This window comes from Sceloporus undulatus, chromosome 4, assembly GCF_019175285.1.
Source record: "Sceloporus undulatus isolate JIND9_A2432 ecotype Alabama chromosome 4, SceUnd_v1.1, whole genome shotgun sequence".
NCBI lineage: Eukaryota > Metazoa > Chordata > Lepidosauria > Squamata > Phrynosomatidae > Sceloporus > Sceloporus undulatus.
The window spans coordinates 221132586-221204674 of record NC_056525.1 but is presented as its reverse complement, the minus strand read 5'-3'; the positions used below and the strand labels follow the sequence as shown (position 1 = coordinate 221204674).

Sequence of the window (72089 nt, the reverse complement as noted above, 5' to 3'; positions counted from 1 at the left end):
GGCAGCATATGGATTTTGTCTCTGGCACACTCTATGATTAAGGGCCACCTGTGACATTTCCAGGCATGCTGTCAACATATCTGTAATTTTTTAATTTTATTTTTGTGGAAAGTTTTTACCTTCCTTTCCCAAGATAAGCATAAGATCAGACAACCATAGAGTTGAAAGGAGCCTCATAGGCCGATTTTAACCCCCTGCATATGCAGTCAGTTGCTGCAAAAACAACAGAGATTCTTGTGGCACTTTAAAATTCATCCAATTTATTTGGCGTAGGCTTTTGTGGCCTACTATAGCTCACTTTTTCAGATATATACAATTGCATTCTGCTGGTGTCATGGCTGCATGTCACTGGCCTCGGTGTAACTAGAGCACAGAACTACTTTGCACAGAACTCAGGTGAAGGCACTAAACTCAAATAAATATATGATCTGGTAGTATTTATATAAAGTATCAATGCACATCAAATGCAGTGCAATGAAAAAAGATACCTAGCTGTAAACCTCTTGTTTTATGGTGAACCGGTAGTTATTCTACTGCACAGGATCTGAGTGAAGACATCATTTTTCAAAAGGGCGAGATTGCTGGAGCTTGATTAATAAGAAAAGAATGGAAAATCTGTATAATATTTATTTACATATCAGTCAACAAGCCAAGCTAAATGGTGTAATACCACTCATCTGTGACTTTCTCTACTACAAAATAAAGCAAGTCCATCAGCACCTGACCATGAGTTAGATTTGTTTTGAATCAGTTCATAAAACAGTATATTTCTGAGAAAAAGAAGACATTTATTATTGTTACTAATTGTGCAACAAGAATGTCAGGCTAAGATGAAAGAAAAGGATACAAAACATAAGTATCCAGGCAACAGGCGCATTCAGTCTGCTTTGGGGTAGTCCAGTTATTTAGCTTTCATTATGACAAATGTATCTGTCTCAAACTATACTTGCAAAAAGAATCAGGGAATCATAGAGTTGGAAGAGTCCGCAAGGGCCATCCAGTCCAACCCCCCGCAATGCAGGAAATCTAAATCAAAGCATTATTATTATTATTATTATTATTATTATTAGCTTTATTTATAAAGCACTGTAAATGTACACAGCGCTGTACAAAATCAGGTAAAATCAAGAATATATAAATAGCCTGCCTATGGCGTACAATCTAGAAGTTAAAACAACAAATTAAAAACATCATAAGAAAACAAGTTAAAACAGCAAAATCCAACATTGAGTCCAGCATCAAAACAACCAGGTCACAATCACAGACTCCCTGGGAACGCTTCCCTAAACAATATGGTCTTCAACTCAGCTCTAAAGCTGGTTAGAGATGTGTTGAGTCATACTTGTAAGGGGGAGGAGGTTCCAGGAGTGGGGGGCAGCAAGAAGGGACGAATCCGGGACGGGGCTGTGGAAATCCTGGGCTGGAACAGGAGACCTTGGCTACCAGAACGGAGGGAACAAGTGGGGATGTAGAGAGAAAGAAGTTCAGAGAGATAGGGAGGGGCCAGCCCATGCAGGGCTTTAAAGGTGAGCAGGAGAAGCTTGTACTGAATGCGGAAGGGAAAGGGGAGTCAGTGAAGGGATGACAACAGAGGGGAGACATGGTCATATTGGCGAGCGAGTGAGATAATACGAGCAGCTGAGTGCTGAACAGAAATCAATGGGTGGAGGTTAGAGAGAGGAAGCCCTGCCAAGAGAAGGTTACAGTAATCTAATCATGAGACCACTAGGGCATGGACCAAAATCTTTGCAGTAGAAGCAGAGAGATATGGACGGATTTTGGAAATATAGAGAAAAAATCTACAGACCTTGGATAAATCTGAGGGATAAATGACAGACAGGAGTCGAAAATGAAACCAAGACTGTGGGCTTCCTGAACCGGCTCAATAGAGATGTTGTTGACAGAGATAGACAAGGAATATTGAAGGGTGGGCTTAGGAGGGAAAACAAGAAGCTCCGTCTTGGACATGTTGAGCTTCTGAGAGAGTGTGTTCCACTGTTGAACAGCCTTACTATCAGGAAGTTCCTCCTAATGTTGAGGTGGAATCTCTTTTCCTGTAGTTTGCATCCATTGTTCCCTGTTCTGTTCTCTGGAGCAGCAGAAAACAAGCTTGCTCCCTTCTCAACATGACATCCCTTCAAATATTTAATCAGGGCTATCATATCACCTCTTAACCTTCTCTTCTCCAGGCTAAACATCCCCAGCTCCCTAAGTCATTCCTCATAGGGCATGGTTTCCAGACCCTTCACCATTTTAGTCACCCTCCTTTGGACACGCTCCAGTTTCTCAATGTCCTTTTTGAACTGTGGTGCCCAGAACTGGACATAATATTCCAGGTGAGGCCTGACCAAAGCAGAATAGAGTGGCACTATTACTTCACTTGATCTAGATACTATATTTCTCTCGATGCAGTCTAAAATTGCATTGGCCTTGTTAGCTGCTGCATCCCACTGTTGACTCATGTTCAACTTGTGGTCTACTTGGACTCCTAGATCCCTTTCACACGTAGTCTCATTCAGCCAAGTGTCCCCCATCCTATATCTGTGCATTTCATTTTTCCACCCTAAGTGCAGTACCTTACATTTCTCCATGTTGAAATTCATTTTGTTAGCTTTGGCCCAGCTTTCTAATCTATTCAGGTTGTTTTGAATTTTGATCCTGTCCTCTGGAGTATTAGCTACTCCTCCTAATTTGGTGTCATCTGCTCCCAATTCTGTCATCCAAGTCATTGATAAAGATGTTGAATAGCACTGGGCCCAGGACGGACCCCTGTGGGACCCCACTGGTCACTTCTCTCCAGGATGAAAAGGAGCCATTGTTGAGCACCTTTTGAGTTCGGCCGGTCAACCAATTACAAATACATGTAACAGTTACTTTGTCTAGCCCACATTTTACAAGCTTGTTTGCAAGAACGTCATGGGGAACTTTGCCAAAGGCCTTACTGAAATCAAGATATACTATATCCACAGCATTCCCTTCATCTACCAAGCTGGTAATTTTATCAAAAAAAGAGATCTGTGTTTTTTCCAAGCAAACTTCATTAAGTCAGCCAGAAAAATCAATAGTGATAAATCACCTCTCCCTTCTGAGGATGTAGTCCTCCAAGGACTGCGTTTATATGACAGAAAGTATCAAGAATTGAAAGTAGATCTGCCTGTCAGTTGGCAAAATCTGGCAATTCTGTCTTAAATTTCCCTTTCCCAAAGGGCGATGTAAGTGTTGAATAACTGTGAGACAGATAGGGGCCTTCTTCACCTTTCTCACCCCAGTCAGTGAATTGATGTGTATCTCACCAACTCTATTAAGTGATGGCATAAAGAGGGAAGCCCAGCAGTAGGAGTCTACATTTTATTTATCTATGTAGTTATGATGTTATATAATATATGAGGTGTGTGTTTATGTCTCTGTCTAATAATTTTTTATTTAATAATCAGCTGCCTGTGGAAATGTTCATTTCCTTATCAATTATTAGGCAAAACAGAGCCTAAAGAAAGAGACTTTTCCTCAGTTTCATATGAGAAAATAGCATAATTGGAACTCCAATTTAACAAAACATTGGTTAGTGTTTTACATTGATGTACCAACCAACTGCCAGTTTTTTTTGCCCTGACTTCCATTTCTTTTAAATCACTACTTCTGTCATCCAGTCAGAAGTCACCAAGTAAGTCTGTGGCTGTGGCAAGTGAGTTTCCTGTTATCAGAACCACTGAAGAATATTAAATGCACAAATGATGTGATGATGATGAGAGCATCTGTTGAAAGGGTAAGAAGGTAGAACGTGGGGCCTTTCATATAATGTTGGATTGCAGCTTCCATAATTCCTCAACACTCACTGTGCTAACAAGGGCTGATAAGGCATTCAATAGTATCTGGAACCCCTAATGCTCTCTAGCCTTGGAACAGAGAATGTATTTCTCCTGTAGCTTTTGCCAACTGATTTATTCACTGTGTTCAATTGGGCAACTCTTCCCTTGCCATAGAATTGAATAATGTACCAAATTCCCATTTCTGAGTTTATTTTTCAAATTTTCTAAGCCCACATGGCATAAGAAGCAAATGACCAAGCATAAACTACAGTTGCACAGTACTTTTCCACAACAGAGGGAAGATGTACAAGCTGTCCATTATAGAGCATTATGTAAATTCTGAGATAATGGGGTGTGACATAATAGTATGGAGAAATATAAGACATATCAAAATATCGATGTTGTCAAATTAACTGATAAGTCAAATTGATTGATAAGTCAAATAAGACCTTTATTCTACAAATGTATGCAACCGGAAGGGCCAGATATCTTGGTTTTGATCAATTTATAGCTGCTGCTTAACCAACACAAAGGTAAAGTAAATATAATATATTTCTGTAATACCATGAATGCATTAACAGTGGATTAATGTTGTTTATATGGGTGTTTCTATTGCAACACAAGCAGTTTTTAAAGGCAATATCATATTTGATTGACAGGTCCATGGGGGTGGATCAGGATGAGTTCACAGCTGTCAACAATGCTGTTGTTTGCTATAAATGGAAGACGTAGATTTCATTAACTTAGAAAAGTAAAGTGAAACTATTTATTTTTCAAGCAGAGAAGGCACTGAGACAACAAATACACAAAGGGGAAATGGGGCCAAAGGAGGCTAAAAAAAGAGGATATAAGTGACAGCTAATGATTAATTACAGCTTTACAACCCTGTCTATGACTTAGGAGTGTAATTTACTTGCCTAATACATTTGTGCCTGTAACATGTGAGTATGATGAACATCCTTACTAAGAGAAAGGAGTACTTATTGTTGTGTCCTAAATGCTGTTCCAAAGTGATGAAAAGCTGGAAGGTAAAGGATACTTGAGATGAGTAAATACAGGTATAGAATGACTGTGAATTTCAAGAGGCAGCCAGGATGACTGATGAGGGAGAAAAATTATAAGTGCTTCTTAAGAAATGAGAAGCAAATGATCACACTGTCTGTACCCCACCCACTCTCTCTCTTTGTTTTCTTGAAGATATTGTTTGAATTTAAAAAAAAAAAAGGATTAAAGAGAAAAAAGGCCCGATGCCATCCTATGCCACGTATTTTTAATTATACATTTCAGGAGTGCAGTGCAAACATGGCCAATTCATCTCCAGAGCATTCTATAGATCAGATCAGAAAACAGAAACTAACGAAATGGATAGTCAGACAACACAAGCAAGACTGAGAAAAACAAGCTTTCATAGATGAAAAGGAAGCTCCTACATACATATATACATACCTTTCTTTCTTTCTCCCTCTCATGCCCAAGTAATTGGAGAATTTATCATCTTGACATCAAGTGAACCAGACAAAGAGAAAGTTTCTTTTCACAGGCTACAGCCAATAAGACTGCAGCATGCCAGAGTATGAAAGAGGGAGGAGAAAGACTCACCCAAACCGTCAGTTGTGTCAGGAGACTAAGAAACAAGTGATGTTGATGTTGGGTGGCCTAACTCTTATTTTGTGGGGTAAAACCTACAGTTTCTTTTTCAAAATCTGACTTGGAGAGATCGTATGTTAAAGTGCACTGTGGTACAGAGACCAGGATGGGGCATCTTGAAAGGAGATTGTTTTGGGTCAGGAGGGTAAATGGTCCAGAGTCGTCTAAAACATATGATGGGATGTAAGGATTTGGAAATTTATATTTATTTATTTATTTTATTGACTCTATACTCCTTTTTTTCCCAGGATGGAGATTTTGGAAGTTAAGCAGGATGAGTCCTGATTAGTACTTGGAGGGGAGGCTGTCAATGAGCACCAGGTACTGTAGGGTATATTTCAGCCTACAAACCACCTTTGAGTATTCCTTGCTTAAGAAAACCCTGTGAAATTCATGGGTTCACCATAAGACCTCAGACAACTTGAAAGCATACACACACTTTTTTAAAGCATGGTTCATTACTCTGGATTTTTGTGTGTTTCTGTGTTGAAGAAAATACTGGAAACTTGGAAGCAACATCAGCCTCACTAGAAGTAGCGGATGACAGGATATAACAGCCATTAGTCCTAAGTAGAGTAGACCCATTGAATCAATGCAATTTACCTGTTTATTAAATCACCATTCAATTATTGATTAATTGTATGTATTTATTATCTACCTATCTATTATCTACCAATAAGATCCAAGAAATCAGACAATTTGATTATTGGAACAGCAGTTAAATTTTTATTTTACCAATATTATACAAGAATGAAACAACAGTATTATATCCTAAAGGCTTCAGATCCTGTCCAATCTTGGAAGCAAAGCAGGGTCACCCCTGGCTGGTACATGGATGGGAGACTGCAAATAAATACCAGGCCATAGGCGATATTTCAGAGGAACACCTCTGAGTATTCCTTGCTTAAGAAAACTCTATGAAATTCATGCAGTGAACCATGAGATGACAGGCAACTTCAAGGCACATATAAATATTTGGGAAGCTTAAACAGAGAATGTAGGAGTTTTTTGTCTGGTGGTGGGAGACTCTGTACCAGAGAATTGTGTTATTTCAAGGGGTGGATCATACACATAAGGTTGTTTGCACTGCCTTATTCTCTGTTTATGATACATACCTACTTCCTATCAACTCAGCCTTCATTCCCATCATAATCAGCAATGTTTGTATTATAATGTTACTCTTGCATACTTGCTTGAAAATGTGTGACAATGTAAAAATTATACCTGTAGACAAAAAAGAAAGACAGGCTTCAATGGATGACTAATGAAACTCTTCTAATTGTAGATGACAGACAAGAAGAGAAAGTAGAAATATGGCAGAAGTTGGGTGAGAATCCTGAATACAATTATTCAGCAACTTGTGCACAGAGACACAGAGAACTGTTACAATAACATTGCAAAGAAACAAAAGAAAGACAACAACAAGGGAATAACAGAAGACTTCTCCCACAAGATCCAAAAAAATCAAAGAGAGTAAGGATGGCTGAAAGATCAACAGTGAACACATTATATGATCAGGACAAAATTACGACAAGATGGAAGCAATACACTGCAGAGATTAAAGGACAACAGATTCTTTTTTAAAAAAGAAGAACTTTCTGTTAAAGAGCATTCAATTTAAGAAGGTGAACTGGAAGCTGCTCTCAAAATCCTTGGAAGAAATACATCATAAGGAACAGATGGCACAGGAACAGAACTATTTTCAAGCTGCAGAGACAGACTCTATCCAAACTATAACATTTTTCCAGCAAATATGGGAAACAAAACATGTCCCATAGACTGTAAATGTTTAATTTACGTTCCAATCTCCTAAAAGGGGGGCACCAGATATTATCATAACCATAAAACCATTGAGTTAATCTCCCATGCAAGCAAAGTGAGATGCCAGATTTTACAACAAAAACTGTTACCATATATCGAGTGAGAAATGCCAAAGGTACAAACTGGATTCATAAAAGGAAGAAGCACTAGAGATCATATTGTAAACATATATCAGTTAATGGAGCACACCAAAGAATTTCAAAAGAAAACCAGTATGTGTTTTATAGATTATCATAAATTCTTTGACTGCTGAAATTATGAAAAACTATCAGTTAAGAAATAGGTGTGCCAGAACATTTGACATTTGACTAATATGTTATCTGTGCTCTGGACTGTTAAATCACTGTTATGATGGAATATGGAGAAACAAAATTACTATGTACTGCGCTGTGTAAATGTATAGCGCTTTATAAATAAATGTTAATAATAATAATGAAATGGTTTTCAGTGAAGAAGATATGAAAACTGAAGGAAGAAATTTAAGCTTTGCATTAAATATCATATTACTAACAGAACACAGAAAGGATTTGAAGCAACTACTTACAAAATTAAAGGAAAAAAATTAAAAATGCAGACTTACAGCTGAATATTCAGAAAACAGTAATAATGACCACAGATGATTTACATAACTTTTAAGTGGGTGATGTAGATATCAAAATTGTTAAAGATTTTCTATACATTGTCTAAGGTGTTGGTTGAAACTGACTGTAGTCAAGAAATCACAAGAATCCAAAGAAGAATGACTTTGAAACGCAGCTATTATGGAACTAGATAGAGTCCTCAAGTCTAAAGATATATTGTGAAATAAAATCAGAAACATCCATACTATGATACTTTTTGTTTTCTGAGTATTGTTGTGAAAGCTGGAAAGTGAAGAAAGCTGATAGAAAAACAAAATCTCATTTCAAATGTGATGCTGGAGGAAAAGGTCTGTGGATACCACCGAATGGCAAAAAGACAAATACGTTTGAGAGCAAATGAAACCAAAACTCTCCTTAGTAGCCAAAAGCACTAAACCCATGCTTTAAGCATATTATAAGGAAAATAAAATGATGAGAGCTATAATTTTAGGAAAAGTGAAAGGAAATAACATTTAGCATAAACAAAAAGTAACACTACATTACATAGAGATCGACTCAAACAAGCATGGAGTTTGCAGGATCTGTTGAAGTCTATCATTCATAGAGTAACAATGAGTGAAAGCTGGCATTATGATATATAAAACCAACAATGTTCAGTGTATCTGTATTTCAGAATATTATATGTAAATCTTTGCAGGAAAAAAGTAATATAGAGTTGACAAAAGTTTACATTTGAACAACATCATTCCCTCCTCACCCCCACCCCCACCCCCCACCCCCAAAAAAGAAAACATGTTTGTGCTAAGTTTCTGGAATACATCATTAATTTTGGGCCCTTGATAGACAATTTTGGCATTGTTTTTTAAAATCTTTTTTGCTAATATGAATGCCATTCACTTTCACATGTTAACACAAGCCACTGGAATTAGACTGTTTGTGAACATTTCCAGGATGTGTGCTAGCCTGTTATAGACGAAACAACAGAGGCTTTAAAGATCATTTGACATAAACCTTTGTGGACTGTATCCCACTCTGTCAGATGTATGGAGTGTTACCTGGTCAGGCTGATATTTACACACATTAAAATGGAAGGAGAATAAAAGGGAAAGAAATACTACTTGTGAACTCCCATTACTGAACATTACACTATTATAGTGTAAGATTATAGAACAAGTGTGGTGTAGTTGTCTGAGAGTTGGGCTATGACTCTAGAGAGCAGGAACCGGGACATTGGATGCAAGCTCCAGGAAAAGAGATTCCACCTCAATATAAGGAAGAACTTCCTAACCGTAAGGGCTGTTCGACAGTGGAACAAACTCCCTCGGAGTGTAGTGGAGTCTCCTTCCTTGGAGGTCTTTAAGCAGAGGCTGGATAGCCATTTGTCTAGGATGCTTTGATTGAGATTTCCTGCATGGCAGGGGGTTGGACTGGATGGCCCTTATTGTCTCTTCCAACACTGTGATTCTATGATTCTATGTAAACCCACTGTGTGACCTTGGGCAAGTCACACACTCTCAGCCTCAAAGGATGGCAATGGAAAAGGCAAACCCTATCTGAAGAAACTTGCCAAGAAAACCCCATAATAGGTTCATCATTTTAGGGTCACCATAAATTGAAATCGACTTGAAGAAACACAACAAGTGCAAGGTTTCTGATGATCCTCAAATCCATGCCCAAAACTTGAATCATCTATGATGCATAAACATTCTAGATAAACATTCCCTCTCTAAGTGCACTGACACCCACCTGATCCATGTAATAGTAAATAGAGCAGTAAAGTTTTTAATGTAGTAGATATGTGGGGATACCAGGAGAAACACCTGTTGGTCAATTCCCACTGTGTTTGCAGTACAAACAATAAAGGAGTTTACAGTTCAAGTTGGCACTGAAGTATATATTACTGCTGCTTGAGAGATAAGTGGGAACACATGCAGAAGCAGAGTCTCCTGTTGTTAAGGGAGTATAGCCTACAGTACCTAGATCGCACCTTTTACCTTAGCTGGACAATCTGTTGGCAAACCCTTGGACACAATAGTAATGAATGAAGACCCTCTTACTTAAATGGGAATGAAAGAGCTTGTGGAAGTTTGAACAGGACAAGGACAGAAGCTGGTCAAATAACCACCTCTGTGTTGGCAAGACATCTTATATATAAACATTGCTGATAGAAGAACTTTTCCCTACCTGATGCCCTCCAGATGTTTTAGCTTTCAGCTCCTAGCATTCCTGACTATTGGCTATGGTGGCTGGGACTGATGGGCATCCAAAGCATCTGGAGGGCATCACATAGGAAAATAATCAGACAGAAAAAACAATGTTCTCCTCCATCCCTTGCCAGGACCTTACTCTTCTGAAGTCTGCATAACAGAAAAAAATATAGGTTGAGCTTTCCCAAGCACAAACCTAGTCCTGGAACCAAAAAACTACACAAGAGTTCCAGATATTCAAGAAGGTTTTATACTTCTGTTTGCCTGCATGCCAAATCTCTTTTGAAATTGTCTTCTCTTTTATTAAGAAAAAAAGAAGTATGACTTAGCCATGTAGTATATGTTTTGGTTGCATCCCATTTGGTCTACTGTAACATGGGTTAGTCTACACATACGTGTATTTTGTAAATTGCTGTGGATTTTTAAAACATTTGCATTGAAGATCAACTGTCTTTGTTTTCCTGCACAAATTTACATCTATTCACCTTCCCTCTGCCAAAAATGTGCACACATGCAAATCCACAGCATGTGGAGGATGGCTACATGTTTGATAAATGCACATGAACTCACAGATACTCCATTAAAAACTGTGATTCCTCTGCCGATAAAAAGCCTGAATTCCTTTGAATCACATGTGGAGGAATCACATTCTACTCAGATAGAATGGGGAGTATTTAAATTATGTAGATAAGCCCATGGTCTGTGTAGTTTGCATTTCAAAAGTATTTGGAAACTTTCACCAATTCTGTATGCATCTCCCCTGTTATGGCAGCTTCATTGACTACCAGGGTACTACTAGTCTACTTTAAGGCACAATTCAAACTGTTGGTTTATAATGCCGGCTTGAACCTAGGCTATGCTATCTGAAAGACTGTTCTCCCATATAAGTCTGCCCAAGGTTTGAGATCTTCAGTGAAAAGCTCCTATGCCACCCACCAAGGCATATTTTGTAGAAATGCAAGAAAATGTTTCCTAGTGTTCTTCCTTTTATTTATCTGTTTTTACTTCATTTCATATTTGGATTATATTTTATTTTTTTGCTTTTATCCATGTTCTGTTGTTCTCCAAGCAATTCAGTTCAGAATGTGTATGTGTTATAACACCATACTGCACTCCTGTACAGAATGGTAGCATGTACATAATCATCTCACCTTCAAATAGCCTGGATAGAAGTTCACATTGTCTGGATTGCTTCAAATACACTTGCCCCAAGCCCAATATGTTGTGTCAATTAGCCATGAAAGTATATGTCATGTATTCAAAGATTCATGTTAATGTACCTGGGAAAATAAAGATAGCACCTTGGAGCTAAGTTGCTCATTGTAACTGTGCAATTCCCATTAACTGCAATTACTGATGATAGATTTCCAGCCCTTTCTTCTTACTCTTTTCGTCCCATCCAAGGGAGTTTGCCTGGCACATAATGTGCATATTACCAGTCCAGCACATAAACATTCTGGGTATATATCTCTTTAACTTCTTCTTTAAAACAGACAGATGAGATTGAATAACTAACTGCTCCAGTGGCAATGGAATCTCTTTTCTAAAGGTGCCATGAACTTGTCCATGATGGGTTGCAGATGTTAACAAAAGTTGGAAATGTTACTTTTTTGAAGTCCAAAAAAAGTCTAGAATGGCCACTCTGGGAGCCGTAGTCTAAAACTAACATTCCAAAGCTTTACAGTTTACAAATAAGATCAACCACGAAGTGGCAATCAAGCTGAGAGGACAGCAAGAGGTTAATAGCAAAACAACTGTGAGTTGAGTCAACCTTTTGGAGAATAAGAAGTATAAAATACAAGTATAACCTATAGAGAGGGAAGGAAACTTGCTTCTTAAACCAGGAATGGGCAGACCTCATTCTCCAAGAGTTACTGTTTTGAATTGAAGTCCACCAACCAGTGCACTGTGCAAAACAGTGACTTGGGTGAATGGACACCTGATAAGCATTAAAGAACAAAATGACTGTACTCAGACCAAAATTTGCAGCCAGTGCTAGAAGCATGCTTAATGTCTTCTCTCATAGATCCACTTCAGATCTCTTTACCAGCATTCTTTTTCATCAATCTAATTTAGGGGATGAGCCATTTTAGTTGTTCTGTTTGTTAGGCAACTGGGAGTCAGAAACCCTTAGCAACCTACTGCAGATCACCTTGAATAGATCTCAATCTGCCTTCTCCTCACCCCTGATGCAAAGGATCCACACAACAGTAATTATCAATGAATGCCAAAAAGAAAAAGAAAAAAAGTAATGATTTCATTGTGTGACCCACTCAAAAATATATTGGGACACATGGCTTGAAAAGCACTATTCCAAAAGCAGCTGAAGACCTATCTTAGTTTTAAGAGTTATAAATACAGTATGAGTAAAGAATGACTGAGAAGAAACCTCCTAAATTTCTGTCCTAGTAATGTTCAAAATACAGTATGTATTATGCATATACATGCATTATTTATATGAAGTACTGTACCCCAGTCAGAGAGAGCCAGAGTGGTGTTATGGTTTGAATGTTGGACTTCAGTTCTGGAGATCAGGAATCCATTCCCTACTGATAGGTTTGCCTTAAGGTTGCCAAAAGTCAGTAACTTGAAGGCACACAACAACAACAATACCTCTGTCTTCCATTTATAGTCAGCATACTAAGTCATAAGCTCTAGTACAGATACTTTAGATAGATTTCAGTGGATCTTCTTAAGGTCGGTTCAATCTGGTGCAACTCACTGTTAGTAGTGGCAACCAACCATATGTTTTCCTATTGGAATCAATGGTATGTCCATTTCCCTGATAATGTATTGGTCCTCAAGAGAGTCACCAATTGCAGAAGATGTTGGCAAACAGAATAATGATCACTCTTGTTTCTTTTTACTTGAAGCCTGTGAAACGGCATCAAGCTTGTGATAAATCCCTAAAACTGACCCATAAAACGTGAAAAGCTGCTTTCTGTGGAACTGAATGGAAAAGCTCCTACACCAAAACGAATAAAATAAAATTTACTGTAGACTTAATGTTTATCACCTCTGCGCCTCTCACTGGTTCTGAAGAAGAGCAGATTTACATTTTTGTTTTGTTTTTAAAGAAAAGGATCTGAAGCAGTTGTGTGCTGTAAGCAGTCATTTTTCTTGCAGGAGAGTTTATTTTGGAATGTGGTTGACAGGGTCTCTCTCTCTCTCTCTCTCTCTTTCTCTTTCTCTCTCTCTCTCTCTCTCAGACCCTGAAGGAAGCATCTACATTCATTCAAAATAAAGAATCCCAGATCCTGGACTCCACAGAAAAGAAGATGTCAGAAAACACAGTGTGAAAGTGCAATTATGATGATTGAATTGCCTGAGGACAGTCCCTGTATGAACTGGATACATTCCACTGTTGCTAAACACTGTATAGTCTGTTCATGTTTTAAAGTGTTTGTTTTGCCGTTGGTATTGATAGTTTCTTACATATGGGACAAACACCCCTAAGATGCCATCAATGCATCTGATAAGGCTTTGAGGCACTGTATAGAAAATCATACCTCTGTAATAGGTATTAGTACCAGGCTTTAGGAGCCTCAGGCTATCCTTACACCTATTCGTAAAGTGTCTTGTAGCATGTTCACACATGGGGGTGAGTGGGTTGATCACTTTCAGGTATCTTCATACACTATAGTACACAAAAAAGGAAGGAGCAGTGCTGGCACATGAAACTGAACACTCATCTCTACCTGCTTTTCTCAGGCATTCATTTCCATACTTCAGTCATTGCACTGAATTACTCAACTAGTAGTGTGGGAAGCTCTCTCATAGACCCATGTCTTGAGAATCTGCAGTTCATAAAATATGATTTCAAAATAATTCCAGTAGAATTCAGGTTTCATTTGTTCCTGAGAGCAAGTTTCTAGTCCAGATTATTTGAGGAGATAACTGAAACATTGCCAGTATGTTTAAAAGACTTAGAAATGAGAAGGGGACAGAAATGTGGAGAAGCTCTCTCCATGGCTGCACTTGAAAGCTTATAGTTTCATACATGAAAATAATGCCTTGTTAGCATTTAATAATAATAATAATAATAATAATTATTATTATTATTATTATTATTATTATTATTATTATTTATATCCCACCTCTCTACAAATCAGGGCGGCTTACAAGAATAAGGCACACATGGAGCTGCCACTCTGCACTCATGTGTCTGACCAACATGTGATGATTTCCTTGAGGTGCTCACTGGTTCCTCCCTGTTTGTGAAACCTTGGTAGAATCTACATAACAGCATTCATTCATTCATTCATTCATTCAGATTTTATCCCTCCTTTCTCCTGCCAAGGGACCAAAGCTTGCTTACAAAATTTAAAAAAGTTCATCTTAAAACAGAAAGTTAAAAACAGTTTTAAAAATACACTTACAATACAATTGGAAACTTAAGCATACCATTTTAAACAATATTCAGCCATGCTGGTGAAAAAAGACCAGGGAAAGAGCTAACTAGGCCTCTTGTGGGAAGGAGTTCCATTGACTAGGAGCAGCCACTAAGGAAGTTCTCTCTCACGTTCTCACAAACTGTTGCCTGTGAAGCATGTTCTGAGCCTCTCTTGCATCTGCTTCTGATTATTTTTATCAAGATCAGCCCCTGGCATGCCACACAAATATTTTCAGTCCAACTGTCAACTGGTCTTGTGCGACATATACATGTGTAAAATCAGAACAAGGGAGCATGCCAGCACATAGATCTCTCATTAGCATGAAATAGGGTATTGTCTTGGCTGCAAGGAACAAAATGAGCTGCAGCTCCAGTATTTTTTTTTAAAAAAACAACTCTCCCATGTGTGCTCATTTGTTCTTTTCCAGGAAATATTCTATTTATATTTATCTACATTGCATATTTGCAGATTCAAATATCTTGTCAAATTGTTCATTTGTAATGCTTTATTTCTGTGTTATTTATGCATCTGCAGTATTCCTGCTTTACACAGTACATAGCAACATGGGTTTTCTCAGAAATAAGCCCTATTGACTTCAGTGGGAATTACTCCTAGCTAAAGGCTCTCTCTCTCCTGCTCACCTTTTACTTTGGTGAGAGTATGGGTGCATTTCTGGATTTTCTTCCAGCAGCCAAACAGTGTGAAGAAGACTGCTGAGCTTTCCTGGCCCTTGCTTATCCCTCAAACACTAGAGATGGGAAGTGGCTGTGATGAAGACGTCACGATCCTCATAATGTGTTTTAATGGGAGTCAAGCTCCAGGTCTGACTTACAGAAAGGAGCAACAATGGCAAAGGATTTCCCCGAAGTTAGTCAGCCAACACTGCAATCCTCCTGCATTACCTCAAAGTGGCAACACCTTTGTACCTGCCCTCCATTTGTCCTTGCTGGGGAACACACCCATCTCCTCCTCGACTTATCTGAGACAAATACTATGGTGCACATGCTCCAGAACTGGAAAGGGGGGAAGAACTTACTGCAGCCTCTAAAATCTAGGCTTGCGGCGACCTCCCAGAGGGCGTTCTCTGCTGTCGCCCCCAAACTCTGGAACGACCTGCCGAATGAGATCCATCAGAGAACATCATTAAACAGCTTTTAAAAAGCGGTCAAGATGGATCTTTTCCGGCAGGCCTTTCCAGACTAACCATCCCGGCCCAGGTTCCCTGATTCCCTCATTCCTCCCGTGGCCCCATCTTAGTGATGATTGAGGATCAACAGAGGGATATCAGGGTTTTTAGTTTTTAATTGTTGTTTTTATGCTTTGATATTGTGTTTTTAATATGTTATACTGTTTAATACTGTCTTAAGGGGGGAGGGATAAAGTGTTTTTAATTGTTATATTTTATTGTTGTCAACCGCCCGGATTGGTTTGCCATAGGGCGGTATACAAATAAATATTATTATTATTATTATTATTATTATTATTATTGGTTGTTCCTTAACAAAATAACAAAAACACCACCATGCACCTTTTCATCCCTTTGGTGCAGGATTGAAGCTGAGACTAAACTGAGTGCAGACCACACATAAAAAGGACCCTCCCAAATCCTGCGTTACAAGCAAAGACAAGACAAAAAGTGAGAGCAGGAACAAAATTAGGAATTGTCTTAGGAGTCAGCAAACATGGCCTGTCAATAAGGGGCTAGAAACAGCCCTTCCTTCCCTGAAATTTGTAAACATTATTACCTTAGTATCTGTTTGAGGGCTTGAGGATCTACACACAGTAAAATGAGACGGTAGGCTCCTGAGGCAGTAGAATGGGTTATAGCACTTTGTAATGCAATTTTGGGAGGCCATTTTGGCTATTCTTTTTTCAAAACAATCATTAGAGGGTTCCTTTAACCCACATCAACATATCCAAAAGAGAAATTCTAGGTGAACTTGTGGTGCTTAGTTTCTATTTGTGGGATATATGTTGTATTCCCACTTCCAGCCCCACAGATAAGTATTTTTCAAAATACAATTCCCCATCTGTAATCTGAAGACTATAGGGTGAGCCAGTGTGGTGTAGTGGTTTGAGCATTGGACAATGACTCTGGAAACCAGAGTTTAAATCCTGGCTCAGCCATGTAAACCCACTGGGTGACCTTGGGCAAGTCACACTCTCCTGGCCTCAGAGGATGGCAATGGCAAACTTCCTTTGAAGAAACTTGCCAAGAAAACCCCACAATAGGGTTGCCATAAGTGAAAAACAACTTGAAGACACACAGCAATCGAATCTTGTGATAGGGTTGCCTTAAGGTCACCATTAGTCAGAAATGAAAGTACATAACAACAACAAAAGTCTGAAGACAGGACTTGTCCATTTCATTTGAGTTTCATGCCAAAACAGAACTTTCTCATTAACTTCTCCGAGGCTATAGACCTCTCTACCAAAGGAGACTGGACCAGTGCTTCTCAGGCAATCTGATATGGAGAGGGAAAAGAATTGTTTTTTTCCTAAATTCCAAGGAACTGGTATGACATTTCTTCCCAATGCCTACATTTCTATCTCTTTTTCCCTGGGGTGTGATTCAGCTGCTGATCGTTCGTGGATGGGCACTGGTCCAGGCACTGCCATTTCGAGTACCACTGGACTAGATGATCCCCTCCTGTGGTCCTTCTACTGGTCCTTCTCTGTTTTATTCAGACAGAGCTTTTGTAACCTATTGGTTCATGAGGAAGATGCATTTCACTTATATTTTTTCATGCTTCCTGTTTTTTATTTAATTTTAGTAATATCTGGACTTGGTTTGTGTTTCTATTTGATTTTTTATTCAGTCTTATTGTGAGCTATCATCAGTCCTGTTTTGCAGCAAAGGGCAGGATATAAAACCAACCAATACTAAATAAATAAACCCTATAAAGCAGTCAGTATTATTGTTGCCATATTGTGGATGAAAAGTGAAAGAGAGCAGTTTGCCTAAGGCTACCAACTGTTGGAAGCATTACATTTTTATTTTTTACTAAAACTCCCTCGGAGAGATTCTAGCAGTCCAAAAAAGTAGTGTTTGCACATTCTGAAGCCACTTAATGAGATCCTGACAGGAACAGTGTTTTAAGAAATGGCTTCCTGTTCTGAAGTTTAGTCTTTTACCTACACTACTCTGAGGATGTAATGTTCTTCCTATTTCAAGAATAAACTATGGAACAGGATACAGTATGTAGATTTTACACAGAACCAGATATGAGAAGGGCCTAAATATACTAAAGGCACCTGATCTTGGAAGCTAAGGAGGGTCAGCCCTGGTTAGCACTTGGATGGCAGACTACCAATGAATACCATGTACTATAGGGTATATTTCAGAGGAAGGAACTGCCCAAACCACCTCTGTGTATTCCTTGCCTAAGAAGAAAACCCTATGAAATTCATTTGGTTGGCCAGAAGTTGACAGGCAACTTGACGGTGTATGCACACACACACACACACACACACACACACACACACACACACAACATACATAAACACTGTGCTGAAATGGAAGTCAGACACTTTAAAGAACTCAGTGCCATGGTGTGAGTAAACCAAGTCTGTCAGCAATGTCATGATTCACTGCCTAGAAGAACTCCACTCAGATATGTAGTTATGGGGAGGGGACAAAATGAAGGCATCATTTCCAAGTAAGACTTCTCCATCCAATGAAATTTTCTTTACACCCCATTTTCTCATACTGTAACAACTGAAAATTTTAATTGAGCATTTAGAAATATAGTTTAGGTATCCAAAGATAAAGGGCAGGCAAAGTTACCAAGGGAATGTAAAAACAGCAAGTGTAAGAGTTCTAATTATTTACGATTATCAATATTTCATTTAGCAATACTAAACGTTTGGGAACTGAAGGAAAATGTCATTGGGAATGCTTATCAGAAGCGACAAAACATTCATTCTGATAAAACAAACAAACAAACAAACAAAAACCCTTCCCTGTAGCAACACCAATGGTTCCACATGATGGTTTGCATTTGCTGGCTTGAAAGGGCTCCATCTCCACACTTTACTAACTGGCCTGATGCATAATGTAAGGAGCTGGTGGCCTTATCTTCTCATTTGAGCTCTTCTACATCTGATAGAGAGAAAACTATTCCATACTCTGACTGACACTGAAGACATTGATTAGTCTTAGGCAGTTGCTGGCCTTCAGCAGTCATCTGCCGAGAGGGAGTCACCAGTTTTGTGTCTGGGCATAACCAATACATGGGCAAGTCCAGTCTCTTCAGGACCCAGGAAAGCTCCTAAACAGAGCAGATTTTTTTTTGTCCAGCCATGGTCAGTGCCAAGAATTCTTTCTACCAGTAGCTAAGTATTAGAAGAGGCATTTCAACTTATTAGGAGGGCAGTAAAGATACAAAATTAGGAAATCATCAAATGATGGTATTGTGGGGAAAGGGCTGTAGCACTCTGAGGAACTTCAGAGGACCAGTTTGAAACCCCATGATTTAAGTTGCCAACCCTCGATTTAGAACAACTAAAGTATTTTCAGTCACTTTAGGTCTGTTGTTGTTTTTGTTGTTAACCACCCTCAAGTCGATCTTGACCCATGGTGACCCTGTGGATGAGGCAGCTTGCCTTCCTCTCTTTCTGCTTCCCTCCATCTTTCCTAGCATTAGTGTTTTCTCCTTCTTGTGATGTGTCCAAAGTACGACAGCCTTAGTTTAGTAATATTGACTTCCAGGGAGATATCCAGCTTGATCTATTCTATTTATTTGTCTTTTTGGCTGTCCATGGAATCCTCAGCACTCTTCTTCAGCATCACATCTCAAACAAATTGACTTTCTTCCTATCCACTTTCTTAACTGTCCAGCTCTCGCATCCATACATCGTAATAGGGAATACAATGACTTGTATGATTCTAACTTTCATGCTCAATTATATATTTTTGCTCTTCAGGATCTTCTCTTGTTCTTTCATAGCTGCCCTCCTGATTCTTATGCTTCTTCTAATTTCTTGACTGCAGTCCCTGTTGTGATCAGTGTTTGATCCCAGGTATGGGAATTCTTTTACTATTTTTATTTCCTTATTGCCTTGGCTCAATTTGTGTAGATTCTCTATGGTCATTATTTCTGTCAGTACCATCGCTTTAAAGTGGGCCTGGAATGAAAAAGCACCAGTATAGTTGTGAAGATGGAATTATGTACTCCAAATTCTTAGCACCACCAGCACATGGGCAACTGGCTTCTGTAGTACCTGAAGCTTTTAAATTGTCTTCAAAAGTAACACCGCATAGTGCCCCCCATTGTAATATATTAATACTTATTTTCAAAAATGCTCCTCAAATGAACTTATCTTTGTCTACACTTGAATTAATCCAGTAGCTGACATCCAAAAAGCATCAAAGCAGTAACATATCTTTTATGTGTACATGCCTGCTTCTTAAATTTATGAGCTTCTTCCTTTTCCCCTGCCCACACAAAAGGAGAAAAGTAAAGACCTTGCTAACATTACTTCTCTTTTGACATTATACCCTGTAGCTTCATATCAGAAAGAAATAATGTATCTAAAGAATAGCTTGTTGAGAATTGTGAAAATTAGCACTTCTTTGAAATGTGAGAAGTCTAGTATTATAAGAGCATTCATAGAAAGCATTTCATGTCAGGGCTTCCCCTTCCATATATTTTCTCAAGACATATGTGTCTACCAAATATCTATGATGACACTTAATGTGATTTTGTAAAAAGGAAACTGAGAGCCCATACAGACAGGCCAAAATAAAGCTGCTTCGAGTCACTTTGGAGGTATACTGTTTAAATGATGCATACATCCTAAGAGGCCAGAAGCTGTGCCAAAGCTGTGCCCCAGTCCTTAGGACTGGAGTGTGGCTTTGGTGTGTCTTCCAACCTCTTAGGATGCATGCATAATTTAAAAAACATACCTCCAAAGTGACCCGAAGCAGCTTTATTTTGGCCTGTCTGTATGGGCCCATAGAATCAAACATAGAATTTCCAGTACCTGGTGAATATTCAGTACAGCTTGGAAATATTGGTGGTATCCAGACTGGTGCAAAGCGCCGGCCTGGATACGTATTAGAGTTGCCTCGGGGTGTCCTTTACAGACACCTTGCAACCCTAGGATGTACTCTGTACGTCAAAATGGCGGTGCCCTGTCTACATGGGCACCACCATTTTGATGTGATGGACGCGCCATGTCCAAACGGCACGGGCGTCACATCCTGGCACTGCTGCAGGGTGCTTGTGGCACCCTTTCAGCGGTGCCAGAAGGAGCTCCACTTTGGAGCTCCTTCCACCACGCGTATTGCTGGCGTGGCCTTTAAATGGCCGCGCCAGCGATACAGAGAGAAAGGGGCCAAGCGGCCCTGTTCTCCCTTTCCCTGCCACTGTTGGAGTGTCCTTATGGCATGGAGACCCAAGGACAGCCCTTTGCAGGCCATGGGGAAGCGGCATTTTGCCGCTTCCCCGAGGCCAGGAAAAGCGGCGGATTGGGTCCTCCGGGGCTGCCACTGTGGCAGCTGAGGCCCTGATCTATCGGGGAAAGGGGCGGTCTGTATCCCACCATTTTTTGTGGGCTTCAGCTACCTAATCCCCAAGTCATCATGGCCACTGGCTGGAAAATTCTAATCTCCAAAAAGTAATATCTCTGAGTTCTGCCTATTGATTACTTGTATTTGAAGCATTCACATTCCCTTGGTAACTTTGCCTGCACCTTTTATAGAGATATCTACCATTTCTAAAATGCTCATCTGAACTTATAAGCAATTGCTAGAATGCTAGATATTGGGGAACTGAAAAAAAAAATCATGTCGGGGCACAATTCTTACTCACAGGGGACCATACTCTTATTTTGCTCCTTGTAGTTATGCCTCTATACTTAGCTTCTGACTTAATTACAGTATTTCTAAAGTGACCCCCTCCCCCGCAAAAAAAAACAAATGCATATTTCTCAAAGTAGGCAAATTAAAATTTGTGAATAGATAAATTAAAAGTTTGGCTACTATTAAAAGCTCTTTAAATAATGAATCACATAGTGGGTTGGATCAAGATTGTTATTGTTAACGGAGACCAATTGATGTCAATGATACTTAAGTTTGTTATGACTAACATAAGTCAATTCAGCACATTAATTTTTGGGGCACTACCCTAAGGATGACTAACACAATCCTCATACAGCAATGGATGAGGGAGTTAGATACTACAAGCTGAGCCACTGCTACCCTTATCTCCAAAGAGCATGGTGATTACAAGTGCAGGATTATTTCCCATCCTGAGGAAATAGAACACAACCATCCCTTCACTGGAGTTTATCTGAAAAGGGAAAGTGGAAGTATAATCCAATGGCAATCTGAATGCAATCATGGGGTTTAACGTTATTGCAGGATAACCCACTACACACAAATTCGGGCAATGGGAAGTCAGTCCAAACGCAATCATGTGTTTTCACGTTATTGCGTGATAGACTGCCACATGCAAATTCGGGCAATGGCATGCCATTTTCAGGCAATGGGAAGCCAGTTCGAATGCAATGCACATTCACGTAATTGCGCTAAACTAGCAATTTTAAGTGAATGCGTTCTGGCCCCACTTTCTTTTCATTCAAATTTAAGAGAAATTCCTCCCGTTTGATAAACTCCACTGTGAACTCTTGAGTACAGAGAGCTATGTGCCGAAAGATTTACCTCCCTTGCCCTTGGAGTATGAGTTGCCAGGATGCACTATTTCAGTCTAATTGCTGAGTAGCGCTAAATAGTACTTTTCAGAAGTAACACAATTAATGAAATATCTGGGGCAGGGGCATTCCCATGCATTATTCTGTTGAAGCAAAAACAGAGACCCTTGTGGCACCTTAAACATTAATAATTATTAATGAAGTGTTGACAGGATGTGGGTCTCTTGGAGTCATTTCTGCCTTCCCAGCCAACAGTGGTTCCCTGCTAGATTGTCAGAGGGTGGAATGCCAGTTGATGATCATCAATATTATCCTCCAGACTCTGTGCTTCTCTGCATCTCAGTTCAGCCAACAGCAACCATTACCTCAATGAGTCTAAAAAAATGCATTGCTGCCTGCTTTGCTGTTACATCTATGTATGTGTGCATGCTTATTTCATGTTTCTAGGCCCCTCTTCAGTGTAAAGCCTAGGACAGCTGACATATCAAAATTATTAAATGACAAATACAATATAACTCCACTGTAAAAACTGGAAAACCAATAGGACCCCATACAATTTTATCTCTCTACTCATAATTTGTTTAGACAGACAGCATAATAATTTAGAATAAATATATGCTTTCAAATACAGTAAATGGAGAATAAATTCCTGATATAAAGCAAGTGCAGATGCTTTCAGTTTATGTTCCTTTTACTCTACACAGTTGTAGCAGTCTGATTCCATTTTAACTGTCATAGCTCCATCCTATGAAATATTGGGGTTTGTTGTTTGGTGAGGCACAAGCCCTGTCTGGCTGAGATTTCTTAATACAGAACAAAAAATCCCAGGATTCCAAAAGATGGAACCAAGGCAGTTAAACTGAAATCACACCGATATAACTCTGTAGTGCAAAAGGTCTCTTAGGCGGGTTACACACCGCCATTTAGTACGTAATGAATACGTACTAGGGTTAGGAAGAGGCGGTGCTTCCGCACCCCCCTAACCCTAGTACGTATTCTGTATGTACAATATGATGGCAGCCATTCCACACGGCCACTGCCATATTTATGTATCGGACACTGTGCGTCCGCACGTGTCGCGGCATCTATGACGTCGCGAGTCCGCCCCTGGCGCCTCGCGACGTCATAGAGGCGCCACTTAAAGAAGCTCCATTTTGGAGCTTCTTTTTCGGTCCGTGCGGGAGCCGCGTGGTGTGGCTGCTGCGGCTCCCGCATGGAGCAAACGGCGGTGGCGGCAGACCGCCGCAAAGCGGTAGTCTGTAACCCGCCCTTGTTTAAAGCAGTGCTTCCCAACTTTTTCTGTGCTCCATACCTCTCAGAAATGTTGGGTTAATATTCACACCCACTACAAAACTAATATTACATCTGAAGATGAAGAAGTCTACATTATAATATTTATACCACAAATTGAACCACATACAATACTGTGGATGAACAAACTGAACTTTTTTTTAAAAAAGCTTTTAACTCAGTGCATAAAATGCCATTCTAAATTGAGAAATTAGATTCAGAAAATTCAAAAAATTCGAATTCAGAAAAAGTTGTAACCTATTGTAAATGGTAAAATTCCCTCTTTTTTATTAAATTAACAATGAGACTACTATCTATGCAACACAACTGCCTACTACCACTTCTCAAAGCACACTGGGATTCATCACTCAAGAACACAAACCACTCTTTGTTGCACCCCTTGAAATTGTATCTCACACCCACTGGGGGTAAAGGCACACCAGGTTGGGAGCCCCTGTTCTAAGGAGAAATACAAAACTTGGATTAGAGAGAAACAAAAGCCTTGAAGGCCAATCTATATCTTCATTAATTGTAACATTCCAGGAAAACATCCATGTAAAGTAGTGATAGTTACGTTGAATTTGAAACTATTCTTTGGACAGAAGTAACCTTTGAAAATAGGTAGCTGTGGCTGTGTGGTTGCCATGCATGAAATAAGCCAAGAGAAACCACTAATATTATTCCTGATATTTTATCTTTCAGGGAATTTGGTAACATGTGTCACCAATAAAGTGAAATGAAAGAGTAATGAATCCTTCCGATTCCACCCCACCCCCCAAAAAAAAAGTCTTAATAAGGCTGTCATATCTAAAACTGGCAAGATCTCATGTACCTTTAATGGTTGTGGAGACAAGAATTTCAACAAGAGTTGCTTGTCATGCAACCAGGTAACATGCAACTCTGGCTGAAATTCCCTCTTCTACACAGCCATTATAGGTACAGGAGCCTTCTCCAGTTTCCATTCTGGCAGCCTTAGTTGTGAAATATAACCCACAAATTCCTGATGGGAAGGGAGGAAGGAGGCAAAAGGCAAAACATTTTTCACCTCCTGGCCCAATTGTTGCTGAGAGTTGTGCTTAAAGTCTCGTGTTATTATTCGGTCAGATCGAAAGGAAGCAAACTATTCCATGGAGAAAAGAAGGGGGGAAAGTGAGGTCCTGAAGAAATAACTCTTGCGTGTTGAAACATATGCATGTCACACCCCATTTGTCTTTCATATTTGAGAATAAAGCAGTCTGTCCTGCAGCAATTATTATACAACTTACTCTTTATTTTTAAAAATGCAAGAACTTTGGCACAAAGAACAAAATAAAATCAAACTGATGAAAAGCATTTATGTCATGGTTTAAATTAAGACCTTTGTAATGCAAGAATGACATCAGCAGGAAGCTTAGCTTAATGAAAGTAAGACAGTGTTTTGTAAAACCATACGGGGACAAATCTTCCTTGTGCACTTAGCTGGACAGGATGGAAAGGTGGACCAATCATGATGAAAAAGTACAGGCCTAGGATCTGATGAGGTATTAACAGAAATGGGCTTGAAAATTTGTGTGCGCGTGTGTGTAACAGAGATGGGCAAATCTGTCTCGGTTCCTCTCCATTTCTTATTTTTCCAGGCTTCACTTTATTCTGTTTTCTTTCCTCCTTGGATAGCATTGTTTTTCCTGTGAAGTCTGAATGGAAGCCGATGTTGGTTGTTGCATGCCATTTGTCTAATATCTCCATATTTTTAACATGCATTTCTCCTAATGCTTAAATGCTTGTATGCACTTTTGCCCAATATACACATTTCTGTATGTCCTTTTGCCTAATATATGCATTTTGCAAACCATTTTTCCTTGTATAATTCCTTAATAAAAATGTATGTGGCCACTCTCCTGAAATACATATTTCTGTATTCATTTTTATTTGAGTGGGGGGTGAGAAGCACAGCAAAAATTAACTTGAGATTCTGCTTTTGTTCTTTTGGGATGTACAGACCTGATATATTTGTGTCATCTAGTTAAACTGAACTAAAAATCTCCATTATTAATGTGTTTGGGGGGGGGGGGGGAAGTTGGCATCAGCAGGGTCTGGAGTGGTGATATGCCTTTATGAATTTATAACTATTGTTGAATGTAGGGGGGAAATTTTCAATAAACATTTGAACATTCTGTATTTCCAGCCTTTTTCCTTTATGATAGGCCATTGGTGCTGCAGGTGTAAGGAGAGCCTTCATAATCATTTCAAAACTGTTTCCTGAGCAAAACTTCTGAAACAAAAGCGAGAATGGTACATTCTCCGGATAAATTCCATCCTTTTGAATGGGGGAAGCAGCCCTAAATGCTTGCCGTTGTGATTTTGTTGTAATGTCATAGCCGTACATGTGTGGTGCCATGTTTATCTGTTTTTACTGACTTAATATTGAATTTGATGGCTGTGGACCTTAAGAGAATGCTTTGAAATATGAACTTTTCAGTTGTCTGGAGCAGCATGAAGAAAGTGGCACATAAAAAGAATGGATGAATAAAATTGTGGCAGTTCTGATGTTTTCCTTAATGCTCTATTAATTTATGGTATCTCCATTTTTACTGTAAGATTTTTTTTAGATAAAGCAGCATTATCGCTTTTCTGTACTCATGCATGCTTCTCTCTCATACCCACAAAAGTAGTCAAAATATATTCCATCTTAATCCTGAGAATATGAGAATTTTGTTCCAAATAGAGTGAAAGCAAATGAATGCATGTGCATTTTAATTTTTTGATAGCTCCTGCAGGTGATTTTGGTAGGACATGACTGGGCTACTATTAGAAATTAAGGCAATGCTTACATACATTTTCAATGGTGTCAAAGTTTTATTCAGAAAACACTGAAAAATTATGAAGAACTTTGCCTAAGGTCTCAGCAAGGCGAGGATTACACATCTTTGGAATGTAGTTGTTTATACTTCCACATGAATATAGCAGGAATGCCAAGAATGCATGGTTCCATTAATCATGCCTAATCAAAACTCAGTAACTTTTAAATCATTTTAATTGCACAATTATTCCAATCATACTGTTTTCCTATTTTGATCTAGCTGAAGCGTTCACCTTTCCCCACTTGACAGTCACACTCTTTTTATTTGCTTTGACTTAAAACATTGGAAGGAAAAACAAAAAGCTGGAAGGGTGCCTAAAGACTAGTAGCAGTGAGGTTACTGCTGGGCTGCATCGAGGGCGAAGGACTGGATGGGTCCTGGCATTGCTTGTATGATGATGCAGATGTGAACTGGATGTGTGTCGTACATCATGAGCAAATGGCCCCTCTCTGTATATTTTTGTGGCATGTGGATGGGTTTTGTTGGTTTTTCTATGAAAGTGGTGGACATGTCTTGTGTTTCTGCTATTTTCTGTGGACTTCCCTTCCAGGGATTAATGCAGAGGTGAGGAACTTCAGGCCCTAAGGCTAAATTAGGCCGTACAAGGGTCCCAGTCTAGGCATCCCCAAACATCGATGTCTCCTCCCTCACACTATTATTGGGCTATTTCCAAGCTCCCATTTTAAAAAGCTGAAATTCCTTAGAACTTAGTTTCTATCAAAAAGAGCTTTCAACTAAAACATGCTTGCAATTTATGCTAAAATACACTTGTAACTGGAATACACTGCCATCACCCCTCCTTCTCTGAAAGTACATTTGGCCACCAAACTGAAAGATATTTCTGACCCATGAAGTGGGACTTGTGCATCCCTCCAAATGTCTTTGGAGTTCGGCTGCCAGAAACCTTGGCCAGCATACCCAGAGCTGAGGAATACTGGGATCTGATGTCCAATGACTTTTGCAGGGCTGCTCAGTTCTTACCCCTGGTTCAAGGAATACTGAATACAGATGTGTCCCCCCAAACTAGCATAATCAAAGTGTATGATGACTCTGTAAATCAACAGTGATATTGGCTTACGTCTTAGCTAAAGTGGATCTAGCAAATTAATGGGAATTTTGTAAGCCAACATTTATTTCAGTTCTATACACCCAATTAGTCTCCTCTAGTTAAGACAAAGAACTGGATTTTAATACACTTTGAATTATTATATGCTCCTTAAATGCTGGCCTTCACTTTGAAAATGTTTAAAGCCAGCTCTCCTTTGTTTAAACCATAGCCCTCAAGACTAGCAGGTTTTAGGTCATCTGTTGTTAAAAACACATTATATGGTCGATGTGATGCTAACTATAACCTCAGCATATTCATATAAGTGTTTCCTTCTTATTTAATCACTCTCACCAGTAAAGTAGATCACATAGGTAAGTACTGCAAGATGGATCCCATATTAAACTGTACAGTCCTCCTGGAAGCAATATCTTGAGACAGTAATGATTAAGAAATTCCCACCGAACTGCCTTTTCTGGAACAGCAAAAGAAGGGTCCAAACCTCAGAAGTGTAAGAATAGCTGATGCTTTCTCTGATAGTCTTTTACAGGTAATAAAAACAGGACCTGTTGTATATCAAAATAACTTTAGACAGACTGACGTGAGTCTCAGTTGACTCATTTTCTCCACTCTAGTGAGGAAATGTTTTATTTGTATCATGATTATCTGGAATGGAAGTTCCACATACGAAACAGGCCAATAAAAACGAAACATGGAGGGCCAAACTGCATGTGATGGGCAGCTTTGTTGTTTTTTCCTCCTGTCATTTTTTTTTAATCTCCAAATAATGAAAAGCATTTGTAGGAGTCTGAAATAAAGGCCAGCATGCCAGTGAAACTGAATGGTCGCTTAACCCTTTCCCCTGCTATTTGCCCACTCCTACCAATCTTTTTCATGGCTGTAAGAAAAATAAAAACATCAAACTTTCCTTCTGCATAAAGAGAAGAATATGGAAGAGTTTATTTTGAATTTTCTAATAATAGAAAGGGAAACAACTGCCTCCAGAACAAGTCCTCTGCTTGAGAGGATGTCCTCCCATAATGCCTGATTTAGAACTGCCCATCATGTGTAGGTTCACCTTTACTTAGGTTGAAATTTAAGACACTTCTTTAAACAGCATGTAAGCAAATTGTGGAACTCATTGTCACAAGATGTAAGGATGATCATCAAGCTGGATTTTTAAAAGAGGTGTAGTGTAGATAAATTTAGGGAGATTACAGATTAGCACCATCAGGATTAGATGTGCCTTTTGTCTCATCCAGCATGCCTCTTCTTTTGTTCTATAATTGGAAGGCTTGTTAGATTTTTGGAAAGTGCAATTAAATCCACCTATTAATATTTAAACCTATTATCTAAACGATTTGTTATTACCTGGAATCTAGGACTGCATTAATTAATCAATCAATACATTTGCATCTGAAAAGAAGTGATATATTTGAAGGAAAGAAAGCTGTTAGACATTAGGAACCATTTTAGAAGAACCATTCTCTCCTGAATGTGAGAGAGAAGAAATGCCTTTTCCATGATGGTATCTGCCACCTATAAACAACATACATTCATATCTTAAAAATAAATAGTTTGGTTTTTAAAATCTCATTGGATATAGTTTTAAATAGATTAACCTAACTCAAATATGGAGTCTCTCTGATCTGTTGGTCCAGATTTGGCTCACCCACATTCCTTCTCAGCCACCATTGCCCCTCATCATATTTGATGAGAGGCAAATGATCTTCCAGGCCTAAATACACTCAAGATGCCAGATGCCCTCTGGTCTTTCAAGCTAAGCAGGGTCAGCCCTGGTTACTACTTGGATGACAAATCACCAAGGTATGCCAGATGCTATAGGCTCTGTTTCAGAGAAGTGCAGTAGCAAACCACCTCTGTGTATTCGTTGCCTAGGAAAACCCTGTGAAATTCATGGGATCACCATAAGCCAACAGGCAAACTGAAGACGCACACATGCACAATTTGCCCTGTGAAAATATAGGAGGTGTGTTTTTTTCCTGTGACTCCCCTTTCCCATGCTGCCTTCAGGCTTTGGTTGCAATAGCACTTCTTAACAATTCTAATTGCAGCATGAAAGGGTAATTTAAGGGGTGGGGTATGGCTGGGGAGGGAAGAGCTAATACTCTGTACTGCTGCAAACCACCCCCTTGAAAACTGCCACCTTGCTTTTAAAAAGCCAGACTCCAGCACAGGTGGCATTGCTGTGCCTGTGGGTATGGGATCACTGCTAAGGAGGGAAGAGCTAATCCTCACTTCCCCAAGGTTTAGATCTTCCCTTTGAGAAGCCCCCCCCCCCGGCTTCAATCAGGCTGTTTAATTGCCTCTCTTGAAGCCTAATTACTGAGCAGGTGGAGCAATGTCAGGATGAGACTCTGGGTTTTTGAGGGAGGCTGTATCCCAGGGGTCCCCTGGAGGTATCACAAGAGCAATGGATTCTAGCAGGGCTCCATCTTTGTCTTGTGGAGTGGGAAGCCTTGGAGGCTTGGAGGCCTCCTGTCTGTGTCACACAGGGAAAGTCCATCACCATTACTCCTCTTTTAGTCTCACTACACGACACAGCTTGATTCTGCTTTAACTGCCACAGAATCATAGAGCTGGAAGAGACCACAAGAGCCATACAGTCCAATCTCCTGCCATGCAGAAATACATAATCAAAGCACTCCCAACGCATGGCCATCCAGCCTTTGTTTAAAGACCTCCAAAGGAGACTCCACTCCACTCCAAGGCAACATATTCCACTGTCAAACAGCTCTTACTGTCAGGAAGTTCTTCCTAATGGTTTAGTGGAATCTATCTTCCTGTAGTTTCAATCCATTGCTCCATGTCCTAGTCTCTGGAGCAGAAGAAAACAAGCTTCTTCCATCCTCAGTAGCCTCTTTGCCAGGCTAAACAGCCAACTCCCTAAGCTACTCCTCAAGTGCATGGTTTCCAGACCTTTAATTAGTTTGGTTGCCCTCCTCTGCACTTGGTCCAGCTTGTTGATACCCCTCTTGAATGCCTTTTGGGGTTTGTAATTTTTGTGCTTAGAATACTCTGCTTAAGAGAGCTCTGGTTCAGTTTTCTCAAATCTCTAGTGCTGCCAAGAGTGAGACAGTAAAAAAGCTCACGTCTAGAACTCTCACATTTGCTGTATTCACATTCCCTTGGTACCTTTATCTGCCTCTTTCCTTTGAATGCAAATACTCAACAGAAATATTAAGTTACTACAATGCTAGAAATGTAGGAACTGAAGGAAAAATCATTTGAGGGTGCAGAATTCCCATTTGGAATTCCTCCCCTTCCATAACTATTCCTCTGTGGACTAAAATAATTAATTTCTGCTGAAGATAAAAGACCTTTGTACTCTTCTACTAGTATTAGTGATTATTAGCAAAGTGTGTTAAAAGAAAATTACTGAGAGAAAAAAGATGAGATGGCTGTGGGTACAATGATAATGTGATTACCTGAACATTAGGACATTTGATCAAAGCTATGCAGATACAGATTGAAAAACAGCAGGTAAAAAGGTGAAAATGGAAGTACAGGGAAGGTTTCATTCACTGGCAGTAAACAATTGACAGAAGAAGCCCACCAGGTTTGATTGTGTAGCCTTCAGCTACTTCAAGACACATTGCTTTGAATGCACAGGCCCTGACATATCTGTTCTCCCTTGGGAATCATGCTGTATGAGCGCAAAGATTGCCATGTAGAGACCACGCAACAAATACAATGAGGCTTTCAATTCATATATTAAGCTGCGGAGGGGCATAACTCTGTGGTAGAGCAAATGCTTTGAAAGTGTCTCCGGTGAAAAGGATTAGGTAGCAGGTGAAGGGGGAAAGCCTAAAGCGCAGAGGAGACAGCAGTGGAATGGCGGACAATTTGACCTGGTATAACTATCTGTATATATTTCCCGGAGCTTTGAAATGTTACTTTGGGGGATGACAACTTGCAGTGGCAGTAGTGACTGGGGGAATTCCGGGAGTAGTAATCCAAAAGTGACATTTCCAAGTTCTGAAATGCGTACACCGATGGGATGGCTCTTTAGCAACATCAGAACAGAACTTAGCAGCCTGATCCTACAAATGTTCATTTGAAAGTATAGCCTCACTTGTGCTCACTTCCAAGTATGCAAGTGGTCACAGGATTACAGCCAGAGAAGGGCGATTTAGCATCTAGTGGTGGAGAGACCAAATAAGATGGTCCTATTCTAGTAGGGCCTTTTTAAGGGAGGGCACAGGGATAATTTTCTCAGGTTTCACATATGAGGGCACAGAGAGGGTCATGTTAACCCTGGCTTTCCTGCACTGTTGCCAACTCTTTTCTTTCAGATTCCTACTAACCATATAAACATAATGGAAAACAAGGCAGTGGACTGGATCCCCAAGTGTACATTCTGCCCCAGGCCCCAGGCCTCCAGTGTCTTAAAAGGACCTGTATAGTATTGTTAAAAAGTTATATGTATGAAGTTTAGTTTCAATTAAAAAATTAAAAGAAAAAAAGGATGATGAAATGGTCTTTTACCTGGCAACTGCTACAGCTATGTGCTGGCCCTAAGATTGTGGGTATCATGTTACTGCTGATCAAACACAAGGAAATTGGCATTGGCTGGCTTCTTGTTCACTTTTGAGTGGTTTTTAAAAAAATCTTCTGGTCATGTCCATAAATCCAATTTGCAAAGAATTCTGCCCCAGCTTGCAGTGGTGCAGAGAAAAATTGTGAAGTACAAATGCTCATCAATACAGTCTTCCAAAGAAGATCCTAAAATTGCATCTGCATACTGTTTCTAACATGTTTTTCATCTCCACCATGTATTTTTTAAAGCTAATGGGCCTTAAATGCAGATTCAAGGCAAAGACAAAAATATTTTCCTTCACAATAATATACTGTTGCTAGGAAAATCAGTTTTCCAAGCAGCTACGATGGGGATTGCAGCTAAATTCAAAATGGACAGGGCAGGTTGAAGGGAATGACAACTAATGTCAACTAATGAAAGGCACCAGTGTTTCAGCTGTGCAAGAACCTCTGGCTGCACTACAGATGTAGCAATCACATGACTACCTTAGCTTATAGTGCACAGTGGTAATTGTGCTACAGGTAGTCATGCCATTCACTTGTTCATGAGAGTTTTAAGTATGTGGGCAAGTGATGCTGATATAGTGGTTAGCTAACATCTGGTCTAACCTGGTTGCAGATCCCCACTTAGCCATTAAGCAATTTGGCTGGCCTTGGGCAAGTGACTATTTCTCAGTTTCATACACTATTGTACAGTAGTGCTGTGAGGACAAGATATATTCACCTCATGCGCACCACCCTGAGTTCTTTGGAAGAAACGTAGACACAAATGTGACAAATAAATTACATGCTTTGGACCAGAGCTCGAATTTTACTTAACTTGCACAACAGCCAGTCTAAAGAATTGCATAAGATGACTGGAACTGCATAATACACATCCTGTCGACAAATTCACACACACTTCTACCCCATCCTTCAAACTTCAGATAACACTAAAATATGTATGATACAGCTGTTTGGCTTTGTATAGAGTCAGACGTGTAATAATATGATAGACAAAAGCAATAGCATTCTCTCTTATCGGTGATCCATAGCTAATGGGTCACCAAGAGATTTAGAAACTGTACTACTCAATCCATGCCAAGGAGATACAGGATTGACATGTATTATGGGCAACACACTTTGAAAGCATCCTCCAACTCCCTCAGGCAGTAATCCCAGCCCTTTCATGAAGATGGTAATGACGCCAAAGGATGTCAGTTGACAATTCTGAGTGCTTCTGCTTTGCAAAGAACTGCACATTTTTTAAAGACAAAGCAAAATGTTTGGCTACCTTTTCTTTTTCATAAAATTAGTTACCGGAAAAATTGTCTTTTCACCTTGTAATTGAAACATTGAGAGTTTTCTCTCATTTAATTCAACAATTGTACTTCATGCATTCAGTGTCAAAAAGCACAACTCTCACTGGCTCACTTAAACAGTAGGATTTAACTGAGATTTTTATGTATTATCTGATGGTGGATAAAAGATACTGTGCTGGATCTAGACTTAGTCATATTTGTAACAGGCCAGAGCTGGGAAAGTAAGCTAACCTAAGGGAATCTGGGACAATTTTTCCCACTGGAATCTGCTGCAGCCTCAATAAAAGAAACTTGCAAATTTTCAGGTTTGAGAGAAAGATTAACAGACCAATCTTCTTTAGTGAAGACATGCAAGATGCATTAGATTCTGTGGGATTTACTTTCAGGCTAATATGACCTTACCTGGAATACTGTGTCCAGTTCTGGGCACCATAATTCAAGATCAAGAAGGATGTTGTTAAGCTAAAGCATGTCCAGAGGAGGGTAACCAAGATGGTAAAAGGTTTGCAAACCATGCCCTATGGAGCTGGGTATGTTTAGCCTGGAGAAAACAAGGTTAAGAGGTGATGTGATAGCCATATTTCAACATCTGAAGGGATGTTATAGTGAGGAATTCCAAAAGAAAATCAAAATGTGCTTTATAGACTATAGCGAAGCCTTTGACTGCATCAATTATAAATAGCTATGGAATGCTCTTAAAGACATAGGAGTGCCAATACACTTGACAGTTCTGCTAAGAAAGAGGCAACTGTCAGAACAGAATATGAAGAAACAGAATACTTCCAAATAGGTAAAGGAGTCAAGCAAGGCTGCATATTATCACCATACTTGTTCAACTTGTACGCAGAAAATATCATACAAAGAGCAGGGCTAGCCTCAGAAGCAGGAGGAGTGACGATTTGAGGAAGGAAATCAACATATGCGGAGGACACAATATTAATAGTGGAATACATCGATGACTTGCAACAATTAGTAAGAAAGAGCAAGGAAGAACGTGCAAAGGCAGGCTTGCTGCTGAACATAAAGAAAGAAAGAAAAATGGCCACAAAAAATCTACATAAATTCGGCTTAGACAGTGTATCATGTGCCACATTTTATTATTAAAAATTTATTTGAATGACAAATTTTAATTGTAATGTGTTTAATTCTTTTTTAGGGGGGACAAGGATATTATATGCACAATGTATTGTATATTAGACTGATTTTTAGATGTAAGCCACTTTGATTGTTTGGCAACAGAAAAGCAGGGTATAAATAAAGTTTTTTATTGTTATTATCATTATTACTATTATTAATGAGGAAATTAAAATAGTCAAATATTTCTTGTACCTGGGATCAAACATTGCTCACAATGGAGACTGCAGTCAAGAGATAAGAAGACTAGGAATGAGAAGGGAAGCCATGAAAGAGCTAGAGAAGATCCTAAATAGTAAAGATATACAACTGAGCACCAAAGTTAGAATCATACAAGCCCTAGTGTATTCCTCATCACTCTGTATAGATGTGAGAGCTGGACTATGAAAAAAGCATATAAAAACACAATCAACTCATTTGGAATGTGGAGTTGGAAAAGAGTGCTGAAGATATCATGGACAGCCAAAAAGACAGATAAATGGGTCCTTGAGAGAATCAGTCCAGAGAGGTGGATCCTCCTTCTTTGGAGGTTTTTCAACAGAGACTGGATGGCCATCTGTCAGGATGCCTTGATTGTGTATTCCTGCATGGCAGGGAGTTGGACTTGATGGCCCATATGGTCTTCTTATAACTCTATAACTCTATAATTCTATGTAAATTCGTGGTTGAGTTCCCAAACGTCTTTGGATGTCAGCTCCTTGAAGCCCTAGCCCGCATGGCCAATGGTGAGAAATTCTGGGTATTATAGACCAGCAATATCTAAAGACCTACAGGTTAGGAATTGTTGATGTAAGGAAGTGTACCCCTGTGAAATTCTATTAAATTGGTTGATCATATTTGCATACATTTCTATATGCAAAACATAAGTTCTCAAGAGAGAAATACGTATTTCATTTTTATGCACAAATGTATTGCAAAAGTGATCTGTTTCAGAGGCATTCCTCCTTTTCTTCCAAAAAAGATGGAAGACTTCTTCTAAGATTTTGTAAGTACTTGCTTTAGATATTTTAAACAATTAAAAATATGCTGCCTGGTTAGTTGGAGCCCCTGCTCTAATCCATCAAAGATTTTTACCTAAACTTTCAAAAAAATTATGAGAAAACATAATAAAGGAATGTAAATAAAACAGCAGTATAAAACAGAAGCAACCTGTAGTAGAATGTTTCAGTTACCAAATAAAATTACCAATCTGTAACACAGGAAAATACTATTATAATGTACTGTATATACTAACTTCTTAATCATCCCAATTGTCAGTTTGTCTTTTTTTTTTTTAGTAATTACACCATTATAAAGGTAATATTGTACACTTGGTAGGTAATGTTATAGTTCATGTTAATATATGTAGAGCATTAAAAAGCCTCTTTGTTGGACTGCAACTCCAAGAATCCCCTGGCCAATATGTTTTATGCTCTGAAGATAACACACATTACCTTAAACAATTCTTTTTTTTTATCACCATCACTACCATCATATCCATCCATATATTGGTATGTGTTAGTTTTTCAGCAACAGGAACTTCAAAATTTAAAAGACCATTCCTCAATTATGTATTCTCTTTTCATTCAATCAAGCATGTTTTAATGAACTTGTCTAACCAATTAATCTGCTAAACATTGTAACCATGGTAATGGAAAGCTTGAGTCTACTGTTATCAATCTTCTATTAAGTAACTCCTGGTTTGCATTTCAGTTTTACATATTTTAAGAACACAAGTTAAAACCTGCTGGAATAAACAATGGATGTATTTCTGGGACCTAAATACATTTATTTTAAATTTCTGCATCAAGTATCTGAAATCATAGACTCAGTTGCATATGACCATCTTGGATAGGCTATAGATTTAATGAAGTAGCAGAACTTAATCCTCTCTCCATTTAGTTTTTTTAAAAGAGCATAAGCAAAAAAAAAAAAGCAACCCTTTAAGAATTTGTACCTGAGCATGATTTCTTTTCCTTCTCCCTTCATATCCATTTCTGCTTGCCATGTCTTTTACATTGTCTTACTAGTGTCTTACTAGTTGCTCTGTGTGAGCCCCCCCCCCTTTTTTTTTTTTTTTACTAGAGAATTGAGTAAAATTTCTTTGAACAAATATTTAGGGAGCCATATTTTATTTGTCTGAAAACTGGGAGCTACTGGCAGATTACCTGCCTTCATGACTTAGGCCAGCAGTGGGCAATCTTTGGCCATTGGACTAATTCCAGAAGACCCATGGCAAAACTGATCTGACAACTGAGAGGAGGAACGAAAAAAGTCTTTCCAAGCCTTTGCTATTTCTGCTAGTAATATGACTATCATTACTATAAAAGTAATATGTACTACTTTTAAGAAGCAACTTTCCAAGCTCTAACCCTTAAGAAATGTGACCGTTCTCAGATAGGAAGGTCTTCCATCCCACCCTGTGTAGAGAAAAGTGTGTCTTCACTCCAGAACTAACCTGAGTCAGAGTTAGGTAGCTGGAATGCTAGACATGGATCTTAGTAGTATACATAACAGTTCATCCCGTTCAGAAAGTGAAGAGCTGAGAAAGACACCCCCTTGCCCTATATTTGCCAGCTAGTCTCATGAAGATAGTTATGTTTCTCTTAGATCCCCTGTGCAGAAAGAAATTCTCTTAGAATGAGAAGAAATGTGTCAACTCCAGTCTGTTCTGCCCAGTAATAGGCTGATGCCCAGTGCTGAGACATTTGTTAATAAAGCTTGGGAAAGTGGCCAGTGAGTGCGCTGCCTGGGGATTTCCAGGAGTTGTAGTCCAAAATATAACTTTTCCCAGGTCTGTTCCTTCAACACTTGCTCTCTAGAGCTAGACTAGAGGGGGAAAGGGAGAGAACAGAAGTTTTCATCTGGCAGCAAGAAGATGCAAGTCTCTTCCACTGCCAACAACAAGCAGCCTGTGGGCTGGCCCTCATCCATTGACCAGAGACTGAAAACCACGGCTTTAGCAAATGCATGTCATTTATTTTGCCCACAGTGGTGAGAGTAGTGGATCTAAAGTGACACAGCAACATGCTGAGCTTAAGCTATCAAACTAATAGGTGCTTGTTCATAATTTATGCTAGGTATGCACAACCTGTAGCTCAGAAACCCCCCAAAAGCCCCTCCAAGGCCATAAAATGCATTCCTCCTCCCAGTGTCTGGGTCCCCATCACTGCTGAATTCCCATCCATGCCAATTTGCCACCAGTTTTATACAGACCGCTCTACATAAAGAATAAATATTTCAGAGTTATCTTTTAAATTTATTTGTTGTGTTAATCATTCCAACACCCTAAAACTGTAATTAATTGTTGTTGTTATATTTATCTATATCCCGATTTCCCTCCAAAAGTGGGACTCAAAAACAGCATTACTTGTGGCCCTGAGAGCTATTTTAGACCCTGGGTTGGCATAAGAGAGTTCAGTCCACAAAAGTGTGATGAACTGTAAGGGGAGAACAGCTTCACTTTGCCACATTATGCTGTGCACTCAAAATTTGTTATGTGTTGTTATGTGCCATCAAGTTGACTTTGATTTATGGCAACCCTATAAACAAGGGACCTCCAAGAGCCCAGGGTCCAATCTGCAATGCAGAAATAAGGCATTTTGACAGACTTCAGCACTGGAATATATGTGGTCAGAAAACAGTTCCTCTAAGCATGTCCAGAATTTCTATTGTCATTGAGTAATCATAGCTCATTCCAGGTTACTTGGGGTTAAGCTTCTAAAGTGAACTGGCATCCCAAAAGAGTCAGCCCCAAATGCTTTGACATCAGAGGCAGAAAATCCAATCCTTCTCTCATACAGTAAAAATGTAAGATTTAATTAAAGAACTGACAGCTTGGTGCTTTTTAATTGTGCCCCAAATGATCAACTGCATGAAGAGGCCTGCCTCACTTGCTTAATCACAGATTCGAGCCCCAGCACCTTTCTGGTTTACATCAACTTTGCTGTTGCTGTTGTGCGCCTTCAAGTCATTTCTGACTTAAGGTGATCCTAAAGCAAACCTATCACAGGGTTTTCTGAGGCTGAGAGTGTGTGACTTGTCCAAGATTCACCCAGTAGGTATCATGGCTAAGCAGGGAGCTGAACTTTGGTGTCCAGGATTGTAGTCCAACGCTCAAACCATGACACCTCAACTACTGCTAATAACTGTGGTAGGAACAATTTTTCATGGTGTTTGAAACTCATACTTCCTAATTTGATACTTCCTGATCCATAGTGCAGGGATAATTCCAGAGAAAAGTGTAATTCTTTTTGTTTTGGCTGCCCATCTTTTTCATTTCACAATATTACAGATTGATGAACTTACCTGGTAAAAGTGGTTATGTAATTTCTGTGTTTGGATCACCAAATAATAGCTTCTTGGGTTTTATATTTTGTCAGGGCTTTTAACACCTATTTTTACTTGAGACTGGCTTAGCTCCTCCTTGCTCCATACTATTTTATTACTTCTAGGCCCTAAGACAAAACTGTGTGGCTCTCAAGAGTTTGGACAGCGCCTCTCAGCATTCCTCAAGGCCATCTGTGCTAGTGAGGGCCTGTGAGAATTGCAGTACAATTCTGGACTGCATGATTTCCACCCTTGCTCCATGATAACCTAAAATTCAACGTGCAGCCACATTTTGCCTTTCTTCTTAATTTTTGGTCTTTTAGGATGCTAAAAGATCCAAAATTGCTCCTTCACTTCTTATTAACATCAGCCTCCTCTCTCAGGTCAGTCTTGTGATCTCAGGAAAATTGGTAATACCATGCATTCTGCTTGAATGCTCCCCAGCTTTCTGGAGATGGAACAATAAGACAAACTATTCTCCAACTGCTCTGCATTTTTTAAGTAGCAGTATTTTGGAAAAACTACTTGTTTGAGATGACAGCTTTCACAATCCTCAAGCCAGTATGGTCAGGAGCCAATGGTGGCTTGGGGATTCTGGAAGCAGTAGTCCATTAAGCAACATTCCCCAGCTTGGATCATAAGCTCTTATCTCTTGCTGAACCTTGGTTCTCTTGAGGTTGTTGGACTACAGTTGCCAGCATCTCTGACACTGGGCGTGTTGGCTGGGTCTGATAAGAGTTGGAGTCCAACAACCAATGGAACAAAGCAAATTCCCCATTCTTGATTTAGGCTAATTTCCCTCTGGAATTGTCTTGTTCCTACTTTGCTAAAATGAACTATCACCACCTTATTAAATTTAGAAGGGGAATTTGTTGGATGGTTGTGATCAGAGCAGTGAGTGGCCACAGTTTCCTTTTTTAAATTGAAATTTATTTTTGCAATTTTTCTTACTAGCTGCTGAGAATGGTGCTGCTGCAGCCACTACAAAGAGCAACTTTAATACATTTTAATGGCTTGTTTGTTTTAAAGAGAAAGTCATGCTGGCCCACCATCATTGTGAAACCTTTTTTTTACAAAAAAATCTCCTTACAATAATCCTTTCTACAGTTCTTGGGGCATGATTTTTTGTTTTTTGTTTTTTCTTGTGTGGTTTTAAGTCATTTCCAACTTATAGCAGCCCTCAGGCAAACCTATCATGGGGTTTTCTTGGCAAGTTTCTTCAGATGAGGTTTGCCATGGTCATCTTCTGAAGCTGAGAGCATGTGACTCATCCAAGGTCACCCAGTAGATTTACATGGCTGAGCTGGGATTCAGACCCTGGTCTCCAGAGTCATAGTTCAACATTCAAACCACTACCTCAGACTGCCCAAATGAATTTCAGATGACTTACTCCTGACCTAATGCTCTGAAATGGATATTCTTCTTTAGCTTGACCTTGGAAACATTACTTTTTGGACTGTTAAATCCCTCAGTCCCTCCATGCTGGCCAGGAGATTCTGAAAACTGCTGCCCAAAAATGTTCTGTCCAAAATAATGTAATTTGAAAAATGCAGCACTATTTGAGAGCAATCTTCTTTTTATTTTGAAAAAAGTGTAGTATTTTGAAGCTCCTAGCTGTGGTTGAAAAACAGGACAGGGGTTATAGAGGGGCTATATTTTAATATCATGGCGAAATGCTACTGCAGAATTCTTAAATACGAACTACCCACTCTCTGTGCCTCATTGAAATGTTGCTTCCAGCTGCCTGAATATTTTTAGCCAGGGCTTATGCATTGTCTTATATCAGTTTCACTTGTTTAGGTCAGTGTTACAAATGTAAGCCCTGCAAACATGTTGTTATAAACAGAACAAACAGCAAACTGCGCAGAAAGACCGCTCCATTCCATCGAAGTCATCCTGTTTTTCAAATCTACAAATCTGTTCTGAGTCCTGTTACGAAATACAATAAGTCCCAGAACTCCCCCCCTTTTGTATCATTATAGATAATAACTCCTAAAATGTAGATAAGATCAATATACTAAGAGAAACTACACACAAAAAGAAGATAGAATATTAATTACTGTCATTTGGAAGAGATTTCAGTAGCCATTCACAGTAAGGCTTAAAGTCTGAGTACATTCAAGGTTAAGTTGACCTACAGAATTATATTGTGAGAGTATTTGCTGCAGTTAAAAATCTCACATATATAGCTTCCGAGGAAAGAGCATATGTGGTCAGAGAAGTATTGAATGGCAAATTTGTTTCCTATTTGCCAGGTCAAACCAAAACCACGAAGAATAAAGATTTTGTAGGTCAACTTAACCTTGAACGTACTCAGACTTTAAGCCTTGCTGTGAATGGCTGCTGAAATCTCTTCCACTCCCAAATATCAGTAATTAATATTCCATTTTCTTTTTGTGTGTGGCTTGTCTTGGTATATTGATCTTTAGGTACCATCTACATTTTAGAGGTTACTGCGTATAATGAAACAAAAGAAAAGGGCTTCTGGGCTTCTTAGTGTGTTTCCTAACAGGACTCAGAACAGATTTGAAAAGCAGAATGACTTGAATAGAATGGAGTGGTCTTTCTGCATAGTTTGTTGTTTGATCTGTTTATAACAACATGTTTGCAGGGTTTACGTTTGTAACACTGACCTTTGTAAATCTTCTCTAAAATTTTCATTGAAGCATACCTATGGCATGCCTAGGATGACATAGTTATCTGTTTTACCCGTGATGTAATAAATATATTTACATTTTTTTAAAAAGTAGTATTGGATGGCAAGGCCATGGGACCATGCTATGGAATTCTGGGAACTGCAATTAATTGTGGCAACAGAAAAAACTAAATGTCTCCCTAAATTACTATTCCTAGCATCCCAAAGCTTGGAGCTATAGCAGTTAAAGCAATGTCAAAATGCATTAAGGTTGCATCTCCACTGCAAAAAATAATCTAGTTTGACACTATTTTTACTGCCATGGCTCCATTCTATGGAGTCCTGGGAATGGTCACTTGTTATGGCGCCAGAGCTCTCTGACAGAAAAGGCTAAATGTCTCACAAAACTATCATTCCCAGAATTTCATAGCATGAAGCCAGAGCAATTCAAGTGGTGTCAAACTGGATTGTTTCTGCAGTGAGGATGCAGCTGGTGGCCGAAATGTGGTTCTGGCCACTGAAAGTGTGCCTGAAGTTGACCCTTCTGGCCTAGCTAGGAGTGCCAGGCCTTTCACCAGCTTGGTGACTGTTTGTGAGCTTCCCAGGGAGGGCTGCATCATCTTGAGCTGTATAAAGTCTCTGTCTCCCGACCTCTTGAACTGCCGCCCCTGTTCAAAGTCTAAGCAAGGAGCAGGAGGAGGAGGAGGCTATCTCTGGCAATCTTTAGGGAAGAGCTGATGATTGCTCCTGGGGCCTGATTGCCAATAAGTTACTAATAAATGGCATGAGGGTTTAGGGAGGATTTTGAGCCATTTCCAAGCCCCCTTCCCCGTTTGTTTTTCTTTTAAGTCATTGTATGCAGAATCTGGGACAGGGATCCATAAAGATGACAAAAGTTTAAGGAGGAAAATTATTTTACGCTTCAGCACCAATCCTCTACGTGACTGAAAACTGTTCCCCACTTTCCACACAGTTGCCCACTCCTAACCTAGAAGCAAGTCCCGTTAAATTCAAGGGGGATTGTTTTGAGGAGACGGATATGGCTGTAGGCTTCTCAAATACAATGGCATGTGTGTGTTGTGTACCTTGAAGTCCTTTCTGACTTATGGCAACCCTATGGTGCTGTCAGATTAAAAAGAGAAGTTTATTATTATTATTATTTGCAGTTTTCCCACTTTCACACGTGTCTTTCATCTCCAAACCCAGTGAATGTGGAGGGCCCACATAAGAAATGCATAATACATAAGAATGTTGTTGTGTGCTTTCAAGTCATTATTTTTTTTACTTATGGCAACCTATCATGAGGTTTTCTTGGCAATGTTTATCCAGAGGAGTTTTGCCATTGCCTTCCCCTGAGGCTGACAGTGTGTGACTTGCCCAAGGGTTTCATGGCCGAGCTGGGAATCAAATCCTGAACTGTTGGCTTTTAAAGCACAGTCCCAGATCGATTTGGCTCTGAATGAGAATCCCAGTGAACTCAAGGGAAGTAAACATGCCTAGCTGCAGCCTTTTCTTCAGAAGTAAGTGCCACTGGCTTCACTATTTATACCTACAGGCATAAATAGGCATATTAAGAAGTAAGTCCCATTGAACTGCACTGATTTCTCAGCAGCCATGGGTTGTGGTGATTCTTGTGTGCCTTCAAGTCATTTTTGATTTATGGTGATACTATCATGGGGTTTTCTTGGCAAGATTTGTTCAGAAGGGATTTGTCATTGTCTTCCCCTGAAGCTGAGAGTATGTGACTTGCCCAAAGTCAGCCAGTAGGTTTCATGGCCAAGCTGGGAATCAAACCCTGGTCTCCAGAGTTCAGATTCTCCAACACTCAAACCATTTCACCATCATGCTAGCTCTCCCAGGCATGGACTAATGCTAAATGCACTTGTTAGTTACTGGGTGGTTCAAAATGTCACTAAGCAGTGACTCAGCCAAGGAATTTTACGGACATTATCTTCCTTTTCTAACTTTCCATGTGCTCCCATAGCTTTTTTTAAATAAAAAGAAAGAAAGAAAGAAAGAAAGAAAGAGAGAAGTCCATAAAGGAAGGCAAAAGGCCATAGTTGCTCAATGTATTTTGAAGGGTTGAGCTAGAAGTCTTTAGAAGCACTAAGTTCCAACTCATCTTAGTGGGACTTAACATCTGAGTAAACATACCAAAAATTTCACCATTAAACACTAGCAGATATAGATTCCTTTTACAAACATACAAGTAATTTAAAACAAATCAGAATGCTTTCTCACAGAAAGAAAAATAAAAACATAGAAATACAGTTAGCTTAAATAACTAGACTTTAGTTCACTTGATTATTAATTTACAGAAAGGGGAAAGAATTAAATAAATTAAATAAAGAATTGCATAAGCCAAGTATGAGAGCTTTTGGTGGGGAAAATGTTTATTTTGAAATACATTTTGAAAAACAATACTTTCACTCCCAGATTTGAGGGTTTTACCAATGTGCGTTTGGTAAGACGATAGGAAGCAAACACATGATACCACAGTTTCTTCTGTACAAAGCTCGAAAATGAGCTGCGCTCTTATTATCTACAAGGAATCGGCCTGTGCTCTCGGTGTGGGGAGAAGGCTCGGGACCGATGTTCTTCTGCCCACCTCAGTCTCACAGAGGATTTAGCTGGAGTCGGGGGGGGGGGGGACAGGGAGAATTGGGCCCCTGCATATATTTGCCTGCCTGTGTGCAGACATCAAGATTTTCCTACAGTTCAAGTCCTTGAGCCAGAGTTAGCTCCCTGTGGAGGTTCTTGGCTGTTCTAGAAGTCCTGCCGCGGGGTGTGAGTTAGACTGTGCCTCCGCAGATCACAGTTTCGCCTGAACACTTTGCCGCACTGCTCACAGTTGTAGGGCTTGATGTCTGTATGGGTGAGAAGGTGAGTTTTCAGGTTACTTCTTTGATTAAAGGTTCTTCCACATGTGGGGCATTTGTGTGGAGATTCCTGTTCAGATTTGAAGCAAGCAAAGGATTAAACCCTGTTACAAACTACCTGGATTACTGAGTTTTCAAAGTTTACCCATTATCCCCCCTCCCCATTATTTTGGCCTCATTGCATTGTACAAGAACAACACCACAACAGTAGAGGGGGAAATAAACCACTGCAACCCTAAGAATGTACTGAGAAGCAACTTCAATGGAAATCTTCTTCCCTGAAAACCAGTGGTTTTTGCATGAAATTGCAATTCTGTGTACGTGAAAATTGGCAGAAAACACTTTAGACAGCAACAGATTTTACTTTATCTACAATAGATTTTAGACAGCAATAGATTTTACTTTGTAAATGCATGTGCACTTATAGCTTGATCCTATGGAAGCTGACCCTGAAGTAACTCCTTGGTAAATATGCACAGAATGCAGATACAGAATCCTGGATAGGTATCCTAAGATATTTGCTGTTCAGTCGTGCATATTTATTAGGAAGTGCTATCCAGATGTGATAATAATAAATTGTGACTGAAGCATAATGACTCTGAATTCAAATCCTTTCTCATTCAGAATGTTTACTGGGCATCCTTCTGTCAGCCATTTATCTCTTTAGGTAACTATCAAATTGGAGCCTTAGGTTGAAGGCAAGTTTTACTGATCTCAGCAAATGCATTTGAGATCCAGGTGCAGGTCACTTTATCTGCAATAGGATACTTTACAGGCTGATTGTATGAATGTTTAGTCGGATGTCAGTCCAATTGAATTCTCTGGGATATACTCCCTAGTAAGTGTGCTTAAGATTACAGGCTTAACTACATGGATATATCTTCCTGCCTGTCAAGGTCAGTTCTTCTCACTTCATCACATTTCCCCATCTCTAGGATCTACAGAAAAATGTCTCTTGCTAATCTACCCAGCTTCCCAGGGATATATGCTTCAGCTCTATCAGCAAAAAGCTTTCCATAAAGCTAGTCTTTTTAACCTAAGCTTTTCAAACAGAGTGTGCATCTCATGTAGCCATTTGTATGTTGCTTCAGAAGTGCCACACAAGTCTTAAATGCACAAATACAGCCTGACTCAATGCATTGAAGCGGATTTACTCACAAATAACTGGGCACAAGACTGTAGGTTTAGACAATTTGTTTAAACTTATTAGTTTGATTTATATGCCCCAAAAATGCAATAAATGGCTCTGAACAATGGAAAGAAGAGTCTCTCTCCTTGTTTTCCAAATACTGAAATGTGAAACAATCGCCCATTGAACATATGTTGCCATTCTTTACTTATCTATATTTTAACAATGTACCCATTTAGTATAAAGAACTGGAAAGGAATTAAGATAAAAAATAAATGGTTGAACGTGATATGATCTAACCTTACCTGCATGTGTAAAGTTTTATGAACTGCTAGAGTCCTGGACTGGCAAAATCCTTTCCCACATTCCTGACATTTGAATGGTTTCTCTTTGGAATGGATATACCTGGAAGCCAATAGAGGCAGTTTGGAATCAGTATCTGTAGACACAGCAAAAAGCCACAACAACCAGCTGCCTCTAGGTAGTTCAAGTCTTCAAAAACAATATTATTCTAAGCCACCTCCTGCTTTTTCTTTCGGCAGATTTCAAATGCATGACAGTAATACTTCTCAGTGTTTCATTGCCCTTCTCAGATAACAAATAAAAGAGACTATCCTAAACACATATTACTAGGAAATAAGCTTCACTGTACAGAGTGGAACCTACTTCACAGTTAAAATATGTAGGCTTGATCTACAAATGCGTAATCCTATGGCAGTAATCCTATGGCAGTAGGAACAACTGAACAGAGTGAAACTTATTTCCAGGTGAACATGCATATAACATGAGCCCTCCTCTAGTTAACATCAGAAGGAATTTTACCATTATGTGTATCAATCCAACAGGATTGGGTGCAAAGATTCGGTTTTGTTTTAGTGGGAATAGAAGAGACCAAATAATGTTTAAACTGAGCAAGAAGGGAAAGGGGTTATATGTACAAATTTGTAAACCAAAACACTGCAAAGATCTAAAATCCACAAGCAGTGATACCATTTTTGGGCCAGCTCCAAAGCACTGTAAATATCTGTCTCTGGTGCATATATGAAAGAAATGAGCAACCATCTTATTAGCATGAGGAAATACTCCTTTCTTTTCTCCCTGCTCCCACCTTTTCCCATTTTGATCCAAGTTTACCAAGTAATAAATCTACTGAAGTTATCTGCTGTTTCCTAACTGGATTTCTAACAAGTAGATTTCCAGAGACAGATAAGCAGACATGTAGATAAGAAGAGCTAGCTTAGTGTGGTGGTTTGACTGTTTGGACTAAGACTCTGGGAGGCCAGGGTACACATCCCTGCTCAGCTATGGAAACTCACTGGGTGACTTTGGGCAAGCCACATTCTCTGTGCCTAAAAGGAAGACAGTAGCAAACCTCCTCTGAATAAATCTTGGCCAAGAAAACCCGGACAGGTTGTCAAAGGTTGAGTGGAATTGAAGGCACAGAAGAACAGATTTCTAGTACAGGGGTAAAGAAAAGCTTTGCGGCCATCACCAAGCTTTTAAGCGTACTTATAAAGTTACACACACAAGCTAGAAAAATACAGAAAGTGTTTTAAGAACGGCCCCAAGAAGCACCTGTAATGATCTTGGAAATCTGGGCTGCAGATTCTAAGTTTGGAAATAAGTTCTAGCCTAGTCAAGGGGATTCATGTAAGTCCAAAAAAAGGAGCACACACATATACACACATGGCCCAGAGACAAGGCCCTACCTGTCCTCATTTGGACCTGCTGTAATGGAAGGGAAGCAGTGTCAAAGTCAGACAGCTGGCCTTCAGATTGTTGGCTCTTCTGCACACAGATCAAACTATGGTGTTTATCACACGGAAGTTTTTGCAGCTCAGATCCGGGGTGACTCTTGGTTCAGCTATATGAATTCACATTATAATGTGAATGTTTTATCACACCTGGTTGCCCTTCCATTGCCCTTCCAAATCGAGGGGGAATCGAAACCAAGGCAAGTCACATGATGTGGATTCACACAAAGCGGAGTGAGTGCAAATTATATTACCATACCGGTGCATACCATGCAGATTCAACTATTCGAATCGGCAACCTTGCACATGCACAGTGGGTGTCTGAACACATCGTGACATTGTACGTTTCTGGGCTGAAAAGGAGTGCAAGTCCTTGTTCCCTGTTTCACATGATTGCATGAATATTTGCCACATGAATATTTCTGTGTCTTCTTCATCCCCTTTTTTATTTTCCCTTCCATTTCAGCAGTTTCAACACACAGACAGACAGACATATCTGTATATTCACATTCGCACGCGCGCGCACACACACACACATTCCAAAAAAATGAGTTGCCCTGAAAGTTGCCCTGAAAATGAAAGGACCACCAAAAGGAAATGGGGGGAAATTGCAGCTCCGCATCATGGGAAATTTGCAACCCAGGGGGTTTGCGGTGGTGTACCAGAGCAGAAGCAAAGTTGCATTCCACACCAGACCAATTCGGAGTGAAAGCGAAGTGAGCTTGGGAGTGATTTCTGTGAATTCGCTTGTTACCGATTTCACCAAAATGAGGGATCACTTTGGATTCACTGCAGAAGCGCCATGATGGAAAGAGCCCCCATAGAAACAAATCACATGATAATAAATCATGCTATCGCGTGAATTCACATTGTTGGACTCGCAGTCATGTCGAATCTGAGCTGCAAAAAGCTGCAAAAACCTCCATGTGATAAATTCCTATGGCTACCACCAACTTAAATTTCCTACTCCTTTAGAAATAAACTCAAATAGGATTCATCAATTGTTGTTGCTGCTATATGCCTTCAACTCATTTCCGAGACCCTATCATGCGGGTTTTGCCATTGCCTTCCTCTGAGCTTCGGATCCATCAACAGTGAGGTTAGTAACACCACCTAACATTGGAGCATCAAGTACTTTCCTTTCTCCCCCACAGCCTTACAACAACCTTGCAAAGTAGGCCAAAACTATTATCCCTTATTGCACAGGGCTGGAGAAGAGAAATGGGTCAAATGGTCAAATGGAGGAAACTGCAGAGTGCCAATGCAACCACAGAGCCACCGCAATATTCCCCAAACATGTTATTTAGAAATCTGGACAAATCTTGCCAAGACGACTTTGTGATAGGGTTGCCATAAGTCTGAGTGTTGGACTCTAGGTTTGAGGATTGGACTGCAACTCTGGAGAACAGGAACTGAGGAAACTTCAGGGTGACAACTCAGCCTCAGAACCACAACAATATTCCCAAACAAATTATTTGGGACTACACCTTCCAAACGCCCAACCAACATGCTGGTCAGGTGCGTGCTGTGAGTTTTGGGGAGGCAGAGAGAGTGAGTGTGGTGGCTCTCAACACTCAGTGCTAGGTTTGAGTGTTGGATCGTGACTTTGGAGACCAGGGTTTGATTCCCAGCTTAGCCATGGAAACCCACTGGGTGACCTTGGTCAAGTCACATTCTCTCAGCCTCAAGAGCAGGCAATGGGTAACCTTCTTTGAACAAATCTTGCCAACAGAAACCCCATGATATAAGGTTGCCTTAGGGTTGCCATGAGTCGAAAAGGACTTGAAGGCACAGAGCAGCAACAACAAAGTCTAAAAAAGTGACTCTTCCTAGCTCTGGTGAGTTGATTTCCAAGGAAATGGAGTCTGTGCAGAAGTGGGGATGGCTAAAAGGTGCTTCCAATTCTGGCAGTTGTTGTGGTCCAAGAAAAGTAACTTTCTCCAGCTCCTAATGTCAAGAAGGGGTTCCAAACTGTTCTAGGAGTTTGTTGCTGTTGCTGCTGCTGCTGTTACAGTATGTGCCTTCAAGTCCTTTGCGACTTATGGCAAACATATCATAAGGTTTTCTTGGCAAGATTAACAATTTGTAAGCCGCTCTGATAGCCTTTTGGTTGAAGAGGGGGTATAAATAATAATAATAATAATAATAATAATAATAATTATTATTATTATTATTTGTTCAAAGGAGACTGACCATTGCCTTCCTCTGAGATGCATGTAACTTTACCTGACTAAGGTGGTGCCGAAAGGAGAGCCCCTTTCCCCAACTCTGCCCCACATTTACAGACTGGAAATGGTCTAGTGAGCATGACTGAAGCATGACCATCCTAGGGACAGTGGCATCACTAGCGGGATGGAGGTGTGGACCTGACTAAAATGGGGTGACGTCCCTGCTCCTCAAACATCTGCTTTTTGGCAGAAACAGGCTGTGGCATTCACCTGTCTCCCATTAAAATGCTGAGGAGATGGTGGGAGCGGGGTGAAGCTCAGTGGGAGGAGAGAGGCCCTAGATTTTTTTTAAATTAAAATTTCCAATTTCCAATAAAATATTTTAATTTTTTAAATAATTTTTTATTTTTAAAAAATTCTCTTTAAAAATATCACATTTTACTAGATTTTCACTTGAGGTACATGGAATTATGTCTATGTAAATACACTGAGGATGTGCATATGATATTGTAAGTTAAGAAGATAATTTTAATTGTGCCAGCGGAGAACCAGAACCAGTTTGAGCATTGGATTATGACTCGAGATCAGGGTTCAAGTCCCATGGTTTGAGCTTGGGCAAGTTACACTCTCTCTCAGCCCCAGAGGACGCAATAGCAAGCCCCCCTCTGAAGAAATTTGTCAAGAAAGCCCCGTCTTGGAAATGACTTGAAGGAACACAACAGCAACAAGATGTTTACATCACAACTATTGCCACAACATTCAGTGATATAGAGGAATTACATTTTATGAGTAGCATTAGTACAAAAGTACGTAGAGAGATCTTGTAGCACCTTTGAGGCTAACTGAAAGAAAGAAGTTGGCAGCATGAGCTTCTGTAGACTTAGGTCTACCTCCTCAAAGGCATGGAGCGTCCTCTAAACCCTCGCCTCCACACATCTGAGGAAGTAGACTCAAGCCTAGGAAAATTCATGCTACCAGGGGTTCCCCCACTCCTTGCACCTGAGGAAACAGACTTAAATTTATGAGAAGTTCATGTCACCCACTTCTTTTGGGGACCTCTGAATTTAGTCTCAAAGGTGCTACAAGATCTCTCTACATATTGATTCTACAGACTAACACTGGTATATCTTTGATTAGTGCACTCATCCCTCCACATTTGCTGAGGTTAGGGGCACAGGACCCCCTTGAATGTGGAAAAACCACAAATAACAAAGACACTATGTTTTTACCTGAGAGAAAATCTCTCTATGAATTGCTAGGTCCTCCAGTGCAACTTTGTCGTCAACATCTGCCGGACATTGACCATAGAATTGAACTGGGGGAGCTACAAATGCCTAGTGGACTGTTCTCTCTAGGGATCTCTAGGTCCTTCGGTGTGACTTTTGGTTGACCACAGAGTTGTGCTGGAGAACATAGAGACTGTGAAGTCAAAGGCTTTCTCAGCCAGGCATCCATAGTTTTTTGTGTGTTTTTCGCATCTGAAGTTTTTTGTGAGTTTTTCACATCCATAGTTTGTTGTGGATTTCTCTGGCTATGAAGCAGTGTTTTAGAAAATGTAAACTCTTCTAGAACAAGGACTCATAGCCTGGAAAAAACCCACAAAAAAGACCTAGAGAGAACATATTAATCAAATCCGTGAATAATCAAATCTGCAAAAGTCAAAGCCACAAATGTGGAAGGACGAGTGTACACAAAAATCCTGACATTTAATCCTGTCTGGTGTGGGATGGGAGGGGGTCAGTTGTGGGGAGCTGACCCTTGTGTTAGGTGACCCCTAACCCTAGGGAAAACCACCCATCCACCCACTCCTCCGGGTCTGCTCCCCTTTTCTGGGTCTGGGGTCCTGACCTGTGGTCTCGGAGGTGGTCCTGCCTCCGGAAGGCCTTGTGGCAGATGTCGCAGGTGTAGGGCCGCTCGTCGGTGTGGGTCCTCTCATGGATGAGGAGGTTGTAGGACTTGGTGAAGTGCCTCCCGCAGAACTTGCAGATGAACTCCTTCTTGGTCTTGGAGGGGAGCCGACCCCGAGGTGCCTTGCGCTCAGGGCTCAGCTTGCCTAGAGGCCCTCCGACCAACTTGCCCAGCTCACCCTGGGAGGCTCCTGCAGCCTGGGGTGCCTTAGGTGGATCCTCCTGCGTGGCGGCCAGGGCCAGATTGGCAAAGTCAAAGCGGGGCCGCTCCTTGCGCAGTGCTGGCAGGACGTGGGCGATGGCGGCCGCCTGCTTCGGGTGGAAGAGGTGGGTGGCAGCAAAGGGCAGTGCTGGGAAGGGGAACCGCTCCACCAAGCCTTGGGCTGACCCCACTCCTGTGCTACCTGAGGCCGCGGCAGCTGCGGCATAGCATCCCAGCGTCCAGTGGTTCATATGCATGGTGTGGACAGCACTGAGGCCATAGAGGCCCTGCAAGGGGTCCACCGTGGATGGGAAAGTGTTGACCGCCTGTAGGAAGGAGTAGTTGGTCAGCTGCAAGGAGGGGTGCACCGGGATGGGTGCCGGCAGAGCTTTGCTCCCCATTCTCTGCCTCCGGGGGCTTCGCAAGCCGATCCTAAGCAAGAAATAAGGCAAGCAGGGATGGGGAGAAAAAGAGGAATCAGTTATTATTATTTTTCAAGATTTTATTTACAAATTAAAATACATAGATAATAAAAGGATATACAAAAACAAATGACAGTACTTGTGCAGTGGTTAAATGCTTGTACTGCTGCCACTCACTCATAAAGCACAAGGTTGTGAGTTGAATCCCAGCCAGGGGCTCAGGGTCAGCTCAGCCTGGCATCCTTCCAAGGTGGCTAAAATGAGTACCCAGCTTGTTGGGGGCAGTTAGCTGACACATTGTAAACCCCATTAGGGAGTGCTTAAGTGCACTGATAAGTGGTATTGAAATGCACTTGCTATTGCTATAGGGAATCACTGGAGAATACTTGCCCATAGGGAAACATAGAGGAATACTTGCCCATAGGGAAAGATAGGGGAATATTTATCCATAGGGAAACATAGGGGAATACTTGCTCATAGGCAATGCCAGCCACAGATGTTGGCAAAAAGACAGGAATAAACTCTTCTAGAACATGGACTCATAGCTCGAAAAAAACACAAAAAATATGGATGCTGGCTGTGAAAGCCTTCGACTTCACAAACGCAAACATATATATATATATATATATATATATATATATATATATATCATATAAATACCTGCCATCAACCCCTTACCCTCATCCACATAATCCTACATAACACACTCCTACTAGAAGCTCACATAATTCACACAGACTGAACCTATAAAACAGAAACAGATACATGGATAGCATCAACTTTCTGATAGGAAATTAAACTGATGTTTAATTTTCCCGGTTGAAAATTTACTTTAATTTCATCACATTTCTCCTGTCTCAATGAAATCGTATTCCTCTGATGACTACCATATCTCCTTCTTCTTTGTATCTTCCATTATTCCTCAATAAGAGGAGATAATTACTGTACTGAGATCTAGGCTGCATCCACACTAGAGAAATAAACCGTTTTGGCACCACTTTAACTGCCCTGGCTCAAGGCTATGGAATTCTGGGAGTTGGAGATTGTTGGGTTCAGAGGGGAGCTCTGCTTAGCCCAATAAGCCTGTTATATAGCATCATTCTCTCTGAATCCTTGTGAATGAAGGAGGAGAGAACTAGAAAGTCAGAGAGAGAGAGAGAGAGAGAGAGAGAGAGTATTAAATATCCCAAGAAAGGCAGCCTCTCCTGCTTCTCCTGGGGCCTTTCCAAAATATATATTGATATTTGTAGCCTACCTGGCTATGCAAGGGAACTCATTTCAGAGCCAGAGGTCCCAAACACACTGCAAGAATAATCCAGTTTGAGACCGCTTTAACTGCCCTGGCTCAAAGCTAGAGACTTCTGACTTTTGTGAGACATAGCCTTCCCTGTCAGAGAGCTTTGGTGCCACAACAAACTACAATTCCCAGGATTATACATAGCATTGAGCCAGGATAGTTCCAAGCGGTCTCAAACTGGATTATTTCTGCAGTGTGTTTCGGACCCGAGACATTTTTCCCCCCATCAATAGCCAGCTCCTATGGAGGGATCCCCGCCCAGTTTGGGTGCACCTGCCCCCAGTCTTCCCATGTTTCCTAAGACCCAGGTCCCCAGTTTGAATCCAGGGATTCGTTGAACTAGGCATGATCGGCTGTGATGAGGCGACGCTTTTCAATTATTCAGCCAAACGCGAACCCCCTTCAATTCCTGCTTCTTAGTCCTGCTCAAAATGGAAGAAGTTTTGAAACACCTCCTGAACAGAAGGTGGAAATGGAGGACGTGTCCTGGAAAAGGAGGACGACCGAGTCGATTACTTGCCAGTAGGAACGGCACTGAAATTATAAGACTGGGATCCTTGTAGGTTTCCTTGGAAAGAAAACCCCCTTTAAAGTCGGGGGGATTTCACCTCCGACGTGTCGTGGTTTGAGCGTTGGGTTCGAATCCTGGTTCGGTTATAGACAACCCACTGACCACTCTCTCAGCCTCAAAGGCTGGCAAGAGCAAACCTTCTCTGAAGAAACTTGCTCCAAACAAACGAACGAACGAACGAACAAAAAGCCATGATAATAGAGTCGCTATAAATCGGGAAACACCTTGAAGTCACACAACAACAACCACAACTTACTCCAGAGAATCGCAGCTCGGTAGAATTCCTTTTTAAGGACTTGCTCTGGGTTTACTTTCCCTTTTCTTTCCAGAGAGGCCCAGCAGCGACTAAGAGAAGGAAAGAGACCCAGCCAAGGAAGCTCAAACCCAGCCCTTGCCCCGCTCTTACAAAGCCGAGCCTAGGAAAGCTGTGAACACCACATTCCCAGATCCTCCCAAACCCGACCCAGCTTTGCCGGGCGACAGCTCCGAGGTCTCTTGCTCGGTTGCTCTCGGCGGAGCTGGCCCAGGGCCCCAGGGCCCCCGACGCCCAGCAAGAGCCCCAGGGAGCGGAGCGGGGCCCCGGTAGACTGAGCCCCGCAGCCGAAGCGCCTTCTTCGGACTGCCCCGTGGCTGCTTTGCGCTTTCAAGCCCTCTCCCACTCCTGGCAAAGCTATCCTGGGGGTTTCTTGGCAAGACTGGCCCGGAGGAGGTTGGCCATTGCCTTCCCCTGAGGCTGAGAGAGTGCGACTTCACCCGAGAGCATGGGACTTAAGAGCTAAGGTAGTGCTGCACAAAACCAAGCGCCTTCCCTGAGGCTGTGAGCATGGACCTTGAGTTGCCAGCCTGCCGTTCCCTCCCTTTGGGCCCTTCCTCTTCCCCAGCCCTGTCCCAGGGGCAAGATGCTGGCCTACTTGGCAAGGCCCTTGTAAGGCGGTGGGGGAGAGAGGGAAGCGCTTGATGCCCCCCGGGATTAGCTGGTGTTATCATCATCACCACCACCACCACCACTATGGATGGATCTGAACCTCAGGAAAGCAAGGCCCAGCCAAAGAGCCCTGGGCCCCTCCATTCCCCCCAACGACTGGCACCATAGACCACCCCCCTTCCTCCTCCGCCGCCAAGGCAGAGACAGCCCCCCGTAAAAAGTGGGCCACCGAGGGAGGACCAGCTTCGCAAGCCTCAGAGAGATCTGGAGCTGAAGAGGGGTCGCACTACAATTCCCCTTCCCCCGGATCCCTAGCCCAGCTGCCCTCTTCAGTCGCCCCCTGCCAGGCCCTTCTTGCCACCCTCTTGCCTCCTTTTCCAGGGCGATTGGCGGGGAATAGAAAGACTACGTTTGTGGGTACACACACACACACACACACACACACAGATATACATACACACACACACACACGTTGCTGTTGGACGCCTTCAAGTCGCCCGAAGGCCTTTGACGGTGGTCTTTTCTGGGCCAGGATTGTTCCCCGGAGATTTCCCCGACTTTCCCCTTGAGGCTGAGAGTGTGTGACTCGCCCCTTTCCCTCCACTAAAAGTCAAACCAAACATCGCATGAAAAAGAGGAGCAAACCATCCCAATGTTTTTCCAAGCCTTTATGGTGCGCGTCCAAGCCACGTTTGACTTATGGCGACCCTCAGAGGGAGCTATCATAGGTTTTATTGGAGGGGGACAAGGTTTGTTCAGAGGGGGTTTGCCCTGGCTTTCCTCTGAGGCTGAGAGAGTGTGACCCGCCCAAGGTCACCCCATTGGGGTTTCTATGGCCGGACCCTGGTCTCCAGAGTCGTAGTCCAACACTCAAACCACTACGCCAACCTAGATGTATGTGTGTATATATTTACTTATACATACACACACATATAAATACACGCACACACATATATATACCTATATATAAAAGAGGCACTTAATCCCCACGAGGAGTATAGTTACAATCCAAAGGCTGCTGGCGGACGCATCTGTTTGCCTCTTTCATTGCAAAAAAGGCCTTCAGATGTTTCACACCCAAATATATTCGAGGTGGCTTGGGATACATACATATATAAATGTATATACATGTATGTATGCGTCCCAAGCCATCTTTCATGTATATATATATATGTCACCTTTTATTTAATACATACACACACATATGTATATATATCCCATGCCACCTCTCATATATATATATATATATATATATATATTCAGATACTATGTGTGTGTGTGTGTGTGTGTGTATATATATATATATATATCCTGAGCCACCTTTTATATACATACACATGCATATCATCCCAAGCTTCTTCTCAAATATATATATATATATATATATATATATATATATATTCCGATCCATCTTTCATATATATATGAAACAAACTAACTCCCAGAATTCCATAGCCTTGAGCCAGACTAAAGCGCGTCCAAACCGGGTTATTTCTCCAGTGTGGATGCAGCCTATTTATTTTATTTTAAAAATGAACGCACTGTCAACCCTTCGGGAATTCATGGGAGGCGTCTGACCGTCGGAGAGTTTCACTCAACCGAAACTATCAACTCCGGCTGCGTCCGAACTGCAGAAATAAACCGGTTTGACACCGCTTTAAATGCCCTGTCTCAATGCTGTGGGATTCTGGGAACTGTGGCACAACAAGCTACAGTTCCCAGCATCTCGCAGCATTGAAGCAGGGCAGCTAAACCGGTGTTAAACCGGATTATTTCTGCAGTGCGGATGCGGCCTCCGCCGCTCATTCACCTTTCCCGCAACTCATTACTTTCTTCCAAAAGAAAGAAAGAAAAAGAAAGAAAGAAAGAAAGCCATGCTGAAATCAGAATGACCAGGCGTCCTCCTTTTCCCGGACATGACCACCAGCTTTCCACCTTCTCTCCAAAAAAGATTCGAAAACGTCCTCCATTTTGAGCAGGACAAAGTGGCACGAATTGACATATGCTTAGCTTTTTATGTGGTCATAGTTTTTCTCTCCTTCAGTGTCGCACATTTATATTTCCACAATTGCTTTTGGCTTATTGTTTGGTCAAAGGTCCTCCATTTCTGTCCGGGAGAAATTCCTCATGGTCCTCCATTATGAGCAGGACTAAGAGGCAATGGATTGACATCTATATAGAGTGCGTTTGGTCTGTTCATGGGGAATGTCTTGCCATGTTCTTGAAAGTCCTACGTTTTTTGCTGCACCTTGCGGTGAGGACACCAGGTCACCCTGGACCAGGCGTCCTCCTTTTCCCGGACCTGTGCCCCCCATTTCCACCTACAGTCCAGGAAGAATTCCAAAATACTCTTCATTCTGAGCAGGACCAAGAATCATGAATTGATAGGGCTTTTTTTTAGCGTTTCCTTTAGTCCTGTCCTCCATTTTTGACTGGGAGGTCCTCCATTTCACGGTGCCTGGTCCTCCTTTGCAATGAGGACACTCTGGGGGAAAAAGTGGGGGGAGATCTTCTATGGAGGTGGGTGAAAACAGGACTCCTTGACTTTTTGAGATTCAAAACAGTTTCCTACTTGAAGGAGGTCTCTCCCTTACAGTGCCTCCAAATCTTTACAAATTTGATTTACGCGGAACACTACCTACTATTCCCCCTGCCTCCCCTTTACACACACCTTCTTCCAAAACACACACAAGAAGGAAAACCATGTGCTTTCTCCCCCCAAAAAAGTTGGAAACCTTCCCTCTGGAGATGAAAAGCAGGCGCATCCTGAAACATGTGCGTTTAATAGCCCCTGTTTGGAGAAAAAAATGCGGTGATGAACGGCTGCATCCACAATGTAGAAATAACCCGGTTTGGCACCGCTTTAACTCTTTGTCTGGCTCAAGGCTATGGAATTCTGGGAGTTGGAGTTTGTTGTGGGTCCAGAGCGGAGCTCCTCTCCTCTCTGGACCCCACAACAAACTCCAACTCCCAGAATTCCATTGCAAAGATCCAGACAAAGAGTTAAAGCGGTGCCAAACCTGGTTATTTCTCCAGTGTGTTTTGGAGCTTAGCTAGTCAAGCCGCGGGACCATAACAGAAAAGTAAATAAGGAATGAAGCACCGGGTTCTTTTTTGTTTTGTCTGTTTGTTTTGTCTGTAGATGGATGGATGTTTGATTCGATTGAACTGATAGTAAAGCAATGGTTTGGATATATGTTTTTCACTTGTTTGGGAACACTAATATTGTTAAAGATTTGTATGCAGAAATCCATGTTTGTATTTGTATATAGAAGAAAGAGAGGGGGGGACAGATTTTCCAATACTGTGAGTGTGTGTGTGTGTGTGTATTTGTAGATAGTTAGATAATTTCCCCCATATATATATGGACTTCTCATATATGCGTTTGTGTTTATGTATATGTGGATTTCCCATATATATTTGTGTGTGTAAAAGGATTTCCCATATATATATATATATTCGTGTGTGTGTGTGTGTGTATTTCCCATATATATATGTGTGTATATACGTAAGTGTGAGTTTGTGTGTATACAGTATACACACACACACACACACACACGTAGACTTCCCATATGTGTGTGTGTATAAAAGGACTTCCCATATGTATGTATGTGTGTGTGTGTATATATATGTGTGTATATATATACAGTGTATATATATATATATATACACACACACACATATACACATACACATACACACACACACACACACACACACACACTAGGACTTCCCACATATCTCTCTCTCTGTGTGTGTATACACACACACGGACTTATTCTCCTATACGTGTGTGTAAGGACTTCCCCCACACAGAGACACACATCTATGGACTTCTGCATGCAGCTCCTTCAGCAGATCGAGCTCCTGCCTTAAAAGCGAGCTGTCTCTTCGCGGGGCTTCGGGGCCGGTGGGAGCCCCGCTGCCTTGAAGGGAGCCCAAAGGGCCGGGCTGCCTGCCTGCCTGCCTCCAGGGTCCCTGGCTGTGGGTCCCTTGCTGCCCCGGGCTCTTTCCAGGGGAGTCGGGGCTTAGCTTGCAAGAAACAAAGACCAGGTCGCGCTTCCCCTGGAAAAGGAGTTTGCGGAAAGTTCGGTTTCCCTATTTGTTAAGAAGAACCTTATTTTCCCGAACAGAACCGGGATGGAAGTGGATGGGATAAGGACCAGTTCTAATGTCCAAAAGGGAATACATTTCGATTGCAGTTCATTGGGAGTCATTAATCAATGAAAAAGTATATCAGTTTCAATGTAAAAACGAAGTGAATCCATTCTAGCTGGGAGTCCTTAGTCAAAGGGTTTATTCCCAAGCAGAGATACTACAGGGTTTTACAGTAAAGTCCCCAATTGGAAAAGGCGCTTCGGTGAGTGTTTACTCTGCGCAGAAACTGAGTCCTTAGACGGAAGTTACATTTACGTTAAAGGTAATGAGGTGGAAACATTGGGGTTTTACCCACAGTTTACTCCGGACCTGGCTTTTTCAAGGAAGCCCTACACTTAGAAAGTGGGTCTAGTTTATTCAACGGGATGCACTAGAATTTAGGCTTAAATACACAAGTCTCCTTTTAAAGAAAACCCCCAAAGGACATGTTTTTGGTAATAGTAATATATGTAAAAGCCATATATATTCGTCCCGGATTAACGACTTCGTTGTTGTTTTTAAAGGGTCTTGTAACAGAATGCAAAGGGACGGAACTGATAAGAGACCAGAGGTATCTCTCTCTTGTATCTTGGCTTGGAATGCATTTAGTCTCTATTAAGGCGTCTTCGCGGAATCAAATCGGAATATCGGGATGGCTTATATACGGATTTTCATATGGTTATACATCAGGATAGAAAATGCGTCTTAAACAATATATATTGTTTATATATATTGTTTATATACGGATATATATAAATGTAAATATCAGGATAGAGAATACATCTTAAACTCTCTCTCGCGCTCTCTCTCTCTCTCTCTATATATATATATGGGTTATAGACAGATTTTCATATATATATATATATATATATGGAAATATCAGGATAGAAAATGCATCTTAAATTATATATATATATATATATATATATATATATATATAGTTTATGTATGGATTTTCATATATATATATATATATATGTATCAGGATAGAAAATATATCTTAAACCACATATATATTGTTTATATACAGATTTTCATACACACACCAAAAATATGCATAAAAATAAACAATAAAAATCCATATGCATTCTCCTCCATGGAAAAATCCATTATATATATATATATATATATATATATATGGAATATGTGAAATGAGGAGAAGTTGTTTCTGTTTGCTTTGCCTGTAGATGGATGAATATTTTATTAGAATTGATTGTACGTATGTTTTGGATCTATGTCACTCGCTTTTCTGAGGACACTAATATATATGTGTGTCTAGTCTCAAAAGTACGACTGGATATATATATATGTAGTTTATTTTTAAGGCTCTTTCTATCAAGGAGAAACCCACTGGATTATATCTATCTATCTATCCAGGATTATATATATATATATATATATATGGATTTCCCATATATATATTCCACATATGTATATGAATGTAGCTTATGTTTATGGCTCTTTCTACGGGGGAGGCGCCCACCCTCGAAACAGAAGCCCACAAAACCATCGCAGGTGGTCCGACCAAACCCTAAACCCAGACACACTCTCCAGGTCCGTGGAAACCAAAGGGCCAATCTGAAGTCCATACGTAAAGAATTAAAGCGGTGCCAAACCGGGTTATCCCTCCAGTGTGGATGCAGCCAAAGAGGGATGTTCTTTAGACCCTTCCCTTGCCCCTTTTTTCGGAAGCAGAGAGAAAGCAAGCGCTGGGCTTTGAGGTCGGACAGAAACAAACATCCGGAGTCCAGGGGGCTGGGAGGGCGCAAAGAATAGTCCCTGGCCGCCCCCCACCTTCAGGGAGACAGGCTCTGGGGCTGGCCTGGCCATGGGGAGGGTCTCCCTCCCAGATCCCCCCAGATTTGCATGCATTGATGCCTCAATTGAGCCCTTGGGGTGCTTCTCTTCTGTCCCAGAGGGTTTTCCGTTTTGCCACTGGGTCGCCTGCCTTAATAAACCAGGCAAAAAGCAAGCCGAGGGGCCATCTAGAGTTGGAAGAGACCCCCCTCCCCCGCCACAAGGCCACCCAATCCAAACCCCATCCTGCCCTGCAGGGATACACAGAAGCAAAGCACCCCTCAAAAGATCGCCACCCAGCTTCTGTTTCAAAGCCTCCAAAGAAGGCAAGCCCATTTCCACTCTCATTCGGCCTACTCCGCGGTGCAACAGCCCTTACTCTCAGGAAGGCCTTCCGCTGAGGTTGGGCTGGAATCGCTTTCCCTGTAGTTTGGATCCAGAGCTTTAGTCCGGAGTATTTCTTTCTTGTAAGGGAGAGAAAGAGGACCTTTACTCCACACTTCCTTTCTCCGTATTTCTTCCAAAGGAAAGAGGAGTTTACTCCATATTTCAAGGGAAAGTAGAGCTCCACTTCCTATTTCTTGCAAGGGAAAGAGGAAGTTTACTCCCTATTTCTTCCAGAAGAGCTTCACTCCGTATTCCTTTCAATGAAAAGAGGAGCTTCAATTCACATTTCAAAGGAAAGCGGAGCTACACTCCATATTTCAAAGGAACTCTGCTCCATACTTCCTCCAAGGCAAAGAGGAACTTCATTCCGTACTTATTTTAAGGGACAGAGGAGCTCTGCTCTCGATTTCCTCCAAGGGAAACATTGAGTAAATCTCCTCTCTTTTCTCTCCTTCTTCCTTTCTGTCGGCTTGGACTAAAGTGGCTCCCCTTGTTCTTTGGGGGTTTGCTTTTTCAGGGCGGTCACAGACCCGACAATACGGGAAGTCTCTGCGCGGCCAAGGAACAAAACCCAGCCCTTGTTCTTCCCGACAGAGACGGATCCAAATCGAAAGTAAGGCAAGTGGGAAACAAGGCTGCATCCACACTGGAGAAATAACCCGGTTTGGTACCGCTTTAACTGCTCTGGCTGAAGACTATGCAATTCTGGGAGTTGGAGTATGTTGTGGGGTCAGCCAGAAAGAGTTAAAGCGGTACCAAACCGGGTTATTTCCAGTCTGTGCGAATTGAGAGGCAGCCGGATCTCTAGTGGGCTTCATGGCCGAGAAGGAACTGAACCCAGGTCTCCAGAGTCCTAGTCCGACACTCAAAGCCACTCTCCTCTCTGAAGAAGGGGGTACAGATACAATCCATCAATCAATACTTATTGGAGGTCCTGTTACAGGGTTTTGGGGGGCAGGTTTCTTCAGTGGGAGGGCTTTTGCCCTGGCCTTCCTCTGAGGCTGAGAGAGTGTGGCTTATATTTAATGAAGTGGGTTTTCCAAAAGGCGCCGCAGGTATAAAATGGTAAAAAAATATATCAAGATTTGCTTGTTGGCGTATGTGTGTGTGTGTGTGTGTATATATGTGTGTGTGTGTGTGTGTGTGTATATATATATATGTATATGAATATGAATATTTTCCAAGCCCTGGATGGTTGAATCCGCAGACAGAAAAAAAAAATCAATGGATCCAGAGAACCGACTGGATCGAATTTATTGATTGGAACCAAGGTGACCAAAGGTCCTCCTTTTCCAGGACCTGTCCTCCATCCCCAACTCCTGTCCCAAGGAATCCGAATTGACATTACTCTGAGAAACCTGGATTTTACATTGCTCTGAGCATTTCCCGCTTTTCTTTGGTCCTGCCCTCCCCCCGCGCTCTCTCTCTCTCTCTCTCTCTCTCTATTGTCCTACATTTTCCGGCCCTAACCCCAACCCTGGTCCTCCTTTTGAGAGGAGGACGCCTCATTTGCCCTTTCCAGCCGATGCGCATTTTAAGTGGCGCGTTCCAAGCGATTGCGGCGGGTCTGTTCCTTGCGGTTGGCCTCGATCCATGCGGCAAGGAATAAATACTCTTGGTATTAGCATTATCATCCTGCCATGCAGGAATACACCATCAAAGCCCCCCCCAGGTCCTCCTTTCCCACGACAGGTCCTCCATTCCCCACCTTTTCTGAACTGAAAAACGTCCTCCATTTTGAGCAGGACTGAGAAGCAGCGATTGGCATGGAGTGGTTTCCAGCTTTGTCGCTTGTCATGCCCTCCATTTTTTGAACGTCCTACATTTTGTCCTCTATCATCATTATTAGTATTGTTATTACCATCATCTGACCACCCTGGTAGGAATCCCTTTCCCTAGTAGGAAAACGCCTCCTTAGGACACTTCACCCAAGTCACCGCAGGCGCGTTAAAAACAGGGAGAGACGGGTAATAAATATTATTATTAATTATTGTGAATTATTAATTACTGTATTATTAATTTGGCCTCCCTGGTCTGAATCCCTTCCCCAGCAGGAACGTGGCTCCCCGGGAGGCCTCGGCCGAGCCCTTGCGGGGGTTGAATGGGAAAAGTCGGGCAAGAAATACAGAGATTTTATTATCATGGTCATTGACATCATCATCATCATCATCATCCTGGTCGTTGTTATTTAGCCATCTTGGTGGGAATCCCTTTCCCAAGTAGGAAAATACCTCCCCGGGAGGCCTCGGCCGAGCCACCCACCGCAGGGGTATCAATGAGGATTAAATAGTAGTCATTATCATTATGATGATCATTATCTGGCCGGAATCCCCTTCCAAATATGAAAAGTGCCTTTCCGGGAGGCCTCGGCTAAGCCACCGCGGGGTGTAAATGGGGAGAAGCGGGTAAGATATATATCAATATCCTTATTATCATTATCAGTATCTATTATGTCATTATCCACACACACACATATATTATCATGACCATTATCAATATATCTGATATCATTATTCACACACACACACACACACACATATATCATTGTAAATATAATATGTGTGTGTAGCATTATCAGTATAATATATATATATATATATATATATATATATAAAATATCAGTATCCTTATCCTTAAATATGTATATGTGTATCATTATCAATATATTATATCTTTATCCATATATATATGTGTCATTATCATTAGCAATATAATATCCATATATAAATCATATGTGTGTGTATCATTATCAATACGTATTATATCCTTATTACGTATATATATATATATATATATATATATCATTATCAATATATATTTTCTCCTCCTTATATATATGTGTGTGTATATTACATAATATCATTATCAGTATATATTACATCACACACATATATATATCATGCGTAATAATACATATTATATCATATATATATATATATATATATCATTATCCATGTATAAAATATCATTATCTACACACAGACATATATATATATATATATATATATATACACACACACACACACACACACACACACACACTATTTATTTATCTATCTATCCATTCTTACAAAGGTGAAGAATGCCTTACCTCCCGCTGCCCTCTTTCCTCCCCGGAGCCTCCTCCTGGCTCCCAGCCCTCCTCCTCCTCCTCCTCCTCCTCCTCTTCTTCTTCTTCTTCAGCAGCAGCAGCGCCTTCTCCGGAGCATTAGATCCACGCGCGGGAGGCCAAAGAGCCCTCTAAGCCCAGGAGGGGGATATAGCCTGAGCTCTGCTCTTGAGGAGGAGGCCTGTGCTCCCCAACCCTTTCCTCGGATGCTGCTGGGATTACAACGAGGGAGTCCTCTTTGCTGGAGTTCCTGCTCGGCTTCCTCCTGGAGCAGCTCTGAACCTCCCCTTCTTCTTCTTCGGGCTCCCATCCCATTTCAGCAGCTTAAGTGGCTTTGCAGCCCTTTCCCCGCCCTCCAAGCCGCAGCGATTCGAATCTTCACGGCTTGAGCGTTCTAACCCCGCCCAGCTGGGCGGGGTTAGAACGCTCAAGCCGTGAAGATTCGAATCGCTGCGGCTTGGAGGGCGGGGAAAGCGGGTCGCGACGTTCTAACCCCGCCCCCCGTTCTCTTTCCTCTGTTTACTTGTGTTTGGGTAGCAACTTGGATTTAAAGGCACAGCGCCCTGTTTTCCTCCTTTCTTCAGAAGAGTTTCTTTTTCTCTCTCTGCCTTCCCTCTGAGGCTGAGAGAGTGTGACTTACTCGCCCAAGGTCACTCAGCAGGGTTTCTTTGGCCGAGCTGGGAACCTCCGGAGCCATAGACAAACCACTCCAACCACTAGGCCATGCTGCCTCTCCCACCCTCCCTAAGGGCCACCTAAGGTGACTCCCCCCCTTTTGAGAAGAACGAAACACACTCTATAATATATGCTCTAAATGAATGAATGAATGAACGAACGAACCCTGCCTCCATTCCTTCTCTCTCTCTCTCTCTCTCTCTCTCTCTCTCTCTGGAAGCCATTTTCCTTTACTGCCAAAGGAAGCAGATCCATGCTGTCCATATTTATGTAATCTATTATTAATTAATTAATTAATTAATTATCTTTCCTGGAAGCAGATCCATGAGATCTATTGATCTAATCCATTAATTAATTAATTAATTAATTCATCCTATTCCCTGGAAGTAGATCCATGCCATCTAATGATCTGATCCATTATTATTATTATCATTATTAATTAATCAATTATCTTTCCTGGAAGCAGTTCCATGCGATCTAATGAAATCCATCATTATTATTAGTAGTAGTAGTAGTATTTAATTAATCAATCATCTTCCCTGGTAGCAGATCCATGCGATCCAATTATCTAATCTATTATTATTATTATTATTATTATTATTATTATTATTATTATTATGTCATCAATCTGTCTCCCTGGAAGCAGATCCATGCGATCTAATGAAATCTATTATTATTGTTGTTATTATTTAATTAATCAATCATCTTCCCTGGAAGCAGATCCATGCGCTCCAATTACCTAATCCATTATTATTATTATTATTTATTAATTAATCAATACTCTTCCTTGGAAGCAGATCCATGCGATCTAATGATCTGATCTTTGATTGATTGATTGATTGATTGAATCCTCTTTTCTGGAACATGGGAGCCATTTGACAAACCGGGACGCGTTCATTACAGCCAAACCATCCCTGCTGCTGCTGCTCCTTTGCTCTTTGGCGCCTCATCGCCACAAATCCCCCCAAGAAACATCGATTTCCTTTTATTTCGAGGATAAAACGACGTATTGCTTTGACCTCACAGACAGACAGACAGAAAGACAGACAGAGCAGCAGCCTTTCGGAGACCCACCAAGAAATCTCGGAAGGTAACGTCAAAACCCGGTTGGAAAGGCGTCTCTGCTGCACTGGGACTGCATCCACACTGCAGAAAGGTTTGACACCGCTTTAAGTGCCATAGCTCCATGCGATGGAAACAAACTACAATTCCCAGAATTCCATAGTATGGAGCCGTGGCACTTAAAGCGGTATCAAACCCGCTCCTTTCTGCAGTGTGGATGCATCCGATTCATTTCCCTTTGAAACATTTTCGCCTGTTAATTCTCCTCTTGATCAAAGGTTTAGGATGTGGATCATTGTTTTCTCTTAACAGGCTCTTTTGATTAAAAATAAAAATGTATTATTATTATTATTATTATTATTATTATTATTAAAATATATTACTTTTCACCTCCGCTCTGGACCCCCTACAAACTCCAACTCCCAGAATTCCATAGCCTTGAACCAGAAAGACTTAAAGCGATGCCAAACAGGGTTGTTCCTCCAATGTGGATGCAGCCTTCCTTCCCAGGAGTGGTTTGGGTTTCTGTTATTGGAGAGGAATAATGGTATTGAATAAGAAGCATCCCTTTCTTTCCCCACATTTCCAGCATTTGAAGCCAATGGAATATTTGGAAAGGAAAACCCAGGCACCCAGAGAAAGAGAGGCAGCGAGGCGCAGTGGTTACAGTGGTTTGACTCTGACTCTGGAGACCGGGGTTCGAATCCCATCTCGGCCACGGAAAGCCCCTTGAGCAAGAAGTCACACTCTCTCAGCCCCAAGGGAAGGAAGGCCATGGCAACCCCCCCCCCCCAGACACTGGCCAAGGAAATCCCTAGGATACGTTCGCCTGAAGGTCGCCAGGAGTCGGAAGCGACTTGGAGGCACACAACAAACACAACAAACACAACAACAATGAATCCAAAGAAAGCAGGGCAGGAAAAGAGAAAGCGAAGCCAGCCAGGAGAAAAGAAAAGAAGAATCCATGCATCTCAGGAAGTAGACTCAAAGAAAGATCATGCTTCTTCCCTTCCTTCCTTCCTTCCTTCCTTCCTTCCTTTCTTCTTCCTTCTTTGTTTCCTTCCTTCCTACTTTTCATTCTTCTTTCTTCTTTTCCTTCCTTCCTTCCTTTCACTCAGGTCCAAAACACTACCGCTGAAACAATCCAGTGTGAGACCTACTTGAAGTGCCCTGGCTGAGTGCTAGCGAATCCCGGGGATTGTGGTTTCTGTGGCACCTGCGTCTCCGACAGACAGAGAAGCCTCAACGTCCCACAAAACTATCCTTCCCCAAATCCCCTTGCATTTGAGCCATGGCAGTTCAAAACGGTCTCAAACTGGATTATTCCTGCAACGTCCCCCCAAAAAAGTCTGAATCGGAGGCAACTTGCATCGAAAAGCATCGGGACCCGCTGCAGTGCCAACCTGCCTCCCTTGCGGCCATCGCTTTAAACCGAATTAAGTCCCACATTTGGGGTTACTCCGAAGTAAGCGTGCTTCGGCTTGGAGACCTGGACCCTTGTAGTTTTGGGAGACATTCAGCCTTCTTTGTCAGGGAGCTCTGGTGCCACAACAAACTATAACTCCCAGGGTTTCCTACCACTGAGCCAGGAACCATCTTCAAGCGGTGTCAAACTGGATTATTTCTGCAGTGTGTTCCGGACCATTGGCTCCCGCAAAACCGATCGCAGAAGGAAAAAGGAGAGGACAAGGCAAGGGTGGCCAGTTTAGCCTTGGGTTTGGCTGGTGTGTCTTTATTTTGCAGGAGATCCAGCGAGGAAATCTTCCTCTTTGCCTCGTTGGATCGCCAGGTGGATCCCAGGATCGCTTTTGAAAAAGGAGGACTAATTTCCTTGCCGTTTCTCTCCATTTCCCCTTCTTCTGCCCATAAACCCTTTTCCTCCTCCTTTCCCAACCTGATCCCTAACATTAAAGGATCCCGGCGCTCAGAGGGATCCTTGTTGTTGCCGAAACAATTTTAAAAACTAAAATAAAATCCAGGTCCTCAAGCTTTGCTTGCAATGTTCCCCCAAAACACTAAATCCAGGCATCGGCTGAATCAGACCCTTTCCCTTTTTGTTTCCCCTGGAAGGAAGAAATCTGCAAACGATTCCCGAGGTGCCTTTGGCTGGTGGCGCTATCGCTATTTCCCCCATTGATTTGGGTGGGATAATATTATCGTGACTGTTGGAATGACAGGAAACCTCTCCAGGGACTATGGCTGCCTTGGACATCGAAGCAAGTGCAGCAAGATCCCAAATCCTCCAAACAGGGATCCCTTTATGAGACCGACAAGGAACGCACCAAGTTACAATATACAGAATAATACAGTATTATCGTTACAATATACAGAATAATATCATCGTTACTGTTATAACTACAGGATGCATCTCCAGGGATTATAGCTATGTTTGGCCATATAAGTAAAGTACAATAATATCCAAAATCCACTGAACAGGGACACCTTTATTGGACCAACCAAAATGCACAAATTAACAACACGCAAGATAATATCGTTACTATTGTAACTATAGGAAACATCTCCAGAGACTATAGCTGTGTTGACCATATAATCAAAGTACAATCACACTCCAAATCCACAAAACAGAGGTACCCTTTATGGGGCCAACCAAAATGCACAAAATACAATATACAGGATAATAGTATCGTTACTATTATAAAGTATAGGAAACATCTCCAGGGATTATATACTATAAGAAAAGTACAATCACACCCCAAATCCACAAAACAGAGGCACCCTTTATGGGACCAACCCAAATGCACCAAATACATGTGCATACAGGGATCCCTGTTTGGGGGATTTGGGGTGTGATTATCCCTTGCAATCATTGTTTAAGAATTGCCATAGAATTGCTGTTGCCATAACCGTGATCCAAAGGAGAAATGCCAGAAGCCAAAGTATTCTTGGGATCGTTTTTTGGGTCCTGATCCTAAGAAAGAGCCAGGGAAGGAAGGCTGAACAGGTAGGACTCTCTTTCAGGTTGGCTGGGACTGGATGATCTGGTTTCCCCAAAGGGTTTCTCTCCTTCCCAAAGGCTTCTTTTCTTTCTGACCCTACTCCCGATCCTAGTATTTGGCGCAGAGAGGGTTGCTCCGTTTGCAAAAGGACTCCCAAGATCCGCGCTTGAATCCCGACGATCGGAATAAATGATGCGAAGCGCTTTCCTGAGCCTATTTTCGATCCTCTCTCGCTTTCCAAGCAAACTCTTCTTTTGGATTTACTCCGGAACAAGCAGGAGTTGTAGTGGTTTGAGTCCTGGACTCCTAAACACACTGCAAAAACCATCCATTTTGACATCATTTTAACTGCCCTGGCTCAACTGTAGAGAACCCAACTGTCGGGTTTGTGAGCCTTCTCTGTCACTGAGCTCTGGGGCTACAGTAAACTACAATTCCCAGGATTCCCTAGCACTGAGCCAGGGCATTCCAAGTGGTCTCAAACTGGATTGCTTTCTGCAGTGTCTTTGGCAGCGATGACTCCGGAGACCAGGATTCAAATCTCTCTGCTGAGCCCTGGGAACCCATGCGTTGGGTCACACATCTCTCAGCCTCAGAGGCAAACCTTCCCCCCCCCCCCCCAATCCCAATGGCAAGGTGGCCTTTAGGGTCGCCACAATTCGGCCAGGACTTGAAGGGAAACAACAACAACAACAACAGCAACAACAAAACAAGAACCACAGATAAGATAAGATGCCTTTTCTGCTCCGCTTTGGAAGTGTAGTAGTTTTAAAGCCAGAACTTTTGTTCTGGTTTGTTTGTCTATTGCAGGGGCTAACCACTGTGCCCTTTTGAGTATTTTTGCACTGCAACTCCCATCATCCCTCACCATCAAGGGATTGGTTAGGGGTCACCATCCCTCAGCATTCCTCACCATTAAGGATTGTTGTTTGCATGATTCTATGGCGGGATAGAAGAAAATGATAATAGTAATAATAATAATAGTAATAATAATAATCATTGTAGTTTATTGTGGCACCAGAGTTCTTTCTCTGACAGAGAAGGCTCAATGCTTCACAAACACTACAGTTCCCAGAATTCCATAGCACTGAGCTCTGGCAGTTCCAAGTGGTGTCAAAGTGGGTTATTCCTGCAGTGTGTTTTGGATCTTGGAATGAACCCACTGCAGAATGAATGCAGTTTTACAACACTTTAACGAGCCTGGCTCTAACCTATGGAATCCTGGGATTTGTAGTTTGTTGGGGGCACCCGACCTCTCTGACAGAGAAGGCTAAATATGTCGTCGTTGTTGTTTTTGTTGTTGTGTGCCTTCAAGTCGCTTCTGATTTATGGCAAACCTAAAAGGTGACTCTATCCTGTGAGGTTTTTCTGGCAAGTTTCTTGCCATGATCTGAGGCTGAGAGAGTGTGACTTGCCCAAGGTCAGCCATGGCCAGGATTCGAACCCTGCTCTTAGTCCAAAGTTCAAACCACTACACCAAGCTGGATACTTTTTAAATATGTGTCAAACGAATCTCAGAAATCCATACCTTTGAGCGGTGGCAGGGAAAGCAGTGTCAAACTGCATTCATTCTGCAGTGTAGATGCAGTCTCGTCTTTTGAGCCTTGCTTGAATAATCCAGAACTAAAGCCACGCACCTGATCCGGTTGTTCCTCTTCCTGAAGCTGCAAGTTCTCACACGTTGTGATCCCTGTTTTTGTTTAGCATTTATTTAATCAGTTTCTACACAACACACCCAGGACTGATCACAGGCGGATAGGAAGGAAGGAGGGCCCTCTTTGTGGAACTGATCCCAAACCAGGGGGACCAGGTGTCCTCCTTTCAGCCTTCTCTCCAGGAGGAATGTCAAAAGGTCCTCCATTTTGAGCAGGACTAAGAGGCATGTATTTACATTTATATGAGTGCTGTTGGCCTTTATTTTTGTGCTTTAGGCTTTTATTTTGTCATGTCCTACATTCCAGCCTTTTCAGTCCTGGAGGAATTCCCCAATGTCCTTCATTTTGAGCAGGACTAAAAAGCATTGATTTACATTTATATGAGTGCTTTTGGCCTTTTTTTTTTTGGTCATGTCCTACATTTCAGCCTTTTCAGTCCAGGAGGAATCCCCCAATGTCCCCCATTTTGAGCAGGACTGAGAGGCATGGACTGACATTTCTATGAGTGCTTTTGGCTTTTATTTTGTCATGCCCAGGAGACATTTCCAAATGTCCTCCATTTTTTAGCAGGACTAAGAAGCAGGGATTTACATTTCTAGAAGTGTTTTGAGCTTTCATTTGGTCATGTCCTACATTTTTCCTCAAATGTCTCGGTGCCTTGTCCTCCTTTGCAGTTATGACATAGAATCATAGCCCTGCTCAGGTCACCCAGACTCATAAAATCGCAGAATCCTAGAAGAGGAAGAGACCCCAAGGGCCATCCAGCCCAACCCCATTCTGCCATGCAGGAACTCACAATCAAAGCATCCCCAACAGATGGCCATCCAGCCTCTATTTAAAAACCTCCAAGGAGGAAAACTCCACCACTCTCCCAGGGAGTGTCTACTACTGTCAAACAGCCCTTACTGTCAGGAGGTTCCTCCTAATATTTAGGTGGAATCACTTTTCCTGTAGTTTACATTCCTTGTTCCAGGTCCTGTTTTCTGGAGCAGCAGAAAACAAACTCGCTCCCTCCTCAACATGATGTCCATTCAAATAGTTAAACAGGGCTATCATAACATCTCTTAACCTTCTCTTCTCCAGGCTAAACATATCCAGCTTCCTAAGTCTCTCCACATAAGGCTTGGTTTCTAAACCCTTCACCATTTTGGTCTCCCTCCTTTGGACACGCTCCAGCTTTATCCTTTTTGAATGCTGCCAGAACTGGACACAATATTCCAGGTGAGGCCTGACCAAGGCAGAACAGAGTGGCACTATTACTTCCTTGATCTAGACACTATACAGTAGGTGAGGGCTAACTGTACTTCTATTGATGCAGCCTAGAACTGCATTGGCTGTTTTAGCTGCCGTATCACACTGTTGACTCATGTTCAAGTTGTTGTTTACTAGGACTCCTAGATCCCTTTCACTTGTACCCTTGACATCTGGTCATCCTGTCCCAAACACCTTCATCTGGCCTTCATAAAGGTATTCCTGTTTTGTGGATTTGGGATGTTCTTGTACTTTGCTACATGGCCAACATGGATACTCCTGGATTTGAATACTGGACTTAGACGTGTCTGTCACTGTGGGATGTCACTCAACCATGATGCAGAAGCGAGAAAAATTAAAAAGGAAAAGGAAAGGGGCGAAACGGGTTTTCTCCCTCTGCACTTGTCCTTTTTCCTGCTTCAGTGACCTGTCTGGAGATGCACTTAGATCAGGGTGACCAGCTGTCCTCCTTTTCCACAACATGTCTTAAATTTTAGCCTTCTGTCCAGGAGGAATTCGACAACAAGAGCTTTTGGCTTTTATTTTGTCATGTCCTACATTTCAGCCCTTTCTGTCCAGG

At 41.4% G+C, this 72089-nt stretch overlaps 1 protein-coding gene across 2 annotated transcripts; it reads right to left on the bottom strand.

The window, feature by feature from the left end:
* Positions 1-43388: 43388 nt before the first annotated feature.
* Positions 43389-64245, bottom strand: OSR2 (odd-skipped related transciption factor 2). Of its 2 annotated transcripts, none has more exons than XM_042464048.1 (4): positions 63892-64245; positions 51004-51696; positions 45539-45638; positions 43389-44092 (listed from the first exon to the last, which is right to left on the bottom strand). In XM_042464048.1, the coding sequence occupies exons 2-4, from the start codon at positions 51663-51665 to the stop codon at positions 44018-44020; spliced, it is 837 nt and encodes a 278-aa protein (XP_042319982.1). In that variant the 5' UTR covers positions 51666-51696; positions 63892-64245; the 3' UTR covers positions 43389-44017. The 2 variants fall into 2 exon arrangements, with proteins under 2 accessions (XP_042319982.1, XP_042319981.1); XM_042464047.1 differs by having other exon boundaries at positions 43390-44174.
* Between the last annotated feature and the right edge of the window lie 7844 nt (positions 64246-72089).

Excerpts from the sequence above, each read along its gene's own strand:
- OSR2 (XM_042464047.1), bottom strand. The coding sequence starts at position 51,665 with ATGGGGAGCAAAGCTCTGCCGGCACCCATCCCGGTGCACCCCTCCTTG. Across the intron at positions 45,639-51,003 it reads GACCACCTCCGAGACCACAG|GTATATCCATTCCAAAGAGA; the intron begins GTCAGGACCCCA and ends ATTGGCTTCCAG. Across the intron at positions 44,175-45,538 it reads ATAAAACTTTACACATGCAG|GAATCTCCACACAAATGCCC; the intron begins GTAAGGTTAGAT and ends AAATCTGAACAG.